This window comes from Eptesicus fuscus, chromosome 1 (genome assembly GCF_027574615.1).
Source record: "Eptesicus fuscus isolate TK198812 chromosome 1, DD_ASM_mEF_20220401, whole genome shotgun sequence".
Taxonomy (NCBI): domain Eukaryota; kingdom Metazoa; phylum Chordata; class Mammalia; order Chiroptera; family Vespertilionidae; genus Eptesicus; species Eptesicus fuscus.
In genome coordinates, this window is record NC_072473.1 from 63,941,907 (window position 1) to 64,013,995 (window position 72,089).

Below are 72,089 nucleotides of genomic sequence, written 5' to 3' on the forward strand. Positions count from 1 at the left end.
GCCCCCAAGGTTAGAGAGAGACAGGCAAGTGCAGGGAGTGACAACTTACTAGAGCACAGGTTGATGAGCAGAAACTGCCTCAGGAACCTGAGCCAGGATGGGAAAACCTGAACTGTAATTGATGAATTGCTGTGTGCTCACTCTGGTCAACTCTGAGAATTAAAACTCCAGTTACTCTGTCAATGGGAGGCCCCCATATTTTGTAAGTTTTATATCCCAAGCTAGGCCAGATTCTTACAATATATATTAGAGAAAACTCAACGTATGCTTCTGGAAGTGGGAGGGGGGAAATAATTTTGAAATACTTCAGAGCACTCTATTCTTCTTTAAAAAAAAAAATCAGCTTTCAGAGAAAACTAGTTAACCAGAACCTGACCTGATGTGTTGTTCTCACAGCCTAACTGACCTGGCGGAAGGGAAATACCTAACTCAGGACAGCTCTAGCCTTCTTCATGGAGGAAGGGAAATGCCCAACTCCAGCACACTCTAGCAGTTCTCTCCAACCTAAGTGTGTGGAGGGGTGTGAAAAGATACTAACAAATGTTTGAAGTTCAAGTCCAGAGGCAGAGAAGATTGCGTTTGCTCTATTTTTGAGTGAAGTAGTCTATACATGTCAATTATATACAGTTGATTGATGGTGCTCTTGAGTTCATTTTACTGATTATCTACCAGCTGGATCTGTCCATTTCTAATAGAGGGATATTGAAAACTCCAACTATGATAGCAGATTTATTTAGTTGTTTGTTTATTTATTTATTTATTTATTATATCAGTTTTTATCTTACTTAGTTTGATGCTCTGTTGTTACACATATACTAGTACATACCAAAGGTGGTTGTAGCCTCTCGAAATATTTACCCCTTTATCATTATGTAATGTACCTCTTAATCCCTAAAAAACTTTCCTGGTTTTGAAGTCCCTTCTGTCTGAAATTAATATAGCTACTTCTGATCTTTTTTGATTAGTATTAGGATGATATATTCTTCATCCCTTTTCTTTAATCTATACGTGCCTTTATATTTAACTAGAGGCCCTGTGCATGAAATTCATGCACTTGGGTGGGGGGTGTCCCTCAGCCCAGCCTGTGTCCTCTAGCAGTCCAGGAGCCCTCAGGAGATGTCTGACTGACAGCCAAGGGGAGTGGTCCTAAGCTGTCAGTCAGACATCCTTAGCGCTGCCACAGAGGTGGGAGAGGTTCCCACCACTGCCTCTGCGTTCACCAGCCATGAGCCCGGCTTCTGGCTGAGAGGCCCTCCCCCTGTGGGAGCGCACTGACCACTAGGGGGCAGCTCCTGCATTGAGCATCTGCCCCCGAGTGGTCAATGTGCGTCATTGCAATCCGTCGTTCCCCTGTTCGGTCGATTTGCATATTAGCCTTTTACTATATAGGATGTGGGTTTCTTGTAGACAACTTGTGGTTTGGTTTTATTTTTTATCCACTCTGACAATCTCAGTATTTTAATTGTTATATTTAGAACATTGATGTTTCAAGTGATTATTAGTATAGCTGGATTCATATCTACAATGTTTGCTACATTTTTCTTTTCATTCCCTGTTTCTATTTTTGTCTTCCACACATTTTTACCTTTTGTGATCTTAATGGAGCATTTTATATGATTCCATTTTCTTTTATTTCTAAGCATATCAATTATACTTCTTTTTAATATTTTTTAGTGGTGACCCTGGAGTTTATAATATCCATTTACAAATAATACAAGTCTGCTTTCAAATGTCACCATACCATTTCACAGGCAGTGAAAGTACTTTATGATCACAAAATATTCCAGATTCCTCATTTCATTCATACCTATGGATAAAATCAAATATATAGTTGCTATTATCATTTTAAACAAATAATTATGTTACATCAATTAAAAATAAGAGGAAAATGTTTTTATTTTTACCTTCACTTATTCCTTCTTTGTTGCTCTTCCTTTATTTTATGTAGATCCAAATTTCTAAGCCATATTATCGTCCTTATCTCTAAAGAATTTTTAATATTTCTTGCAAGGCAGGTCTTTTGGCAACAACAAAAATTCTCAGTCATTATTGCTTCAAATATTTTTTTCTATTCCTTTCTTTCTTTTCCTTCTGGTGTTCCCATTATGCATGTGTTGTAGCTTTAGTAGTTATCCCAGTTCTCTTAGACATTCTGTTGTGTTTTTTACAGTCTTTGATTTTCAGTTTTGGAGGTTTCTATTGACATGCCCTAAGTAGAAGCTATTTTATAGAAATGTAATCTGGTAAAATTTTCCTCAAGCTCCGAGTTTTCCTCTGCTGAATCTAGTCTCTTAATCAGCCTGTCAACGGCATTCTTCATTTCTGTTACAGTGTTTTCAATGTCTAGCATTTGTTTTTTTTTTCTTTCGTAGAAGTCCATGTCACTGCTTACATTATCCTTCTTACAGGTTGTCTATTTTTCCCTTACAACCCTTAGCAATTTAATCACTGTTTAAAAGAAATTCTACTCTGATACTTGCAACATTCCTGCCATTTATGACTCTAGTTCTGATGCTTGTTCAGTCTCTTCAAAGGGTTTTTTTTTCCACTTCATAGTATGTCCTGTGATTTTTGTGTTCAAAGCTGGAAATGATGTACTGAGTAAATGAAACTAATATAAATGAGCCTTTAAGAATGTAGTCATAGGGTGTGGGTAGAGGGTGAGCACTCTCCAGTCCTATGATTAGCTCTCAGTCTAATGGTGAATTGGTGCCCCTGGGCTGCGGACTTTAGCAGTGTCCTCAGTCTGCCCTCCTACCCTTACGTGGGATATGATGGCTGGACACGCCTGGAATTGTGTCTGTCCTTTCCCCACAGGGAAGGTTACAGTGAGCTGGCACCGGGTGTTTCCCTTCTCCCATGTGGAAGGCAGAGCTACCTGGACTTGAGTTTTTCCCTTCCCCAGATAGGTTAGGCTCTGACAAAATCCCAGCAGACTACATTCTGGTAAAATAGTTCCTACTTAGAGTGTGTCTTGTTAGGAAGGAAAGAGTGATCTGCTATATTTCAAAAATGGTTCCCTCTCTCTCCCCAAGCCTGAAACATGAAGGGATTTCCCCCCAATATTCACTGTGAGGACCTGATTGTGTTCTTCTAGGTAAATCTAACAAAAGTGTGGAGTCCCCTAGGATTGGGTCCCCCTGGAGTCTTAACTCTCAGAGTTGTCCACACTGAGCCTGTATCAATTCGTCAACTACAGTTCATGTTTTCTTACCCTGGCACTGGTTCCCACAAAAGTTTCTGCTCATGCCTTTCTGCTCTGTAAATTGTGATTCTCTGTGTCCGCCTACCTTTCCATCTTGATGTGTTGGTTTGCTCTGTGACCTTACTTCTTTGATGGATCTAAGAAGTGTGTGTGTGTGTGTGTGTGTGTGTGTGTGTGTGTGTGTGTGTGTTTGTTTTGGTTTGTTCAGCTTTTAACTTGTCAGGATGGAGTGGTGACTTCTAAGCTTCTTGCACACTGGACTAGAAACAGCAAGTGTCTAGATTGTTTTAACTATTTCTTAAAGTTTAGGATACTTTTAGATGTACAAAAAAAATTGCAAAAATAGCATAAAGAGTTTATATAAATCTCAGACTTAATTTTGCCTGCTGTTAGCATCTTACATTGGTATGGTACTTTTGTCACAACTTGTAAGCCATTGTTAATAAACTATTATGACATAAAGTCCATGCTTTGTGTAAAGGCCCTTAGAAGTATCTAATGTCTTTTTCCTGTTCCAGGCTGTCATCTAAAATACCACATCACATTTAGTCATCATGTCTCTTTAGGCTTCTCTTTGTGACTTTCTTTTCCCTTCTCTCTCTCTCTTTTTAATGACCTTGACAGTTTTATGGAGTTGTCATCATCTATTTTGCAGAAAACACCTCAATTTTGTTTTGTCTGGTGTTTTTCTCAATATTAGACTGCAGTAATTGGGGGCGGCGTGGATAATACCACCAAAGTAAATGATATTCTCATCACTTCATGTCAGGAACAATACATTGTATCAACATGACTTACCACTGATGATATTAAACATGATCCCCTGCTCCAGGTAGTATTCTCTAGATTTCTCCACACACACACAGACAAAAGAATACGTTTTTTTTTCATTTTTCTACTATATTCTTTGAAAGCAAATCACTAAACAAGGTTTACATGAAACTGGAAGAAGGGGACTAAGCTCCACCTCTTGGAAAGGGGAGTATCTAACAAAAGTATTTGTAATTTTACTGTAAGGAAGTGTTGCCTCTTCTCTCACATTTATTTAATCAATGATCTATATCAGTGTGAACTGGTAGAGATTTATTTTATTATTTACTTTACAATCAAATTCTTTATTATTGATTATGTTTCACAAATTGTTCCAGCTTTGGTTGTTAGATTTTTCTAATTAGCTCCTGTGTCCCATTGATACACCCTCATCCTTTTATTTTCTGAGCACTATCTTACTTTCTGAACCAATAAAATGTTCCAGGCTCATCTTATATATTCCTTGTCCCAACACAAAAGAAAATCATTATTCTTTCTATTCATGGAGTAATTCTAGGTTCTGAATTATAAAAGCATCAAAACATGATAAGAGCAAACTACTATTTGCTGAGTACTTGCTATGTGCCAGAAATTAAGCTAAGCATTTTATATACCTCATCTCTCCTAATGTGCATGAGATTTTAAGGATGGAAAGCAGTCACTCTGATGGTACAAACAAGAAATAGAGACACAGAGGAACCAAAGAATTTGCCAAGTTTAAACAGAAAATAAATGACAGAACCCTGACAGTCTCTGATTCCTAAACAATGATCTTAACCATTATTTCATTCAGTTTTCATCTCTATTCACTATAAATGTAGACAAAATAAACAACATAAATCCTTTTTGTAGATAATTTATAAGGAAAATATATGTCTGGTTCTGAAACATTGACTTTCTCATAAATTATTTAAATGTAAATAGAAGGTCTGGTATTCAACAAAGTAAAATTAGATGTAATTAAACCATTAATAATAAGATTCACTGATTGAAAAGATTTTGTCTCTTTGAGATCCTTTTTCCAAAAGCTCCATCATTTGAAATAATTTCTAAAGTCATGTTCAATTTCCTCTAAGCCTCTACTAAGATAGCTTTATATCCTTTGTCTTATATCCTCATCTTTCCTCAGCCAACCTTCCCAAAATGTTATGCCTGACAGCCATTATTAGTATCCCTGAATGATTACATAATTATTGGCATTATTAATTTCAGCAATATAAAATTCAGCAGAAGGAATTGAGAACTAATGGAATGTTCAGATCCCAGCATGTGAAGACCTGGAGTAAATATTCATTTGGATATTGGGGATTTAAGGTGTGCAACTTTCATTAATATTTGACAATATCTTTTCTCATTTTCCAGGTGTTAAAATTGGCAACCATAACACAGAGCCATCTAGCAGAACATCAAAAGCATCAGCAAATTTAATTTGTGCCAGGCCAGCGTCACTCTGTTCACCAGGTACACGAGCAGACTCTTTGTGTGACAAACAGTTGGAGGTTGAAACTTCCTTTGTGCTTGAACTCTGCATAAGAAGAATGTTGTGCATTAGCAGAGCTATTCCACAACATCCCTAATATGATGGGACCTAGGAAGAGCACTAGTTGTACCTATCTATATTCACTGCACCTTGGCTCAGGAATCAGAGTGAAGGCCAGAGGCATCCTTTTAATGATGCTTATTCAGTGCCTTAAATTTTAATAGCACCCTTCTTGTGAGAACCTCAAGGCTTCACTCATCTTCCAAGAATTCAAATAAGTGTGGCATGGGGTTGGTCTGAATGGACTTAGAGAATTTATAACTTTACGGGGAGTATTTACTAGGACATAGTTAAGTTGAGACCCAGGTCATGGACTGTTTTTTAAATTTCTATTTCCTTGTCATCTTAGCTCTACTGAGAGCAGAGTTGGCCTTATATGGAAGAAGAGTGATGTGACTTCATGGAAGCTATGGAAAAAAAATTTAATTCTCTGTATTACCATCTGTACTAGATATCTTCCATTTATCTTTTACGTTCATGCGCTACCTGCCCTGTGTTCCAGGAGAGTTACCAGCATGGATCATATAAACAAGGCCCCCTTGTCCTTTGGCTTTGGATTAACTTTGATTAATGGGCCTGGTAGGAGGCCAACAGGTGGGGGGAGAATAAGGGCTTTATTTGGGCTTTTCCCCTGCAGACACCATGGGGTGGCTGTGCCCTAGACTAAAGGTCACAGCTCCTATCAGGTTGCTCTCTCCACATAGCTCCTGCTCTCTCCAAATTTCATTTTCCATTCCTTCCCCTTGCCCTTTCAGACCTAGGGAGGTAACTGACTGTCTCACCCCCACCCCATGTTACTGACCCTACAATCCTGCTCTATACCTTATGGTTTTGCTATAGCATGCATACTACTTTGTAAACAGACCCTTTATTAAAATTCACTCAAATTATTTGTGTTCATCAGTGGTTTCCACCATCACTCTATCTGATACACTATCCTGTGATAGTTTCTGAAACTCTGTCATTAGAGATTTATTCCTTTGGCTCTCCCTGTACCATCAGAACAACACTATTAGGACCTTCAAATCCATTATCAATCACTTACATATCTGTATAAAACTGTTTCCTGATTTAACATTTGCCATGCCTGGAATAATTCAAGAAAAGGCTATAAAATAATTTATCAATAAATTGTTGACAGGAGATATATGTTACTAACTTTTACATTCCGTGTTAAAGACAATGTATTATAGTGTTTAAAAGTTATATTGTCTAAATTTTAATCATGGTTATGTTGCTTAATAATTGTGTAACTGAATACTTTTCTTACCATCTTGATTCTTAGTTTCACCATCTGGAAAATAAGAGTAATAACAATACCTACCTCATGGGGTTCTTATAATGATTAAATGACTTAGTCATCCAAAGTACCTAATGTAGCACATAGTAACTTCCAAAAATACTTGCTATTATTAACACATAGTATATTTATTAATATATTAATCCACTAATTCAATAAATATTGAATGCCAATGATATGTCAGACACAACCACAAATGGTCCTACCTATATGTAACTTAAGGTCTAGATCTAGAGGCAAAAATACAGGGACATATAAATGTAATCATAAATCATGGGCATAAGTAAATGGAAAAAAAATAAGTAAATGGAAAGCTTGATAAATACTATGTAGGAGAAGTGCTTGGCATCATATGATGAAATTTTAGAGACATTCTTCTTTGAAGGAAGAGTAGGAGAGACTTAGACAAAGAGGATAGAAAGATCCAAACACAGGAAAAACAAGTGCAAAGACATGGGGTGTGGGGGGGAGAATAATGACTAAATAACTGGAAAAGCTCCACTGATTATAGAGAGAGAATCCAGGTAGACATGTAGTTAAGGGTTAAATAGTAGAGGGCTTTGCACACAATGCTAAAAAATTTGCATTTGTCTTAATAGAAACTGGAAGTCACTGAAGGATTTAAATGTGTATGTGGGGGTGGGGGGCGGGGCAAGCTCACTGTATTTTTTTTAAGAGTCATTTTAACTAACTGCATTGTGGGGATGAAAGATGGATGCAGACAGACCAATTATGCAGGCAGACCAATTGGGAGGATATTGCAATAGTTCAGGGAAGAAATGATGATTGCTTGGACTAAAGTGGTGGCAGTGAAGATTGAAAATAGTGGGTGAATTTTAAAAGGTAAAATTAGCAGGACTTGATGATGGAATATATATATATATATATATATATATATATATTGAACATTTCAAGGATGACACCAAGTTTCCTGATTTGTGGAACTAGATAGACAGTTGTACCATTCACTGTTGAGGGCACACTGAAAAAGAACCAAATTGGCAGTAGAGAGATAATATATTCTATTTTAAGTATGTTCTATGTGAATTAATTTTGATACATTCAAGAATATATGTCATATTTTTAAAAGTTGAATGGCCTTGGGTACGTCCCATTGACCCATATTTTATAAGGAGATAAATAAGATGATCCTTATGGGTTTCTTCCAACTCTTAGGTTCTGAATTCTCATCCTGATTTCATCACCAATCAACTATATTGTCTTTGGCAAGACATTCACCTTTCTTGAAACCTAGCTTTCTCAACTGCAAAATGAGGAGGTTGAATAATGTGATCTACAAAAATAAGGTACTTAAATCCTCTAAAGTGCTTTGATTTTATAAAAGTTAATAAGCAAGTCAAGAACAGGAGCCAATTTTCATAGTTTTATATTCTAATCAGATAATTCTACCACCTCCTATTCCCTAAATGAATGGCACACAGTTAACTGCTCCTTTAAATTAAGATCAGAGTAACAACTGGAAATGCCAACTAGATATATTAAAGTCAATTATTTGACTAATAAAAATCAAGTACATGGGTATTATAGATCAAACTTTTGAAGACTAAAGTTGCTGCCTTTTTGTTACCTCTCTTTAGCAACAACCAATCAATAACTAGCTAATTATTCCAAATTTTCATTTTACTTCTTTTATTTCAAATTGCTCACTTTGTTATTATTGGTATTAATGTACCTATAGTTTTATTTGATTACTCCAAAATGACTTGAGGAAACTAATAATAAAATATATCTCAGAGCAATATAGTTGCTAAAAGAAAGTAAATGCATGTATTAAATATGGAGGAAAGGGTAGCAAAAATCTCAACTAATCCCGTAAGTGAATATTATTACTGAGTGAGCCTGAAGTTTAAGTGAATTTCTTGGAAAACAAAACTGAGAGATACATGAGTATGTATATATAATATTCATAGTCTGAAATATGTCTGCACTCTAGGAGAAAATTTGCTCCTTTAGACTACATTCTAAAAGGAATTACAGAAAGGCCTCACTTAACGGCATTGACAGGTTCACAACTTTAAACAAAATGGTGTATAATGAAACCAATTTTACCATAGGCTAATTGATATAAACAAGAGTTACGTTCCTATAACACCTCATCAATGTTAAAAAGAAACGTTATTTGAGGACCTGGTATAATTACAATTATTCTTAGACTGGGAACATTAAAAAATAACAAGGTATATTTCTGTCCTTCTAGAAAATGAGTGCCAAGCACTAGGAAACAGTGAGGATGTGGGAAGTGACAGAAAGAGAATGACCATATTGGTGCTTACAGGTGACCTGTATTAGGTGTTTTATGTTATATTTTGGCTTCACTGATTTCCTATGAATTGGTCATTAAATATGAGAACATGGGGATTTGTAGAAAATAAATGTCCATAGCCTATGTTATAATATTTGCAATATTCGGTGTGTTGAGCATCAAGTTTAAGAATGTTGGTTCAGCCGAAACCGGTTTGGCTCAGTGGATAGAGCCTCGGCCTGTGGACTGAAAGGTCCCAGGTTCGATTCCAGTCAAGGGCATATACCTTGGTTGTGGGCACATTCCCAGTAGGGGGTGTGCAAGAGGCAGCTGATCGATGTTTCTCTCTCATCGATGTTTCTAACTCTCTATCCCTCTCTCTTCCTCTCTGTAAAAAATCAATAAAATATATATTAAAAAAAAAAAAGAATGTTGGTTCATACTGATTTATACTGATTACTGTGCTTAGTGCTAACTTCAGGCCCCTTTCATGTCTTGGGCTATGCTGCCTCAATGCCACACTAATGGATAGGCATAAGGGAGAGCCTTGCACTTTACTCTTAGGGTCCAACTTTCCTAATTGTACCCAACATCCAACTCATCCGAGTTATTATGACCTCCTAAGGTTGCTGCCACCATTTTGTATATGAATTTCATGGGTACCTATGGAATCCTCATTCTGTTCAAGTTTCCAGGATTCTCTCTTCTCCTCCTCTCACTCCTCCTCTCAGTGACCGTATGTGTTGATTTTCCCTCACATCTGTCAGGGTGGGGGGAGGGGGGAGGAGAACACAGAGATTATTTCTTCATTGTGTTCAGCCTTTTAAAAATGACAGGCTCTGCTCCACAACTTGCAAAAATTCTGGTCTCCTGAAATGAGGTGAGGGAAAGATGAATAACATAATTATCTCAAGAAATATTCTGTAGGCCACCTCCACTGACACTGCAGAATCCGGAGTCAGGATAACTGCCCCCCATGGCCACTGCAGCTGCACAGGGAGTGGGTCTGTGAAGTAAGCTGTCACTGTGCTTAGAGCTCCACTCACCAATGTCTTCACCCTCAGCAGTCCTTCCGCTAGAATGAACATGGATAAAAGGGAGCTGGTACAGGCCCTGGTCAGGCAGCTCAGTTGGTTAGAACATCTTCCTGATATGCCAAGGCTGCAGATTCCATCTCTAGTCAGGGCACATACAAGAAGCAGCCAATGGAAATCAGGAGCTTCACAGACAAAAAAAGGGATAAGGGAGTTTATTACCACCAAACCAGCAATGCAAAAAATGCTAAAGGGACTGTTATGAAGAAGAAATAAAAATGGAGGAAGGAACACAGGCATGAAGAGTAAAAATGATAACAAACAAGTACCTATCAATAATAACCTTAAATGTAAATGGATTAAATGCTCCAATCAAAATACATAGGGTAGCCAAATGGATAAGAAAACATGACCCATATATATGCTGTCTACAAGAGACCCACCTTAGAACAAGGGACTCACATAGACTGAAAGTAAAGGGATGAAAAAAAATTATTCAAGCAAATGGAAATGGAAAAAAAAAAGCTGGGGAAGCAATACTTATATCTGACAAAATAGACCTCAAACTGAAGGCCATAACAAGAGATAAGGAATGCCCCTTCATAATACTAAAGGGATCAACACAACAAGAGGATATAACTCTGGTAAACATATATGCACCCAACACAGGAGCACCCAAATACATAAAAAATCTTCTGGAAGATATCAAAGAGAGATTGACAGCAACACAACCATAGTAGGGGACTTTAATACCCCATTGACATAACTGGATAAATCCTCAAGACAAAAAAATCAGCAAAGAAAAAGCAATCCTAAATGACTCATTATATCAGATAGAACTCATTGACATCTTCAGAACATTTCACCCCAAAGCTACAGAATATACATTCTTCTCAAGTGCACATGGGACATTCTCAAAGATAGACATTCACATATTAGGACACAGGCTAAGTCTCAAAAAGATTAAAATCATATCAAGCATCTTCTCAGATCACAATGGCATGAAATTAGAAATCAACTACAATAAAAACAACCACACACAATCAAACATATGGAGGCTAAATAGCATGCTATTAAACAACGAATGTGTTACCAAAGAGATTAAAGAAGAAATAAAAAACATCCTGGAAATGAATGACAATGAAAACACAACCATCCAAAAATCTATGGGACACAGTGAAAGCAGTCCTGAGAGGAAAGTTCATAGCTCTACAGGCCTACCTCAAAAAACAAGAAAAAATTGTAGTAAATTATCTACCCCTACAACTTAAAGAATTAGAGAGCAACAAGAAAAGTCCAGAGTGAGCAGAAGGAAGGACATAATAAAGTTCAGAGCAGAAAAAAATGACATAGAGAAAAAATACAAAAAAATAAATAAAACCAAGAGCTGAAAGGATAAACAAGATTGATGAACCTCTTGCCAGACTCAACAAAAAACAGAGAGGACCCAAATAAACAAAATCAGAAAAGCAAGAGGTGAAGTAACCACTGTCCCCACAGAGATACAAAGGATCATAAAAAAAAATTCTCTGAACAACTTTACTCCAATAAACTGGACAACCTTGACCAAATGGACATATTCCTAGAAAAATACAATCTTCCAATATTTAATCAACAAGAATCAGAAACCTGAATAGACCCATAACTATTGATGAAATCAAGGCAGTAATAAAAACAAAAATCCCAGCTAACAATAGCCCTGGTCTGGATGGCTTCACAGGGGAGTTTTACCAAACATTGAAAGAAGAACTAATACCTATTTTCCCCAAACTATTCCAAAAAATCCACAAAGAAGGGACACTTCCAAGCTCTTTCTATGAGGCCAGCATTACCCTAATCCCAAAACCAGATAAAGACACTACGAAGAAAGATAATTACAGACCAATATCCCCCATGAACATAGATGCTAAAATCCTCAACAAAATTCTAGCAAATCAGATCCAACAATACATTAGAAAGATCACACAACAGGACCAAGTGGGACTTATTCCAGGGACGTAAGACTAGTACAATATCTGTAAATCAATAAATGTGATACATCACATAAACAAACTGAAAGATAAGAACCACATGATTATATCAATAGATGCAGAAAAAGCATTCAGCAAAATTCAATACCATTTTTTGATAAAAGCTCTCAACAAAGTGGGAATAAGGGATCACACTTCAATATAATAAAAACCTTATATGACAAACCTACAGCCAGCATCATATTCGATGGACAAAAGCTAAAACCATTTCCCATAAGAACAGGAACAATACAGAGATGCCCACTTTCACCACTCCTGTTTGCTAGTACTAGACGTGCTAGCCATTGCAATCAGACAAGAAGAAGAAATAAAAGGCATCCAAATTGGAAAGGAAGAAGTAAAATTGTCACTATTCACAGATGACATGATACTGTACATAGAAAACCCTAAAGATTCCATCAGAAAACTATTAGACTTAAAATGAATTTGGCAATGTAGCAGGATATAAAATGAATACCCAGAAATCTATGGCATTTTTATGCACCAATAATGAACTCTCAGAAAGGGAAACCAAACAAACAACCCATTTACCATTACAACCAAAAAATTTAGATACTTAGAGATAAACTTAACCAAGGAGGTAAATGACCTGAACTTGGAAAACTACAGGACATTGAAAAAATATATAAAGAAAGACATATGAAAGTGGAAGAATATATTGTGCTCATGGATTGGTAGAATCAACATAATTAAAATGTCCATACTACCCAAGGCAATGTACAGATTCAATGCAATCCTTATTAAAACATCAAAGGCATATTTCACAGAGCAAGAACAAATACTCCAAAAATTTATATGGAATCAATAAAGACCCTGAATAGCCACAGCAATCTTGAGAAAGAAAAAACAAAGTTGGAGGAATCACAATACCAGATTTCAAGCTACACTACAAAGTCACTCTTCTCAAAACAGCCTGGTACTGGCACAAGAACAGGCATATAGACTAATGGAATAGAACAGAGAACCCAGAAATTGACCCAAGCCATTACGCTTAATTAATATTTGACAAAAGAGGAAAGAGCATACAATGGAGTCAAGACAGTCTCTTCAATAAATGGTGTTAGGAAAATTAGACAGATATATGCAAAAAAATGAAATTAGACCACCAACTTACACCATTCACAAAAATAAACTCAAAATGGATAAAATACTTAAATGTAAGATGTGAAACCATAGAAATCCTAAAAGAAACCATTGGCAGCAAAATCTCAGACATCTCTCATAGCACTATCTTAATGATATATCTCCTAGGACAATGGAAATTAAGGAGAAAATAAACAGATGGGGCTACATCAAAATAGAGAGCTTCTTCAGAGCAAAAGAAACCATCAATAAAATAACAAGAGTGCCCACCCCATGGAAGAACATATTTGCCAATGATACATCCAATAAGGGGTTAACCTCTAAAATCTATAGGGAACTCATACAGCTTAACAAAAGGAAGATAAACAATCCAATTAAAAAATGGGCAAAGGACCTAAATAGACACTTCTCCAAAATGGACATACAGAAGGCCAAAAGGCATATGAAAAAGTGCTCAAATTCACTGATCATCTGAGAGATGCAAATCTAAATGACAATGATGTACCACCTCACACCTGTCAGGATGGCTATCATCAATAAATCAACAAATGATAAGTGCTTGCAAGGATGCGGAGAAAAAGGAACCCTCGTGTACTGCTGGTGGGAATGCAGACTGGTGCAGCCACTGTGGAAAACAGTATGGTGTTTCCTCAAAAAATTAAAAATGGAACTCCCATTTGACCCAGTGATCCCACTTCTAGGAATATATCCCAAGAATTCAGAAACAGCAATCAGAAAGGATATATGCACCTCTATGTTCATAGCAGCACAATTTATAATAGCTAAGATTTGGAAACAGCCTAAGTGACTATCAGCAGATGAGTGAATTACATTTACACAATGGAATACTATGCAGCTATAACAAAGAAGGAACTCTTACCATTTGCAACAGCATGGATGGATCTAGAGAGCATTATGCTAAGTGAAATAAGCCAGTCAGAGAAAGATAAGTATCACATGATCTCACTCATATGTGGAATATAATGAACAACATAAACTGATAAACAAAAATAGACTCAGAGAGAGAGAAGCATCGAACAGACTGTCAAACCACAGAGGGAAGGCAGGAGAGGGTGGAAGGGGGGAAGAGATCAACCAATGAACTTATATGCGTATGTGCATAACCCATAGACACAGACAATAGGGTGGTGAAGGCTTGGGGCAGAGGGGTGTGTGAGAGGGCTATGCAGGGGGGGACATTCACTGAGTGGCCATATTATTATGATCTCTGAACGCATAATAATCTGGCCACTCAGTATATATATATATTAGAGGCCTGGTGCATGAATTCGTGCATTGGTGGGGTCCGGCCAGCCTGGTTAGGGGTAGGGAACATGGGCAGTTGGCCAGCCTGCCTGCTGGTTTAACTCCTGGTCAAGGGGACAATTTGCATATTAGCCTTTTATTATATAGGATATATACTGAGTGGCCAGATTATTATGCGTTCAGAGATCATAATAATATGGCCACTCAGTGTATGTAATACTTTCAACAATAAAGATTTATTTTTAAAAAAAGGAAAAAAGAAGTAACCAATGAATGCATAAACTAGTGGAACAACAAATCTCTCTCTCTCTCTCTCTCTCTCTCTCTCTCTCTCTCTCTCTCTCTCGATCAATTTAAAAAAAGTGAGCTGGTACAGAAAGGCAGGTGCTATCATGCTATGGCTGCAGCCATGAAGGCAGGCACAAGTCACAGAACAGGGGCATGAACTCTCTAATGAAGAGAGAAACCTGCTCTTTGTTGCCTTCAAGAATGTGGTGGGTGCCCCCCGTTCTTTCTGGTATCATCTCTAGCACTGCACAGAAAATAGAGAGAATGAGAAGCAACAGCAGATGGGCAGAGAATACTGCAAGAAGACACAGGCAGCACTGCAGGACAGCTGCAAGAATGCTCTGGAGCTGTGGGACAAATATCTTATTGCCAATGTTACGCAACCAGAATGTAAGGTGTTCTGCTTGAGAATGAAAGATTATTCTAGATCTCTTTTGGAGGTGTCATCTGGAGACAAGAACCAAACCACTAACCACCCTGTGGAAGTCTGGGCAGGCTTACCAGGAAGCATTGGAAGTTAGTAAGAAAGAAATATAGCTCACACACCCAATTCCACTTGGCCTGGCACTAAATGTCTCAGTCTTTTACTCTGAGATTCCAAACTCTCCTGAAAAGGATTATCCTGGCAAAGGCAGCATTTGATGATGCAATTGTTGAACTGGATACACGGAATGAAGAGTCCTACAAAGGCAGCACCCTGATCATGCAGTGACTTAAGGACCATCTCACTCTGTGGACCTGGAAAAACCAGAGAGATATGCTGGGGAGGGAGAGAACTAATGTCTATCATGCTTCGTGATCTGTTCAGTGTCACTCCATACCCTGCACATATATACCTTTGTGCAATTAAAAAAGAAAAAAAAAGAAAAAAAGAAATGTCCTATAACACTATTATATTAAAAAGTAAAATAAAATCCAGGTATAGCTGAAAAAATTGATTATACACAACTGTATATGTATATATATGTATGTGGTTTTGGTAGTAAAACAGAAATGGCTTGAAGCACAGTTTTGCCACTTAGTAGGTTTGTGACTTTGGATCAGTTATCTTCCCTTTCTGTACCTCTTTCTGCTTTTCCAAAATGGAGATATATAGTGTTTAACTAATAAGACAATTTTGAGGATTAAATGAGATCATAAATGTGCTGAGCATAAGGTCCAACATATACTACTGTCTAATCATTACAACATTCCCAACAATTTTCTCATGTACTAAAGTACATGAGAAGTAAAGCTTATACAGAAGTTAACTCAAAATAGTTCAAAAACATAAATGTAAGAGCTAAAACTATAAAGCTCTTGGTAAAGAAACTTAGGGAAAAGGTTTCATAACATTGGATTTAGTGATTATTTCTTGGATATTACATCAAAAGCACAAGCAACAAAAGAAAAAGTAGATAAATTGCACTTTATAAAAATTAAATAGTTTGGCACATCAAAGGACACTATCAACAGAATGAAAAGGCAACCTGTAGAATCGCAGAAAATATTTGCAAATCATAGATCTGATAATAAAATAATATTCATAATATATAAAAAATCCTTATACCCAACAACAAAATAACAGTATGATTTAAAAATGGACAAAGAACTTGAATTGACATTTCAACAAAGAAAATATGGAAATGGTCAGTAAGCACATGAAAACATGCACAACATTATTAATCATTAGGGAAATGCAAATCAAAACCTCAATGAGATGCTACTTTACACTCATTAGGGTAGCTGCTACTAAAACAAAAACAACAAAGAAAGAAAATAACCACTCCTGGTGAGGGTTAGAGCCCTTGTGCATTGCTGATGGAAATGTAAAATGGTACAACTTCTGTCAAAAATGGCATAGTGGTTCCTCAAAAAAGTAAACATAGAATTACCATAGGACATTATTGTGCTAAGTGAAATAAGCCAGTCAGAGAAAGACAAATACCATATGAACTCACTTACATGTGGAATCTAGTGAACAAAATAAACTAACAACCAAATTAGGTCCAGAGGCATAGATACATGGAACAGACTGACAACTGTCAGTGTCAGAGGGAGGGGCCAAGGGGGACTGGATGAAAGAAGGTGAAGGAATTAGCCAAAGAACATATATGCACAGTCCATGGACACAGATAACAGTGTGGTGAAGGAACAGGAACTGGGTGGATGTAGGAAAAGCTGGGGGACAGGGGGAGGAGTAAAGGACATCTTACCTAATAACAGACAAACATGTAAATTGACTGTACCTCCACTACGCCACCAGCCAATCAGGAGTGATATGCAAATTAACCCAACAAAGATGGCAGTTAATTTGCATACACAGACGCCTAGTGACCAGACGCCTAGTGCCGGGGGTGTTCTGCCCCATCCCCGGTCTCTCAGGGCCTCTGGGCAGCGTGGGAAGGCAGGACTGGAGCAGAAAGAGGCAGTTCAGGGGCCTGAGTGGAAAGGGGCTGGGCTGGAGTGGAAAGGCGGTGCCGGCAGCCAGAGAAAGGAAAGCCCATTCTAGCATGAATCCAATAAAAATAAAGTTAAAAAATAAAAAATAATAAACAATAAAAAATCAAAAAGAATTACCATAGGATCCAGCAATTCTACTTCTGGGTATATGGTCCAAAAGAATTGGAGCCTGGCCGGTGTTGCTCAGTGGTTGAGTGTCAACCCATGAACCAGGCGGTCATGTTTCAACTCCTGGTCAGGGCACATGCCCAGGTTTCGGGCTTGATTCCCTACAGGAGTCAGCTGATCAATGATTCTCTCTCATCTTTAATGTTTCTATTTCTCTTTCTCTCTTGCCCTTCCTCTCTCTGAAATAAATAAAAATGTATTTAAAGAAAAAAGAATTGGAAGCACACACTCAAATAGGTATTTGTACACCCATATACATAGAAGCATTATTCACAATAGCCAAAAGGTGGAAGCAACCCAAGAACCCTTCAACAGATGCCTGGAGAGAGAAAGTATACTAGTAGTACATACATACACTGGGGTATTATACAGCTTAACAAAGGAAGGAAATTCTGATACATGGATGAACTCTAAAGACATTAGGCTAAATAAAATAAACCAGGCACAAAAATACAAATACTGTATGATTCCACTGATATGAGGACATAGAATAGTCATATTTATAGAGACAGAATGTAAAGGTGGTTGCCAGGGTCTGGGTATGGGAGCATGGGGAGTTATCGTATGCTCTACATACACAGAGTTTCAGTTGGGAAAGATGAAAATGTTCTCAAGATGGAGGGTGGTGATGGTTGCACAACAATATGAAAGTTCTTAATGCCACAGTGCTGTACATATAAAAATTGTTAAAATGGCAAATTGTACATTATATATATTTAACCACAATAAAACATAAAAGTGCCTACTAACACAAGAATCATAGGCAGAAATACCTCCTTTCTTACTAAGAACAGCATATTCTAAATGACAACTCAAGACTCTTTAGCTATCACTGCAAAATAACCTGCACAAAATAATCGCAATACATGTTAAAAACTCAAGTATGTATTCCTGCAAGTCAGCGATTTTCAACCAGTGTGCCACAAGAATTTTTTAAACATGCAATACCTGACTATTTAGTCAGGGAAACTGACCTCTTTTGCCTAGATTGTCAAATACAAAAATGACAACAGTCAACACAACAATAGCTGTGTGGTGTGAATGAATCAAAATTATACCTATTTTTGTGTGTGTTTCAGATTAGCAAAAAAATATGGTTTTTGGTGTGCCGCAGAATTTTAGTGATTAGTTTATATGTGCCATGAGATGAAAAAGGTTGAAAATCGCTGCTGTAGGTTAAGGATAGGTTTATGATCAGTTAGGAAATTCCCATTTCATTTACTAATTTCTCTGTCCCTAATTTTAGCCTTTCACTCTGAGGAGCTACACATTTTCCCCCTGGAGCAGTGGTCTGCAAACTCATTAGTCAACAGAGCCAAATATCAACAGTACAACGATTGAAATTTATTTTGAGAGCCGAAAACCAACTTCTGCGCACTGGCCACGAAGCTTCAATCGCACTGTATGTGCGCGCCCGCATGTGGTATTTTGTGGAAGAGCCACACTCAAGGGGCCAAAGAGCCGCGTGTGGCTTGCGAGCCGCAGTTTGCCGACCACTGCCCTGGAGTATTTTGGATTTTAACTGCTCTTTCCAGTTAATGTCATAGATCATCTAGAAAACCTGGGAATTACCTAATTCTGAACCTTATTTTTAACACATATACATTTAAAATTAACCCTTGGTGACATTGTTAAGTAGGAGAGGTTTCCCTCTAATCTTCTTTTTTTTTTTCATCCTTCCCCACACCTCCACAAACCTAACTTAAAACACTTGACCCAGGTTATGGGGTTCACTTTTTTCCCCCATCAATAAAGATTTATCTTCTGCCCCATTTTGGAAAGCAAAACGTATTCAAGGTAAAATAATGTTTGTAGTTGCTTTAAATAGTTCCCATATTTGATATGGTTTGCATTTTGACCTGAGCTTTTAGTGCTTCAGACTATATGAAAATTTTAAGCCACCGCAGCAATGTTAATAAACAAAATCATGAGGGGCGCCCAGCCAGCATGGCTCAGTGGTTGAGCATTGAACCATGAACCAGGAGGTCATGGTTCAATTCCTGGTCAGGGCACATGCTCAGGTTGTGGGCTTGATCCCCAGTGTGGGGCATCAAAGAGGCAGCCAATTGATGATTCTCTCTCACCATTGATGTTTCTCTCTCTCCCTCTCTCTGAAATCAATAAAAATATACATTTAAAAATCATGAGGGGTAAATTCTATATATATAAAAGGCTAATATGCAAAGTGTTCCCTTGGGAGTTCGACCTGGAGACCAGGAGTTCAATCACTCTCTATGACAAGCACTGACCACGAGGGGGCAGCATAGAACAAAGGAAGACCCTGGCTGGCAGCTGGCAGTTGGCAGCTGGAAGTCGGGGAAAGAAGGTCCCAGCTGCAGCCAGAAGGAAGGCCCTGGACAGCAGCCAGAAGGCCCCCATCGGCCCTGATCACCGACCAGGCCTAGGGACCCTACCCGTGAACTAATTTCGTGCACTGGACTTCTAGTGGAAGATAAATATTTCTTTGTGCAACTAAAATTATAAAAAGGCTGCTGTCTATTCTAACTAATGAATCTCACCTTATATAAAACACTGTTTATTTGTTTGTTGTTCCCTTATAAACACTGTGGAAAGACAAGACTAAAAAATTGACCTATATGCGATCTCTTGATACATTTATTCACTACACTCTAATATTCTGAGTACTTTTTAATGATTGCTTGAGAGCAACCCACCACACACACACACACACACACACACACACACACACACACCATACACAATCTTTTTAAATAAAAAAACACAGCAAAAGTGTAAATGTGCTTTTTCTTGAGTGAAGGGCAATGGCATTTCTAGGTGACACCACAGGAGACTCATTTCTCAATTTGAATAGGGGACCGGCCAGGCTGAAAGGAGTTGGCCTTGACCTGCAGGCACGGCACAGAGTCCGCAAAGGCACTGAGAGCTTTAGCATCGTGTTGTGCTCACATTTTTTTTTAAAATTTACTTTCAGCTGTGCAGTGCTCTCTAATGCTTCTCCTGTGGCCGTGCTGTTTTTAAATTTGGCATGTTTTATTAAAAAATGAACACAGCAGCAATTGAACTCCAGAGAAGAAAACACCCCAACTTAGTGGTCTTTAACCAAACAAGCGATTTTGTGTTGCTTTAGGAATAACAGAAGTATAAGTTGCATTTCAGTAAAACACTAAAGGAATAATATTCATTAAGGAACAGTTATTTCATGCTTGCTATATCATGATTCAACTCTTCAAAAAGGGACATTTCTATGCATGGAACATCAGTAAATGAGCAGTTGAGTAGCATTCCTATATTGTTGCAAAGAGAAATGTGGCTAATTTCATTTTTTCACATTCTTTTACCTCTTTTCCTTTTAAATAATTTTTAAGTTTTCAATCACAGTAGTGTATAATATATTAATTTCAACTGTATAACCCAGTGATTAGACATTTATATGACTAAGGAGTGATCACCCCGATAAATCTAGTAGTCATTTGGCACCAAACAAAATAGAAACAGACTCAGATACAGAGAACAGAGTGATGGATGCCAGATGGGAGGGGGGCTGGAGGATGAGTGACAAAGGTGAATGGATTAAGAAGTGCAAATTGGTAGTTATAGAATATTCAAGGGGATGTAAAGTACAACATAGGGAATCTACACCAATAAAAGAGAAAAATGCTAATTGATTGTACCTTCGTTATGCCCACAGCCAATCAGAGCGAGTAGGCAAATTAACCCAACAAAGATGGTGGTTAATTTGCATACGCAGCTGCTGATTGGCCTGGGTCCCAGGAACATCCTCTGGACCCAGGCTGCTCCTAGCCTGTAGGCCCATAGGCCCTGAGCGGCAGGGGTCCCAGAACGCCCCCTGGCCACTCAGAGCCTATGAGTGCAGGCGCCAAGCAGCTGGGGGTGGGGTGGGAACATTTTCGCCCTGCCTGCAGCCACTTGGCAATGCTCTAGCACCAAGCAGCGGTTTGGGTCCATGCCCCCAGCCTGGGGTCTTGGGCTGGCAGTGGCGCGGCAATCGGGCCCCTGCCCCCAGCCTGGGGTCTCAGCCACTGAGTCACACCAGCCAGGCAGATATGGAGGAATCTTAAATGTTTCTTTTTTTATATATATTTTATTGATGTTTTACAGAGAGGAAGGGAAAGGGATAAAGAGCTAGAAACATCTATGAGAGAGAAATATCGATCAGCTGCCTTCTGCACACTCCCCACTGGGTATATGCCCACAACCAAGGTACATGGCCTTGACTGGAATCGAACCTGGGACCCTTGAGTCTGCAGGCCATTGCTCCATACACTGAGCCAAACCAGTTAGGGCTGTCCAATATGTTAAAGAAAAAACCCTATCTAATAAAGAGGGAATATGCAGGGGAGGGCATTTGGGAGTGACCGGGCTGTCAGGGGAGGGCAGTTGGGGACAATCAGGCGGGCAGGAGAGCAGTTAGGCGTCGATCAGGCTGGCAGGGGAGTGGTTAGGGGTTGATCATGCTGGCAGGCAGAAGCGGTTAGGGGCAATAAGGCAGGCAGGCGAGCAGTTGGGAGCCAGCAGTCCAGGATTGTGAGAGGGATGTATGACTGCCTGTTTAGGCCTGGCAGTCAAACATCCTCCGAGGGGTCCCAGATTGGAGAGGGTGCAGGTTGGCCTGAGGGACACACACCCCCGTGCATGAATTTTGTGCACCGGGCCTCTAGTCCTATCTAATAATAGAGTAGTATGCAAATAACCATCACTCCACTATGCCCACGATTGGCAGCAGGAGGCTGGGGGGCGGGACTCGGGGTGGCTTATCCAGCCATTGAGAGGCGCAGGTGGGGGACTCACGAGTCCCACCCCCTGCACCTCTCAATGGCCAGATCAGTCGCCGCTGAGGAGAGATCCCTCAGTGTTCGCGGGTCGGAGCGGTGGCGGCGGTGGTGGCGCCCCGGGACCCACGAACGCTGTCTGGGCTGCGCCGCCGCTGCCACCGCAGCACCCACCGCCCCCGCTGCCCCCGGAGAGACCCCACCTCTGCTGCTGCTGCTGCAGCCGTCGCCACTGCCACCGCTGCCTCCGCCGCCCACGGAGAGACCCCGCCCCGCCACCACCGCCGCCCCTGGAGAGACTCCTCAGTGTTCGCGGGTCAGAGCAGTGGCAGGGGTGGTGGTGCCCCTGGACCCGTGAACTCTGAGGGGTTTCTCCAGCGGTGGCAGCAGTGGCGGCGGGGAGCAGCGGCTGCAGCAGCTGCAGCGGTGGTCGCGCCGCCTGGACCCGCCTCCATGCACCTGCACTGGGGGAGGGCCTGGTCAGCAGCCACTGAGGCTGCTTCAAGGTCCAAAGTGGGAGGCAAGGCCAGACCCCAGCGGCCACAGCTGCTGCGGGGCCAGGGAGCCAGGCAGGGCTGGACAGGCAACCTCAGGGTGGGCCTGGGGGTGGGTCCAGCAGTGCAGCTTGACAGCAGACAGCAGGGCCTGCTTGGCCTTAGCTGCCTGTGACCCACAACAGGCGAGTGGGCCTGCAGGCAGCACCCAACAGGGCCTGCTTGGCTGTTGCCGCGGCGACCCCGGAGCAGACAAGCAGAGCTGCAGGCTGCACCCAGCAGGGCTTGCTTGCCCATCGCTATGGTGTGGAGCAGGCAAGCCCTGCAGAGAGCAGAGAACCACAGGGAGCGGGCCTAAGCCATCAGCAGGACATGCCCTGAGGGCTCTCGGATTGGAGAGAGTACAGGTTGGGCTGAGGGACCCCCCTCACCCGTGCATGAATTTCATGCACCGGGCCTCTAGTCCTATATAATACAACCCTAATATGCAAATTGACCAAACGGCAGAATGAATGGTGGCTATGATGCGCAATGACCACTAGGGGGCAGATGCTCAATGCTGGAGCTTCCCCTTGGTGGTCAGTGTGCTCCCACAGAGGGAGCACCACTCAGCCAGAAGCCGGGCTAACAGTTGGCGAGTACAGCGGCAGTGGCATGAGCCTCTCCCTTCACAGCAGCGCTAAGGACTCCTAAGCTGGCAGGCAGACATCCCCCGAGGAGGAGTCCCGGACTGCGAGAGGATGCAGGCCAGGCTGAGGGACGCCCCCCACCCCCCACCCAGTGCATGAATGTCATGCACCAGGCCTCTAGTAGTCAATAATATTTTAATTATTATATATGGTGTCAGGTGGGTACTAGAATTATCTGGGGGATCACTTTGTAGATTATAAAAATGTCTAACAACTATGCTGTACACATGAAACTAATATAAAATAATGTTAAATGTCAACAGTAATTAAAATTAAATAGAAAATAAATTTATCTTGATTAAACTAAAAAAAAAAACAACCCACCAATACACCTTACCTGGTTTGGCTCAGTGGATAGAGCGTTGACCCACAGACATGAAGAGTCCCAGGTTAGATTCCAGTCAAGGGCATGTACCTCAGCTTCATATCATATCATGCCAGTCAGAATAACTATTATCAAAGAATCAACAAATAACATGGAGAGGGTGTGGAGAAAAGTGAACCCTTGTGCACTATTGGTGGGACTTCAAATTGGTGTAGACACTATGGAAAGTAGTATAGAGATTCCTCAAAAAATTAAAAATAGAACTACCATATGACCCAGTAATTCCACTTCTGGATATTTATCCAAAGAAAAGAAAAACATCAATTTTAAAAGATATATGCACCTTATGTTCATTGCAGCATTATTTACAATATCAAAGATATGGAAGCAACCTAGATGCCTATCAATAGATGAATGGATAAAGAGATAGTATCTATACCTATAGCTATATCTATTTATTTATATGTCTATATCTATATATACAATGGAATATTACACAGAAATAATATTGAAATCTTGCCATTTCTGACAACATAGGTGGACCTACAGGGTATTGTGTTAAGTAAAATAAGTGAGATGGAGAAAGACAAATACTCTATGGTTTCACTTATATGTGGAATCTAAGAAAGCAAAGCAAATAAAGTAAAATAGAAACAGACACATAGATGTAGAGAATAAGCGGATGGTTGCCAAAAGGAATATGGGTGAGGGAATCAAAAGAAAGAGAGGAAAAATTCGAACTGAGGCTTTTCCCAAAAGGAGAAGGTATAATTCCAACCTAAAAGATATGGGCCACCAGGACAAAGAGAAAAGAGATGGCATATGTAACATGCAAAAGCAGTAATATTCAAATGGGTTATTCTTATATTTTTCTACTAACAGTCACATGAGAGTATATTTTTGGGAAAGGAAAAGATAATCCTGGAAAATGCTATGTATCCTACACTAAAGGCATGAAGTGAATACTGTCATATTTTCCTTCCAAGTATATCTGTGAGACAGTTATTTTTTAAAATTTCTCTTTGTGGGTTAGGTCTTCCTTAGGGCCAAGGGGATTCACTATTTACATTAAAAACAAACAAACTATGAATTGTACATTGCAAATCAATATCTAAAAACCAATTCGTTACTTCCAAAATTAATTTTTTAAAACATGGTCATTTACTTATAGATTGCAACCTAATAGCCCTGGACCAGAGATCAGGCAAGCTCTACCCTCGTCATTTTGAAGAGAACATATGGTGTTTCGGAGCCATACCTCCTAGTGATCACTGCAGAGGACTTCAGTGAGTATCATAAATTTGAGATTCAGTCTAAGAATTCTTCTTTTTTTTAACTGCTCCAGTTAATAAAAGGGAAATTTTATTGAGGTTCCAGGGCTACCCTGCAGCCCAGGAGGTGATGGAGGTTCTTCACTTCTTGGGGCACAGGTTGCTGGTATGGCCACACTTGTTGACAGCATGGGGGTGCAGGCAAATGGCCCAACACTTGGAGCAGATCATCTTGTCGAAGTTATACTTCTGGATGAGCTGGTGGAGGGAGGGCTCCAAGATGCCACCCTGCAGAGGAAGTACCAAGTGCAGGGCTGACGCTTTATAGATGTTGTATTCTGCCAGAGTGCTGCCATCCTCCAGCTGTTTGCCCACAAAAACCAGACACTGCTGGTCAGGCGGAATGCCCTCCTGGACTTGGATATTAGCATTGACGTATTTGGTGGTGTTGCTGGGCTCAACCTCGAGGGTGATGGTCTTGCCAGTCAGGAACTCACAGAGATCTGTGTCTATGGGAGGCTGCTGAGCCTCCTTGTTGAAGAAAAAGGGGTCCCAGTCTGAGAATTCTTGAGAGAAGATTTAACATCTCTCGTTATTTCCTATCATGTTTTCTTTGCTTCAGACCCCAACCATGACCTGTATAATAATCAGTTCATAATGAGTGAACATTTGCCATAACCTACATGCTTCTTGCTTCTCCTGTACTTCTAAGGACTAAGGGGCATAGAAAGCATGTGTTGCGATTTCATACTGAAAATATAGAAAAGCAGATTCCCAAATCAGCTAGAGCAAATTCAAGCAGTGTATTCAGAAGTAATTGTCTGAAAAACAAATATTAGCTAATGGGGGGGGGCAAGATTTTCAACATATACAATGAAGCCATATTATGACTCTTTCTTGTTCATGCTAAAAAGTCATTTTAAACATTGTAAATATACAAACTTACAGGATATATGACTTTAATAAGAAACATATGGTGCCTCAATTAACAAATCTTATACTGGATTGAGTACAGAGTTCCTTTACATGAATGTTGCTAACTAAAAAAAAAAAAAAATGTTCACAGAAAAAAATACTCAATAAGATTTCAGGATATATCATTGACTTTTTTGGTCACATTTCAGCATCTCTGAAATAAAAATGTCCTTTGAAAGTTGATGTTATGGCAGAGTTTAATAGGTAGAATCTTTTTTTTTTTCTTTCTTGGTGTAAAAATATAATGCATCTTACATGGCATTCTCGATTTGGTAAAATATGGTATTACCTTGCTATTGTTACTGAATCAATTTATGTATGCTTTATTTTCTACCCTAACCATGACCTCAACCACTAGTCACATAAAAACAAGCCAATCTCCTTTTCTTGATCTCTTGAGCCATTTTCAGGCCAGCTTAGGAGCCCCCTGCTCTCTCTCAAATGCTTCATATTTAATAAACTTGTTCATATCTTCTTGGTGTGTGTGTGGTTTCATCTGTTGATATCTAAACTGCTTCTGCAGAGTAGCCTCAGCAATGTCAATCAGTCTGTGTGAATGGCTTTCCTTTTCACTGTACAGTGTACAGTTGGTGCTGCTGAGCACATAGGCCCAGGCAAGTTCCATCTATCCTATCTAATAAAAGAGTAATATGCAAATTCACCATCACTCCAAGACACAACATGGCTGCCCCCATGTGGTCAAAGATGGCTGCCCCCATGTGGACACAAGATGGCTGCCACAAGATGGCCTGCAGGGGAGGGTAGTTGTGGCCAGTTAGGGGTGACCAGGCCTGCAGAGGAGGACAGTTGTGGGGGACCAAGTCAGCAGGGGAGGGCAGTTGGGGACAACCAGGCCTGCAGGGGAGGGCAGTTGGCGGGGGGGAATCCAGGCCTGCAAGGGAGGGCAGTTAGGGGTGACCAGGCCAGCAGTGGAGGACAGTTAGGGGTGACCAGGCCAGCAGGGGAGGGCATTTGGGGATGACCAGGCCTGCAGGGGAAGACAGTTAGGGGTGACCAGACTGGCAGGGGAGGGCAGTTAGGGGTGACCAGGCCGGCAGGGGAGGGCAGTTAGGGGTAATCAGGCTGGCAGGGGAGCAGTTAGGTGTCAATCGGGCTGTCAGGAGAGTGGTTAGGGGTTGATAAGGCTGGCAGGCAGAAGCAGTTAGGGGCAATCAGGCAGAGGCAGGCAAGCGGTTGGGAGCCAGCAGTCCTGGATTGTGAGAGGGATGTCTGACCGCTCGTTTAGGCCCGATCCCACCAGGTTCGGACATCCCTCAAGGGGTCCCAGATTGGAGAGGGTGAAGGCTGGGCTGAGGGACAACCCACCCCCACATGGACAAATTTTGTGCACCGGGCCTATAGTTTGTAATAACAGAAATACCACCATTTGTGTCTTTGAATAATATAAGTTTATTTCTGGAAAGAAGTCATCTATTTTTAACATTCCTTTTCCCTCCCTAGCACCTCTTTATAAATGAGGAACAAAAATCAAAGAAGACTTAAGTAATCCATGCAGGATCCCATATTATTTAGTAAAAGAACAAGAACTAGAACTCGAGTTTTCAAGTTCCCAGTCTGATGCTATTTTCTTTCTTCTTCTTCTTTTTTTTAAATCCTCACCCAAGGATATGGTTTTATTGATTTTAGAGAGAGAGGAAGGGAGAGAGGAAGGGGGAGGAGGAGAGGGAGGGAGAGGGGGAGGAAGAGAAACATCGATGTGAGAAATATTCTCAATTCATTGCCTCCTGGGGATCAAACCCACAACCTACATATGTGCCCTGACTGCCAGCTTTTGGTGTACAGGACAACTCACTAACCAACTGAGCCACACTGACCAGGGCCCAGCCTGATATTTTAACCACACTACTTTGCTTTTATGATCAGATCACTAACTCCAAGGAAACCTAGTTTTGAGCTCTTCCAGGTTTTGGCCTTCTCTTCATATATAAAAAGCTGTTTTGGAGATACATAAAGCTCATAGCCTTCTAGACAGCCATGTCCACTGACCCTAACTGTGCCCAGAACTTCAGATAATCTCCTGCATGTCCACTCAAACCTCCTAAAAGAATCTCTTGGTAATTATGAATCTCTGCATATAGTGTCTCAAACTGAATTTATTACATACTAGTGGCCCAGTGCACGAAATTTGTGCATGGGGGTGGGGGGGGGGTCCCTCAGCATGGCCTGCATCCTCTCCAATCTGGGACCCCTATGGGATTGGGCCTAAACCTGCAGTTGGACAAGCCCCTCGCAATGTGGGACTACTGGCTCCTAACTGCTTACCTGCCTGCCTTCTTGATCTCCCCTAACCATTCTGCCTGCCGGCCTGCTTGCCCCCAACTGCACCCCCCCCCGCCAGCCTGATCACCCCAACTGCCCTCCCCTCCTGGCCTGATCACCCATAAACGCTTCTGCCTCAGCCCCGCCACCATGGCTTTCTCCAGAAGGACATCTGGAAGGTCTCATGGTCTAATTAGCATATTACCCTTTTATTAATATAGGTAGGATATGACATACTGCCATAACTATAACATATCTACCAGTATTACTCTATGAGAATACATACTTCATCCAATAGGAAGACATCTAATACATTACATTGTATATGTTGTAAGTAGTAGGAAATACTGTATTCGTTGCAATAATATATACCCTGTGACTTCCCTTCCTGATCTGGGTATGGTTCCCCAGTTCTTTTGACATTTCCTGGCCCCTAATGTACTTTTTTTGTCATTCAGTGTAACTTTATTTACTGTTTATTGCACATGATTTGAGGACTTTAATTTCTAACCACCAAAGATTCAAAAGACTATTTTTTCCATGAAGTTTAACATTAACATTAGTGAATTCCTGTATCCATGTGTTTTTATTGTAAACATCTGAATTATTCACATTGTCATAGATCCTGAACTCATAAGCGTGGACCATGCACAGGCTGGCAGCAAGCCAGGAAGCCACTCTGCAAGCAAACAGATACTCTGCATAAGGAGAAAAGTCATAGCATAACATTTAATGTCCAACCTGAGTCACCTCAGAATGTTATATATATTGACTTCTTAATTCATATAGTATTGGGAACTCAACTGCTTGGTTGGTGGCAGGGTTGACCTGGTTTTGGGAGGATTATTCCTGAAATAATTAAGGAAAGGAGGGCTCAATCTTACTTCTTGGTTGCTTGCTCCTCCCCAGCACCTTCATTTCTTCTCGTCCTCAGCTTCTTGGGCATCTTCTCCTTCACCTTCACCTTCACCTCCTCCTTCTTCCTCCTTTGCATCCTCAAATTCTTCCTTGGCACCTTCTTCCTCTTCCTCTCCTTCCTCTTCCTCAGCCTCTTCCTTTTCCTTTTCCTCCTCTTCAGCTTCTCCTTCAGAAGGGGGTTCATCCTTAGCTTCCTCGGCTTTTGCAGCCTCAATGGTCTCCTCCACCTGATCTGCTCCTCCTGGACGTGACTGGTGTATTAAGAAGGGAAGGAGTGAGCGGACATCAAGTAGGAGCTATTCTGTAAACCACCTTAGGCAGATCACCAAAGACCTGGGAACTCTGGTAGTAGCTGCTGGCTATGCTTCCCATGCTGGTGAAACTGGGCCGGGTCTCCTCACCTTCCAAGAGTTTCCTATAAGCTGCAATGTCAACATCCAAAACTATCTTCACATTGAAGAGGTCCTGGTATTATTTTAAATATTCTGCCATTTCACTCTTTGTGGTTCTCAACTCATTTTCTAATTTGTTGATTGTATCCTGCATAGCACTAACGTCGGAGTTCTGCTTATCCTCCAACTCTTGCAGCTGCTTTCCGAGCGCTTTGTTCATGCCCCAGCTTGCTTCAATCTCCAGGGACTTGGCCTTGAGCAGTCGATGGCCCGCACCACTTAGGTGCTCTTGGCAGCACTCTCTGTCAGCTCTTGTACCATTCTTTGGCATTCTGCATGTTCTTGGCAGCCAGCTTCTCATACTGGATGCGGATGTCCTTGAGCATAGTGGAGAGGTCGGACTTGGAGAACACATCCATCTCCACGGAGATCTGAGCATACTGGACATGCACCTTCTTCAGAAAGGCAATTTTGTCCATCAGGCTTTCGATGCACTTTTCCAGCTCAGTGCTGGCAAGAGCCGCCTCATCTGCAGCTTTGCTCACCTCCATCAGCCAGCCCTCTGCATCCTCATGGTTCAGCACCTCTTCCTGGTAGCTCGCCTGTAGGTTGTTCCCAGCCACTTCAGAGCCCCGGTGCCTCCTAACTGCCCACTTCCCTCTCCTCTCCAGGGACAGGGCATGGTGGGGCAGGGCACAGGCATAGCATTTTCATTAAAATGTTCAACCCTGGCCTGTTCCACCAGTGTCCTCAGGTGGCCCGGGGGCAGACAGTGATCCTGGAGACACTGGCTACCCCCACCTACGGAGCCCACAGGCAAAGTCAGGCACTGACCACGCTACCTGCCCAGTCCCGATTGCACCCTGGACCCCGCGGGTGACATCAGGCACTATCCATTCTGCCTGACTGGCCCCGATAGCTCCCTGGATCCCACAGACAGCATCAGGCGCTTCCTGCTAGAACTGCCCAGTCCCGATCACCACCTGCACCCCGTGGGTGACATCAGGTGCTATCCATGCCGCCTGCCAGGTCCCGATCGTCCCCTGGACCCACAGACAGTGTCAGGCGGTGTCCATGCCACCAGCCAGGTCCTGATCCCCCCTGGACCCCCTGAGCAGCGTCAGGTGATGCCTGCTGAAGCTGCCCAGTCCCAATGGCCACCTAGATGCCACGGGTGACGTCAGGCGCTGTCCATGCCACCATGCTTGGTCCTGATGGCTTCCTGGTCCCGCAGGTGACGTCAGGCACTGTCCACTGGGCCTGCCCGGTCCCGATTACCACCTGGACCCCATGGACAGTGTCAGGTGCTGCCTGCCCAGCCTGCCCAGTCACTATCATGGCCTGGACCTTGTGGGTGACATCAGGCGCTGCCCACCAGGCCTGCCGGGTCCATGGCAGCCTGGACCGTTCGGGCTAAGTCAGGCAGCACCGGCTTGCCTCCCTTCTCCGCCCACCCCGCCTGCTTGCCTCCCTTCTCCCCGCCCTACCTGCTTGCTTCTCCGCAGCTTCACTCCCTTCTGCAGCTTGGCTTCTTTCTATGCTGTCTTGATATGCAAATTAACCGCCATCTTGGTTGGGTTAATTTGCATACACACCCTGATTGGTTGGTGGGCGTGGCTTGGGTGTAGTGGAGGTGCGGTCAATTTGCATATTACCCTTTTGTTAGGTAGGATTTGTACATATTACCTCTTTGCTCAAAGCATAAGCTTCATAAGGCACCAACAATGCTGGGCACATAGTAGTTGATCAAGTAATATTTATTTATTCATTAATGTATCTGTATTGCCAAGTAATCACCATAAATAGAATGTAAATAATGTGTCTTTGATCAGTATACCCAGAATTTTTGTACAATCTCAATTTACTATAAAAAATAAATAAGATATAAAGAAGACACTGGTGCTGTGAAATATGCTTTAGGTCCCTTAACTGGTTTTAATTCCATATGATATTCCAAACTGTTTTTTTTTAATTAATATGTGTTTTTTTTTAATTGATCTTAGAAAGAGAGGAAGGGAGAGGGGGGAGAGAGAGAGAAAGAGAGAGAGAGAGAGAGAGAGAGAGAGAGAGAGAGAGAGAACATCTATGTGAGAGAGAAACTGGCATTGGCTGCCTCCTTCATGCCCCCTACTGGAGATTGAGCCCTGACTCGGAATTGAACTGCATGGGACAGTGCTCAACCAACTGAGCCACATGGGACAGGGCCAAATTCTTTTTTGCTTTAATCAATTCAAATGGTCTAGTTTTCAAAAAATATATATATATTTTTTTTATTGATTTCAGAGAGGAAGGAAGAGAGAGATACAAACATCAATGATGAGATCATTGATTGACTGCCTCCTGCATGCCCCACACTGGGCATATGCTCTGACTGGGAATCCAACTGTGACCTCCTGGTTCATAGGTCAATGCTCAACCACTGAGCCATGCCAGCTAGGCTATTTTTTATTCTTATGGATGTTTTCTTGATAGATTGTTGCTCACTGAACAGCACATTGTGTTTAGTTTAGTTAAACAATGAATAATTTTATAGGGGATAAAAAGGGAGGAATGACAACGAAAAATATAAAAAGAAGTGTCTATATTCCCCAAACAATTGCCTAAAATCTCCTTTTGGAGAAAACTATGTAATTAACAGTTTAAAGCTTTATCAAGACCATATAGCATACTATTATTTCACCCTATGTTACATTGTTTATAAAAAAATTCTAGTTGAATCTCTGTCTTTCAATGTCCAGAAATTTAAGGAAACCAGGTTTTAGTGTTCTAGAATATAGGAGGAGGAATTGGAGTAAGATAATTTGGAGGAACAGGATGATTGCTGTTATTGGGTGATGAGCAGTGAGCAGTGTCATCATCATGATGTAGTGCAAAAAGCAGAGGTGGCATTTTCCATCTTACTAGATGCACATTCCCATGCTGGAATTAGGGAACTATTTTAGTATTGCTGAATAGTAGTGTCAGCAGACGGGGTCATCAAAAGCATAATGCTTAAAAACAGAGTGTCAGGAGGCAAACTGTAATGCCCAGTGTTCAGAATCCCCAAAAACCCCCCAGGAAGGAGCCAAGACCCGCTGTAACTGCAAGAGAACCTTTATTCGTGCTAGCACGAGCTCTCATCTCCAGCGCTCACCGGGGAAAAAGAGACCCTCTCTCGCCACAACAAAGGCTTTAAAGGGGGTCTCAAGCAGTGGGCAGGGAGAGTGTTTATGATTGGTCAGGGGTAGGGTGAGGGGTCCAGTTACACAAAGGCACACTGGGCAGCTTGCCTAAAGTGGACTGAGTCCACCTCTCTACATTCCTATTGGCAGGTTCATGCAATTGTTACATTCTCGCGGTTTTCTAAGAAAAAGGAGTCATATACATAGTTACACAGGGTGGAGGGTACAGTACATTTTGTGCTGTCCTGCTCTGCCCTTTCATTCCCCCCTTGTCTTGGGACACCCGGCTCAATCATGAGACGGTTTGTATTTTTACTTTGTCTTTTACTTCTGGTTAAGGCCTTTAGTACTACAGTCCCCAACAGTACTGTCCACAGTGAATTCCAGTTCTTCTCCTGCAGGTGTCGAGTTTCCTCCTGGCCTGCGTGGAGCCCAGGCTAGGGATCTCACGGGTGAGGCCGCTGGTTGCCAGGATCTAGGCCGTTTCCTGGTGCAGGAGCTGGGAGTGGTGTAGCCAGGTCTGGACGCCATCTACTTCAACAGCCGTGGGCGTGCCCAGGATAACAGTGTAGCATCCCTTCCAGGTTGGGGTGAGTCCTTGGGCAGTGAACTTCTTTACCTATACTGAGTCCTTGGGCTGGAAGGGTTGTACAGGAACAAGCTTATGGGTGGCTTTCTGGGTATACTGCACAGCCTGTAAGGACTTGAGTAAGGGAATGGTTATGAATTCCAGCTTTTAGTTTCTTCCTGACCCTGGAAAGGAAGCGGCAGGGGGAGGTCTATCATATATGATCTCTAAAAGGGGGAAACCCCTACCGGTAGGGGGTACACCTGGCCTATAAGAGGGTGAAGGGTAGGAGGTTGGTCCAGTTTTCACCGGTTTCTAGGGTAAATTTAGTTAAATTCTTTTTTGAGTCTCGCGCATGGCTGTCCTAAGGCTTGAGCTATATTTTGAGATATCTTGGCTATAAAGGCGGGGCTGTTATCTGATCCTATGACTACTGGCAGCCTGAATCTAGGTATAATCTCCTAGCAACTATAGAGGTAGTTTCTGCCCTAGTGGGGTATGCTTCAACTTAACCCGAGAAGGTGTCTATGAGAACTAGCAGGTACTTGTACTCTGATGCTGGTGGCCTAATTTCTGTGAAATTTACCTCCTAATGCTCTCCTGGGGAATTTCCCTGGGGCCTGAATTTCTAGGGGGACCTTCTTACCTTGCTTAGTATTTATCTGTGCACAAACTGTACTTCTAGTGACTATGCTTTTAATTATTTTATCTAAGAGTACCTGCCTTGCAGAACTTCAGAAGTCTTGGTGACGCCAAGTGGGTAGCCTGGTATAACTGGGTAACTAACGTCCAACCTATAGCCTCTGGGACCAACAGTCTGTCATCTGGTAGGGTACACCAACCATCCGGTTCTTTAATGGCTTGCTTCTGTTCTGCCAATTCCTCCTCTTGTTTGGTGTAGGAGGGGGTCTGCATAGGTCCAGGTACGGCAGGGTTACTAAAACTTGTAAAGGTCCCACTGGTTTTTGGGCGGCTTCCTTGGCAGTTTGGTCTGCGGCTCTATTTCCGCTGGCTTCAATTGTCTTCCCTTTCTGATGTCCTTTGCATTGCACTATTGCAACTGCCCTTGGGAGCCAGATGACCTTTAATGTGGCTAAAATGTTCTCCTTATTTTTAATTTCCTTTTTTACTGCAGTTGGTAACCCTCTTTTCTGGTGGATGGCACTGTGTTCCTATTGGAGGGCCTGGATTAAGGCCAAAAGCTCGACCTTTTGTGCTATGGTTCCCCTATTTAGGGACTGCGCCCAAATGGTGCGGTTCAGGGTGACTACTGCTGCCCCTGCACATCGGATGCCATCCTGAACATAACTGCTCCCAACCGTGAACAGTACCTTGTCTGGTGATGACGATGGGGCATCTTTCAGGTCTGGACGAGCCGTTTGTACTGCGTCTGTTACCTCTGTGCAGTCATGAATGGGTTCCTCTGGCTCATCATCTGGAAGCTCTGGAAGCAGGCTGGCAGGGTTGATGGCCAGTGTCTTATGGAACCGGATGTAGGGCTGGTCCAGGAGAAGAGCTTGGCACTGGGTGATCCTGGTGTTTGACATCTATCTCTCCAGGGCACCTCGAAGGAGGGCCTCCACACCATGGGGTATTATTAGGGCTAGTTCCTGGCCCAGAGTTTGCTTATCTGCCTTCTTTACCAGCGATGCTGTGGTGGCTACTGCCCAGAGGCACGCTGGCCACCCTGCTGCCACGGGGTCTAGTCTCTTAGACAGACAGGCTATAGGTCTCTTCCAGGGACCTAGAGTCTGAGTGAGAACCCCTTTGGCAATGCCTCTTACCTCACTTACGTGGAGGTGGAAGGGCTTCGTGACGTCTGGCAAGGCTAGGGCAGGTGCTGAGATGAGAGCTTTCTTTAGCTCCTCAAAGGCCCATTGTTCTACCTCGGTCTAGTTCAGTGGCTGCGTTCCCCCAGTACTTGAGTCTAGAGGTTTAGCAATCTCTATGAGCCCCGGTATCCATAGGTTGTAGTATCCAACTGCCCCTAATAATTCCCGCTTTATCCCCCTCAAAGGATATGATGGCAGTCCAAATAGTTTCTGTAGGAGGTCACATCTACATAGGGGGTACGGGCATTCTGGCATGACCAGAAATGAATGAGTTACCGTGTTCTTTCCGAGGTCCATAGTCCTTTTTGATGTCTAAGGAAAACAGGCAATTTGTCCGGTGGCTTCCTGGACTGCTGTCTTCTTAGAGGTTACGGGTCCCATCGGCCCTGTCAAGACTGAATAGGCTGTTTCAGTGTCCACCAGGAAACTAACAGGTTTGCCCCCCACTTGTAAGGTTACCCTGGAGGCTTAATAGAAAGGAACCCCGGTCCTTTCAGTCCTTTTCCTCTAAGTTAAAGACCCTTGGAGTCTGAGTCTCCCCTTTCTGCTTCTCTAGCTAACCTGCCAGGACATTTTCTCTTCCTGTGCCTCTGCTTCTTACAATAGGTATACTAATTCCTTCCTATTTGCTGCTGGCTTTTTCTTCTTTCTAATATTTCTCTGTTCTTCTTCTTACTATATATAAACTTTTATAAATTTTATAATTTTAAATTAGTCTTTAAACTTTCTTCTATGTCTTTCAAAAATGTATAACCATGCCTCAAATCTTTTATTACTTTAAAATATTTAGAAAAGGCAGAGGGAGAAGGGAGCAGGCTCAGCCGCTTGAATTTCAAACTGTCATATTTTTCCTATAGATAAGAATCTCAGATTCTGATAATCCTGGAATGGGGAATTTCTAGCTGCCACCTTTAAGCCCCCTAACAGAACACGGTGAAAAGTGTCCAAGGAGTTGCCGAGGGTTCTTGGGTCTCATTGGGGCGGAGGGGGTCACAAGGGAATTTCCCTCCTTGTTGCTGCCTCTAGCCACTTAAAACAATCCCTGGAGGGGAGGGACACCGGGTGGGCGGAGGCAGGGAGCTCGGCGCGGGTCCCACTGAGGCGTTTTCATCTGGCAGTCCACTCTCTGTTCCCACTGGGAAAAGTGCTTGCCTCCTGCTAACGAAGGTGGTGTGGGGGAACCGGTGACCCCTACACTGTAATCAGATTCCCTGACCTTTCTGAAAAGCCACTCTGCTTGAGTGTGTTTCTATTAAAAATCACTGATTTCAAAATTATAACTTAAGAGTTGCTACACACACACAAGGACCAAGTGGCCTATAAAATATTTTCCTTTTCTTTGAAAGGTTTTACAATGTACAATAATCATATCAAACTTAATGGCCAATTGAGACAAATACTTCTGAGACCGTTCCTCCACCACTGATTAAGACTGGGTGGTGGCGGGTGTCAGAAATAAGATTCATTTAGGTTTTGAGCTTGATGGGCAGACTTGGTGACTTTGCCAGCTCCAGCTTCCTTCTTATAGTTAATTTTAGAATGTGGTCCCTGCTTTAAATCTCTTTGGATTACAATTGTTATAACTTTATATCTTTAAATTAATAAATATAGACAGAAATGTTGTTAGGCAGGCCGATTCCCCCTCTGACAGAGAGAAAACACCCCTGGGAAAAAAGAATCCCAGTGGCCACTCGGGGGGATTGCTACCTGTCAGAGCACTCAGCCTTAAACAAATTAAATGTGTTGTTGTTTTTTCTTCTATATATGAACAAATAATTATAACCAGGCAGACAACAAAATATCAAACAAACATCTGTCCTTATATCATTTCAGTAAATAAGTATTCTTATATTCGTGGGATCTAAGCAGATAACAGGAACACTGCCTCTAAGTCCCCTGATGGGGGCCTCCCTTTCTTATCGTCGCTTTTTCTGGCTTCTGCCATAGGCCAGTGAGCGGGACCAGTGTGTTGAAGGAAAAATCATCCTGCAGTCCGGCTCGGGGAGGGACAGGTTACACATGGAGCGTTGTTTCAGGAGAGGCAAAACCTTGATAAAAGCTCCGTAATTCAATCACACAGTCAAAGGTTAAACTGGAAGGGAAGAACCACTCAATGTCCTCTAAGAGGATTTTAACAAACTGATAACAAACTGACAAAACCTTGACAAATCAAAACTCAATAGGGCCCAATTATGACAGAAAATATAAGACAAAAAGACAAAACAAACAGTCCTGATACCAATATGACAAAACACAAAACAAACACCTGTTGAGAGGGAGAGCCTCCAGCCCCTTCTGGGGGGTCCCTCTCTCCTCTCGCAGGAGAAGATTTCTTGTGAGCTGAAAGCCTGGATGGCCTCCTGAAAGAAAAGATTTTTAATCCAGTTACAGATGCTATTAGAATCAGGATGAGAGAGGAAGGGAAAGTCCAGGTTATGTCCTCTCTGAGGATCCTAATAACTGAAAACAGTAAGTTAAACAAACGGTTAACGGGGTCTATAAAGATTTAATAGTAACTTCAGCCTTAGTTCCACGTTGGACTATGATGTCACAGGCAGGGACAGGGCCTGTAAATCTTTCCGCCCTGTGAAGTTGTTAGCTGGGAGTCTCCGAGCACCAAAAGAGATAAGGAAGCTGTAAATAAAAGTTCTTTTGTTCTTTGAAATGTTATAAATGGATACTTTTAAATCAACCTTAGAACTTTAAAATTCAATTTAATACAGAAATTCACAAATCAGAGCAAACTGAAACCTTCATTTATACAAACAGAGGAATTTTTATCATCTAAGTGGGCGGATTCCCTCTCTGACGGAGAACAAAGGACTCTGAGAAAAAGGTGTCTCAGCAGCTGCTAAAGACCTTTGTATTCCGCCACAGCAGGTCCGCCCTATCTTTAAATAAATTAAACAGCAGAAAGAGATAACAAATATTTTCACATTTATATTTATATACCAAACAGTCCGAGTTTTTGACTCCTACTAGATATTTACCAGAGTTTAAACAGACACCTGATTAATTTGCCTGAGGAAGCTCTATGGCCTTCGGGGTGGGGAGGGGGGATTAAGCTCCCCTTTCCACTCACTTGGAGTGGACTGAGTCTGTCCCATAATGTCCGTCAAGAGAGTCCACAAAACAAAACAAAAACAAATCAACACACACAAACAGAGGATCCTTAAGAAAAGCCTTCCAACGTGAGTCCGTTGGAGCAGAACCAGAAGCGTGGACGACGGCCTCACGCCGACCGGTGGGAGCGACCCACCTCGTCCCAGAAACTGGAGGGGGATACACATCCCTCCTGAGGGGTATACACGTCCCTCCTGAAAGAGGATCGAGACGTCTCCCGATGCCTCTCACCCGTGATCCTCCAGCGCGTCCGCCTAGACCGCTTCGGGCACTGCCAGAAATTCAGATTTGAGCTCACACAAGAGACAAAAGACAAAACAGACACCTACCGTGGCCAGTCAGGTTCTCCGGGTTTGGGGGTCCCTCGGAGGGCTTGGGGATCCCGGGCGGGCCCCCAAATGTAATGCCCAGTGTTCAGAATCCCCAAAAACCCCCCAGGAAGGAGCCAAGACCCGCTGTAACTGCAAGAGAACCTTTATTCGTGCTAGCACGAGCTCTCATCTCCAGCGCTCACCGGGGAAAAAGAGACCCTCTCTCGCCACAACAAAGGCTTTAAAGGGGGTCTCAAGCAGTGGGCAGGGAGAGTGTTTATGATTGGTCAGGGGTAGGGTGAGGGGTCCAGTTACACAAAGGCACACTGGGCAGCTTGCCTAAAGTGGACTGAGTCCACCTCTCTACATTCCTATTGGCAGGTTCATGCAATTGTTACATTCTCGCGGTTTTCTAAGAAAAAGGAGTCATATACATAGTTACACAGGGTGGAGGGTACAGTACATTTTGTGCTGTCCTGCTCTGCCCTTTCAAAACAACCTAGGTTCAAATCACAGTTTTACAATTTTAACTTGGACAAGTTACTGAAGGTCTCTGTGCTTTTGTTTCCTCATCCATGAACTGGTGATGTTTATAGGATCTACCTCCATGTACTGTTGGGAAGATTAAATTAATGTATGTGAAGCATTTAGAACAGTACCTCAAGAGCAAATGCTTATGTAATCATTTGCCTTTGTCATTTGTCAAAGTGTTAAACTTGGTCAATCTCCCAGAGATTTTCCTGAAAGACTTCAGAAGAGCATTGCCATTTTAATGTGAAATTATGTCAGCCATGACATCCAGAAGAATGGTCTGAGGATGATTTTTGGCTTCTCTTTGCTCTTAGGATCAAGGCAGAAATGCAGCATGAGGACTGAAGTTCCAAAATGGTTTGGTTCCTATCTACCTGTCCAATGTCATGTTATAGCATAATCAAACCACAATGGTCCAATGGTCCTATCCCTAGCTTATCATCTCCCCCACCCCCACTCTTTTGTCTTATGCACATGACTTCTGCATAGAATGTTCTTCCCTCACTTAGTCACCCTATTCCTGTGTATCCTTCAGATGTCATCTCAGTGTCACTGCCTGGGCCAAATTCACAGGCCAAATTCACCATTAAAAGCTCTCTGAACTACGTGAAACTTGAGTCTAGACTTAATCCGAGTTGGAACTTTGCTTTAATTAGTGTCACTCTGCCGGAAACCAACCATTGTCTCACTAATTGAAAAGATGTGAAAGGCTGGTCAACCTTGAAGCTCTGAAAGGTCAGAGCCAACCACTCCCTATCTAATTGAGACAATGGTAACTGAGGCAACTTCCCCATCTTGTAATTATGTAAATCCTTACTGATATGATAATCCACTTATTACCTGCCTAAGGGCTATGGGTGTATCCCATAGTCTCAATAAAAGGGATAGCAAGGCCAGAGCCTAGCAGTAGTCCTCCCACTAGAGGTGGGCTCCCGCCTGGCCCCCCAATATCGCCAAATTAATACTTTTCTAGTCTCTTTTCATTTGTGTGTGGCCCTTCTCCAGAACCCAAACCCTGAACTGGAACCCTGAACCACGCGGGGCGTGAAAGAGGCACCCATATCACTCCTTTATTATTGTTTGTCTAGGCCATCTACATTTTTAATTTGCACTCGGATGTCCAGTGTGACTCGACACGGTTAGCATTAGAATAAAGGAATTGAGAAAAAAGCAAGCGAGTGCAAATACCATGAAGGTATGGACTGTGCGTGTTTTTGCTTGATACTATCTCTAGTACTTATATTGATGCTTGATGAAGAGTAGCCACTCAAGTATTTGTCAAGTAAATGAATGGGGGGGAGGAGAAGGAATATTATGTATTATGGCACATTGTCTTCATTTATACTAAATGGGAAGCACAATGAATGAATCTAAATATTTTGATGGCCAAAAATACTTTTTTTTTGTCTTATAATAAATCTTTATTGTTCAGATTATTACAGGTGTTGCTCTTTTATTTCTCCCTCATAGCTCCCCTCCACCTGATTCCCTACCCCATCCCATGCCCTTATCCCCCTCCACTGTCTTCATCCATAGGTGTAAGATTTTTGTCCAATCTCTTCCCACACCCCTCAGACCTTCTTCCCCCTGAGAATTGTCAGTCCACTCCCTTTCTATGTCCCTGCTTCTATTATATTCACCAGTCCATTCTGTTCTTCATAATTTTTATTCACTTGATTTTTAGATTCACTTGTTGGTATGTATGTATTTGATGTCTTTTTGTTGTTCATAATTTTTACCTTTACTTTTTTCTTCTTCTTACTCTTCTTAAAGAATACCCTTCAGCATTTCATGTAATCCTGGTTTGGTGGTGATGAACTCCTTTAGCTTTTTCTTGTCTGTGAAGCTCTTTGTCTGGCCTTCAATTCTGAATGATAGCTTTGCTGGGTAGAGTAATCTTGGTTGTAGGTTCTTGCTGTTCATCACTTTGAATATTTCTTGCCACTCCCTTCTGGCCTGCAGAGTTTCTGTTGAGAAATCAGCTGACAGTCCTATGGGTACTCCCTTGTAGGCAACTAACTGTTTTTCTCTTGCTGCTTTCAAGATTCTCTCTTTGTCTTTTGTCCTTGGCATTTTAACCCTTTGCACTCACTTGCTTTTTTCTCGATTCCTTTATTCTACTTAGGATTTAATTTTTTAAATACCCCAGATTTTACAAAGTGCAGCAGTAGAATAAAAAACTGGAGTTTCTTTTCATACAAACTTATTTATTTGGATTTTTTTTATATTTCAAATTATTGATACATTCAAAGAGTATAAAAAGAGCTGCTACCGATGCTAACCGTGTCGAGTCACATTCGACATGCAAAAGGTTAATTATGATATATCTTGATGTGGTCCTCTTTGGATTCCTCTTGTTTGGGGTTCTGTGTGCTTCCTTAACTTGTAAGTCTATTTCATTCACCAGGTAGGGAAAGTTTTCTGACATTATTTCTTCCAATAGGCCTTCAATATCCTGCTCTCTCTCTTCTTCTGGCACCCCAAAAATTCGGATGTTGGTATGCTTAAAGCCGTCCCAGAGGCTCCTTACACTATTCTCACACTTTTGGATTCTTCTTTCTTTCTGCCTCTCTGGTTGGGTGTTTTTTGATTCCTCATATTCCAGATCTTTGGTTTGGCTCTTGGGGTACGTTGATCTACAGTTGAGTTTCTGTATATTCTTTATTTCAGACAGTGTATGCTTAATTTCTGACTGGTCCTTTTCTATTTTTTTGGCATTCTCATTAAGGTCCTTGAAGATCTCACTAAGTTCCTCGGAGGTCTCTTCAAGTTTCTCAATGGTTTTTAGAAGATTCTTGAGTAACCTTATAAATGTGGTTCTGAACACTGTGTCATCCAGTAGTTTACTTTCCTCCATGTCTCCCATTCATGACATGCTTCTGTGTCTCCGCATTTTGGCTGCCTCCCTGTGTTGATGGAGTGGCTTGGTGTGGTAGGTGACCTATAGGCTCAGTGGTTGAGCATCGACCCTGTCTGGTGTCCGTCTGCAGGTCTGCAGGTCACAACGGAGAGAATGCCTGGGAGCAAATGGCCTGGAGAGGTCCGGGTCCAGGAAGGGGTGGGTTGGGGACTGCGATGGGGTGCGAGGAAGGCCGCAGATGGGAACCGAGTCGTGGTCGCCATGGCCAAAAATACTTTACATGAAAAGGAAAATTATTCATCACTCTCCACTGGTAATTCACCTGTAAGCAAACATTTATTTTATAGGCAAGAATAACTTTGATAATAAAAATAAAGCTTTGAAACAATATGATGAGACACAATAGTCACATGATAGTACATCTCATGGGGTCCTTACAAATGATCATAAGAAACTTCTCCCATAGCATTAAAATAAAATTCTGAGGAACTTTCTGGAAAATTATATCTATACAATTGAGTTATTGAGGGTAAATATCAGCAGCAGAGGTGTGATGGGCCATCGTCTTCCCCTGATCGCCGGGTCGCCTCCTGCCCCTAAGGGCTCCTGGACTGTGAGAGGGAGACCCCTTTCAATGCATGAATTTTCATTCACTGGGCCTCTAATTATTATATAAGTAGGCAACTATAAGTAAGGTATTTAATCTATTCAATTTAAGCCATTGTATTTGAGCAAGACTTTTAGGAGATTTTAATGATCTAGTCCTACAGTGTTATATTTAGCATTAATGGAATAATCCTTGGGAATATGAGAAGTAAATAGGAATTATGTTAAACCATGTTCAAGTGATAAAGCTTTTTATATGAGTTTATAGACAGTTTATTGAAGCTGATGTTCATAGACCACATTTTAAGCTCTAAAATAATTCAGAGAAAACTATATGTATTTTTAAATCTTTATTGTTGAAAGTATTATATATGTTCCCTTTTTCTCCCCAGTAACCCCCTCCAGCCCATCCCACCCCCATCCCCGCCCCCACCCCCCACTCCCTGCCCCAGGAAATTATACTTATTTAAAACAGTTTGAAAAGCTCTAAGAACAAATTTACAGCAGTTGACAAAAGTATATTGTCCTTTTCACTTTGCATCATGTTAAGGTATAATTATTAAGATAGTTCTGTGATAATACCTTTTCAATGGAATTCTAGGGACTACAGCTGGATTACATCTTTAACCTCAGTAAATGGAAACATAATATTAGACTTATGAATGTAGGAAGAGGCAATGGTCTTAGCTAAAATTAACTGGATAACAGAATAAGAGAGCTACCTAAAACTAGTTTGATTTCTCCATGAAAATCTCCTCAGAAATAAAGTCATCATGGTCTTCTGTGGCTGAACTCTCAGGAACAGAGTCATCCAATAAAGGAATTGAAGAAGTTGTTACAGTTATTTTTCTTTCAGATGCCATTTCAATATAACCACCAAGTCTCTGGTCTAGGAATTTATTAGTTGTGGACAAAATAAACTGCAATGCAGCATTAAATGCAACCAGTTTGGATTGATATATATTTTTTCTAACCAGTGGAGGGCCATGGTAAATGGGATGGAAGACCTTCTCATGTGTCCACCTGGTAAAATTTGATGGAGTCCACTCAATGGGAAAAGGAGGCTGAGTAAGGCCTTCAATTGAGTAATGACAGTGAGGGCAAAAACTAGCTCTAAACATTCGATCTAGGTCACATTCAGAATAATCATTTTGAACTAGTCTAGTCTGTAGCAGCCAATGACCTAGAGCCAGAGTGGGGAGACATGGCTCTTTACAATCAGGACAACACCACTTAGCTAAAGACATCTTTGTAGCAAGACAGTGGAATTAGTTAACAAAAAAATAGCAGTATTAAATATAATTATAGGAATATTAAGTCCTTATGACAAAAATAACTTTAGACTTAAATTTTAAATCTGATATAATATGCTTGTGTTTATTCATCCCCTAGTATGGACCCTCTGCAACCAGAAAAAAATGCAGCAACAGCGATGGAAGAACACCTTATCAACCAAGTAATAATGATCTAGTCAACAATCTAATTTTATAAGTTCTCACCACATTAAATGGTAAGTAAGCACATTAACATTAAATATGAAGAATAAAGGGAACCAGTTAAGTAGATTATTGTTAAGAGAATTAATTTTAGCCACAGTCTAGAAGTCTATCCCACAGTAGAAATATGTGCCGACACCTCAGTGGAAATTGAGAAGCAGTGTATCTGTATCTCTCAATTCTAAGCCCTGCCTCATTTCTTAAACACCAGTCCAGCAGAAAATGGAATTTCTCAGTTCCCAGTGACACAGTTCACAGCCTTTGAATATTAGTTCTCCAAGGTGAGATGGGTTTTGTCTGAACAGGGGAGCTTTGTGTAAACTCAGACACTGAGGAAATTTTGCAGAAGGATCTGAACAGTCATCTCAGCTGATGGCACCATTGTGTCCCCTTCATTTTAGAAGTAGTTGACCAACTGTTGGGCTATTTTCTGGTATAAGTGATTTTCACCAGTGAGGCCTGTAAGCCTTGTCCTATAAGGTCTGAAGTGGGTGGGGAAGCAGAAAAGTCTTGTCAGGCTCCTTCTCAGAGCATCTCTGGTAAAGCTCTTCCTTTGTGCTCCTATATCTTGCCCCAATCTCTTAGAAGCAGTTGATGAAAGAAATCTGATTGTACTTGGGGTTTCTGTAAAAGAAAATTTTACAAATTCTATGAGATAATTTATATGGTAAAGCCAAAAACTTTATTGAGCATTATTATGAATTCATGGTCTTTGTAAATGTAATGTTTTTTTTTCCTAGTTGTACTATTTAAATTAACACAGGTTAATTAATGTGTTGAATAACCTTGTGTAAATGTGTCACATCACTGTATCTCTTGAAATTAAAAAAAACTTATACACTTGTTAATTTTAGTTAACACATAGCAAGTCTAAATATAATATTTAAATATTATCAAATAATAATGTTAGGAAATATACAATTTAATATTTAGTTATTTTAGGAGGCTTACTTCTGAACACTAATTTATTTTAGTAGCTAACAGGTGAAATTTCTGGTGTAGAGTTATTTGTAATAATTTATTTTTATTTTCTTTTAAATATAGGGTACATTTAAATTATAGTTTTTAACATTAAAAAATGTGCAGAAACAAACTCATAGATACAGAGAATAGACTGATTGATAGTTGTAAGATGGAAGGGGGTTGGAGAGATTGGATGAAAAAGGTGACAGGATTAAGTAAAAATTGGTTGTTCCAAAATAGTCACAGGGATATAAAATAGAGCATAGGGAATATAGTCAATAATATTGTGATAACTATGTATGGTGCCATGTGGGTATTAGATTTATTGGGGGATCAGTTCATAAGCTACTAGTATATTAATGTTTGACCACTATGTTGTACGCCTGAAACTAATATAATATTGCATGTCAACTGTAATAAAAAAATTTTAAAAACATTTAAGTACAGTTGTATTTTTTCAAAAACACTTTTGATCCAAAAGCATGAAGGACTATTGTTAACCAAAAGTTTCAGAGGCCAGAGGGGAGTCCCTGATCACATTGAGGCTGTCGGTGATCTGACAGTTTTTAAATTAAATGTGGGGTATTGATTTTAATGATAGAACTGGTTATCTTAATGTGAAAGCAAAAATCACTTTAATTTAGGTATGAGTTTTTATTATTAATTTACCTTTAAGTTAGTGAGATATCCGTGTGTCCTAAGCTAAGGGCTAAGCTGCTATAGAAAATGATTGAATATTAAATAAGGATATACTGAAGAGAGAAGAATTTGACAAACTTATAAAGCAACTGTTTTAGGACAAATAAATACTTTATGTTTCAAATATCTGCCATTTGGTGTGTTTTTTTTTTAAGTATATTTTAATTTTAATATAATTACAAAGACAAGGCCAATCTTTTGGTGTGTTTTCTGTGGCCATATTATGTAGAGGACCTAAAAAAATTGTTTTCATTGTTGAAAAATATTGTTACCATAGAGAAGCATAGAGATTATATAGATAGATGATAAATAATTTTGATGTTTATAGTTGGAATTTAACATATAGTCAGAGAGATTCTTTTTCAATGTAAATCATGGACTGATTGCAAACTTCACCAGTATAAACTCACTTGGCCAAAGAAAAAGCATGGTCCAGTGTTGGACACTATTTCTAAGAGAGATCATAAAGATGATTCTGGAATTAATCTCTTTCATATGAATGTGCATTATTTAGAAACTAGGGGCCCAGTGCATGAATTTGTGCACCTTGAAAGGAACTGTGGGCCGCGAGGCTGTGGTGGGCACAGGGTCAGGTCTCAGTCAATCCTCCGTGCCCCCGCCCAGCCCCTCCCGTGGTGGTCCACAGTCCCCTGTCTGCCAGCAGCCCCACTCCCACCACCGCTGCCACTCCCACACACTGACAGCACCAGCCCCACTTGCACCCACTGACAGCATGGAGCAATTGGGGCTGATGCCAGCAGCAGATGCAAGCAGCAGCTGCTGCCCTGATCACCCCTCAGGAGTAGGGGGAGGTGGAGAAGACCTGAGGGGCTATCGAGGCTGGCTGCCGCTGCTCGCACCCGCTGATGGTGCTGAGCAATCAGGGGGGACCGCAGCATGCGGGATCAAAGAATTTTCAGTAACCACCAGAGGATCAAAGAATTTTCAGTAACCACCAGTAATCACCCTGATAACAGTGACTGGCACCCTGCCGTGGTCTGGCTCCCCCAATAACTGCTCCACCGTCCCGCAGCAGCCGACACCTGCCATGTTCCACGCGTGCCTCCTGGTGGTCAACGCACATCATAGCTTGTTCCATTGTTCTGTTGTTCAGTCTATTTGCATATTAGCCTTTTATTATATAGGATGACATAATTTTTAGACATTTACCACAAATTTAGTGTGAGGAAGTTAATTAAAATTACATAGAAGATTCAGGCTTAAGTTTGGCAGATGTGGCACCAGAGAAAATAGCCTTAAGCTATTGGAATTATTTGTAAGATAAATACAAAAATTGGAATTATTTGTAAGATAGCAACTGCTAACTATAGTCCAATCAGTCTTTGAAGTTGTTAACTATTACGCTGGATTTTTTTAACTTAATTTTTTTTTATTCATTGGATCTTACTGGCCAGATTTTACTGAGTATTTAATTAGATTTCACTGCTGGTGCCATCAATATCTCCTTTTTTTGTGGGTCATCCTGCGTGTCACAAGACCATGATGTCATAGACAATTGAAGTGTAACATTCACCTGGTCTTTCCTTTTTGTTTAACATTAATTTGTATGACCTGGTCTATTAGAGAGTTAAGCTTGTAAGATCTTGCATGAGGGACTTTAAAAGTTTATTAAAATTTGCAATATCTTCAGAAGAAAAAAAGCTGCTGCCTCAGCTATAGAATTTGTTAAAAATACAAGTAATTTTCTAGGATATAGTAACCTGGAAAACAAATCTGTTCAGTCATCATAATGTAGAGCTAGTGTTAGACCAGTTTATTTTGGATTGGGACAGTTTTCTGAATTTTGAGTTCCTATTTAGGAATTTAGGATTACTAATTGTCATGAAAGTACTATTTAAAACTGAAACCGCATGTTTGTTGAGACTTTTTTTTGTCTGAGTTTTCTAAACCAGTTTCTGTAAGGAGTATTGAATGCCAATCTGAGAACACTGTCAGTGATTTTAGTTTCATGGCTAATTAAGGTCTCACATATCTCGATGAGTGAATAAGAAACTTCAAATGAAAGTGGGCCTCTAATGGGCACTGTAATTCTTGATTATACCAAGTGTAAGGACTCTACCTATTTTTAAAATACAGGAGATTTTCTTTTTTTTAAAATATATTTTATTGATTTTTTACAGAGAGGAAGAGAGAGGGTTAGAGAGTTAGAAACATCGATGAGAGAGAAACATTGATCAGCTGCCTCTTGCACAAACCCTACTAGGGATGTGCCCGCAACCAAGGTACATGCCCTTGACGGGAATTGAACCTGGGACCTTTCAGTCCGCAGGCCGACGCTCTATCCACTGAGCCAAACCGGTTTTGGCGACATTTTCTTTTAATAATGGACATCCATGAGCCTAATAATTTTAGAAATGAGACAATCTCTTCCATAGTTTAGGAACTGTTATTGTCCTGCGATGGAAGGTTTCCCTAATGATTGAGAATTGTTTGTTCCTTGTGGTAGTTATGAGTGATCTGTTAGCCTTGAGATATTACTGACTGACACTCTGTAGAACCTGACTAAGGTCACTTCCAACAGCATGGAGCCTGTCGTCATACCAGCTTGAGTTCTTTTTTGATGCCAGTGACTGAGGATCTAGCTTTTGCCATTATCAACATCCTGAAAAGTGGATGCTATGCAGGGTCTGACCAAGCGTCACCCCTGGTGCCCTGACAATCATTCAGTGCTAATTAATCTGGAACATAGAAAGCACAGAAAACCAACATTCAGATAATTCATGTTTTAACACAATCTGCGTTGAAGGTGAGATAGTGTAGTGGTGAAGCTGGAGCTGGTATGTCTAGTTGTGAATCCAAGTTCTGCAATTTCATCGTCACTGTGTAACTTGGACTCTGTGCATCAGTTCCCTCATGTGTTAAGTGATGAAAATAAGGATATATACATCATCATACTAGTGTGAGTTTTAAATGGGTTAATGTTTAAAGAACTTATAATCATTCCTAGCACATAATGAGAGCCATATTAGTCTTAAATCTTAAATCAGGACCATATGACAATCTGTCAGATGACCTAACTAAAGTCAATTTGTTAGAGTCACGACGAGAAAACTTCTTACCTTAGAAAGTCTACCCTTTAGTGTTGCTAACGGGAGAGATACCTAGCTCTGGGTATTTATGGTAGATCACAAGATCATTAATTGTTGTGGTACAGGAACTAACATTCCACACTTGTAATCAGTCTGTAAGCAAAGTTTATGTTAGTAGTGTAGGATATAAGCCCACTTCTATCAAAAAATGTAGGGACAAGGGAATTGACATTTAAGGTTTTATTACATGGCATTAAAATATCGCAGGCTATCCAAATGCATCAGAAGATTCACATGGATAATATATCTAAACCTCGTCAAAAAACATTTTCCAGAAAGTTAAAACAACATTGTAAAAAAAAAAAAAAAGTCTGGAAAACTACAGTTTAGGAAGTTGAGCTTTGATAAATAAAGGAGGGGGACTAGTGAGATGAACTGATTTGGGGAGTCCTATATAATAAAAGGCTAATATGCAAATTGACCAAATGGTGGAATGACCAATTGCTATGATGCGATGCGCACTGACCACCAGGGGGCAGATGCTCAATGCAGGAGCTTCCCCCTGGTAGTCAGTGCACTCCCACAGTGGGAACACCACTCAGCCAGAAGCCCATGGGGAGCAGGCCTAAGCTGTCAGTCAGACATCCTCAGAGGGCTTCTGGACTGCGAAAGGACGCAGGCAGGGCTGAGGACGCCCCCACACACACACTCCCAAGTGCATGAATTTCGTGCACCGGGCCTCTAGTTGGTTATAATTCTGAACCTTTTCCTTTCATTTCATAAAACTATCCTGTTAGCCATGGACAAGATGCCAAGACCTGTATGCTTCAGGATGAAATTCTCATCAAGTTTCTCCCCATAGATGGACTTGCCACCTTTGCCACTATTGTGAGTGAAGTCACCCCCCTGGCAGATAAATCCTGAAATAATTCTGTGAAAGCAGAACCTTTATAACCAAATCCTTTCTCCCCAGTCCTCAGAGAATGAACATTTTGTCATCTTTAGAACTCTGTCTGCAGAAAGCTCCAAGGAGACGTGGCCACGGGCTTGCCAAGGATAGCGAGGTGGAAGAACACAGTGAGGTTGACCATGGCTGGGTGTGGGAGGCTTCAGGGCCTGTCTTTTCATTTTCTTGATGGCACCCTTTGAAGTACATGTTTTTAATTTATGAAGTCCAATAGATGTAGTTGTTGCTGCTCATGCTTTTGGTGTCATAGCTAAGAATCATTTGCCAAATCCAAAGTGAGGCAAATATATTTTTCTAAGAGTTTTATTGTTTTAGCTTTCACATTTAAGTCTTTGATCCATTTTGAATTTTATATAGTGTGAGGTAGGGCTCAACTTAATTATTTTGCAAGTGGATATCATTACTCCTGCACCATTTGCTGAAAAGATTATTCTGAACCCATTGAAAGGTCTTAGCACCCTTGTCAAAGATCACTTGACTATAGATGTATGAATATACTTCTGGATTCTTAATTCTAGCCTATTGATCCATATGTGTATCCTTGTGCCCATACCATGCTGTTGTGATTAGTTGCTTTGAAGTCTGTTTGAAATAAAGAAGTATGAATCCTCCTACATTGTTCTTTGTCAAAAATGTTTTGGCTATTTTTGGCCCACTGGAATTCCATGTAAACTTTAGAATCAGCTTCTCAATTTCTACAAAGAAGTCAGCTGGAATTCTGATAGGGACTGAATTGAATCAGTAGATTAATTTGGAGAGTGTTGCTATCTTAGCAACATGAAGTGTTCTGATCCATGAACAGTGTTTTCCAGTTTTCATGCTATAAATTTAACATTCCTTCATTAAACTTATTACTAATTACATTGTTTTTATATTATTTTAATAGAATTGTTTCCATAATTTTATTTTCAGACTGTACATTGCAAATGTATATAAATACAACTGATTTTTGGTATATTGATCTTAAGTGCTGCAACCTTGCTGAACTCATTTACTAGTTCTAACAGGTTTTTAGTGAATTCCTAAAAATATTCTATATACAACACTGTCATCTGCAAATAAAGATACTTTTACTTCTTTAATTCAAATATGGATAGGTGTTTTGTTTTGTTTTGTTTTTTCTCTTGGCAAAATGTCCTGGCTAGAAACTTAAGTAGAATGTTGGACAGAAGCGGCAAGAGTGATATCCTTGCTTTGTTCTTGATGTAAAAGGGAATGCATCTAGTCTTTCACCACTAAGTACAATATTAGCTGTGTGTTTTTTGTAGACACTCCTTAGAAGGTTGAAGAAGTCACTTTCTATTTCTAGTTTGCTGAGTGTTTTATCATGAAAGGCTGGAGTTTGTCAAGTGCTTTTTGTTTTTAATTCCCTTGATATGAAGTATTCCATTAATTGATTTTCAGATATTAAACCAACCTTACAAGTCTGGGATAAACCCCACTTGGTCATGGTGTATAGTTGTTTTTATATGTTGTTGGATGTTTTTGCTGGTATTTTGTAGAGTAGTGATTTTCAACTGATGTGCCACAAGAATTTTTAAAACATACAATACCTAACTATTTAGTCTGGGGTACTGATCTCTTTTCCTTTATATTATTAAAGTAAAAAAATGACAACAGCCAATGCAATAGTGGTCTGCTGTGAATGCCCTGTCTTAAACCATATATTATATAATAGAGTTGCATCTTATCCATCACATAATAAGGTTGTGTCTGATTGGTAATTCTTGGTACCAGAAATACTTATATACAAGTATAGACACCTGATTTTTAAAAAAGTCACTTTGGAGCAAAAAAGGTAGGTATTTACAATTTTTTTGGTAAATAAATAAAAATTATACCTATTTTTGTCACATCAGTAACAAATATTTTTTGGCATGCTGCAGAATTTTAGTTATTAGTTTATGTGTGCCATGAGATGAAAAAGGTTGAAAATTGCTGTTGTAGAGGATTTTTGTGTTCATATCCATAAAATATACTAATCTTTCCTTTTTATTTTCTTGTGATATCTTTAAAATATATATATATATTATTTATTTCAGAGAAGAGAGAGAGGGAGAGATAGAAACATAAATGATGAGCAAGAATCATTGATCAGCTGCCTACTACACACACCACACTGGGGATTGAGTCCGCAACCTGGGCACATGCCCTGATGGGAAATCAAACCGTGACCTCCTTGTTCATAGGTCGACACTCAACCACTGAGCCATGCTGGATGGGCTCTTGTGATATCTTTTGCCTGGTTTGGATATCAGGGTAACCCTGGCCTCATAAAGTGAGTTGGGAAGTTATCCCCTTTTCTATTTTTTTTGAAGAGTTCATGACGAATTAGTATTAATTCTCTTTTAAACATTTGGTAGAATTCAGCAAACCGTCTGGGACTGGAATTTCATTTTCCCCCTAAAATCCAACTGTTTTATTTTTTAGAAAGGAAGGGAGAAAGGAGAGAGAGAAAGTAAAGGAGAATATTATCCTGGAGCATATTTCATGTATGAGAGAGGGGAGAGAGGGAGAGAGAGAGAGAGAGAGAGAGAGAGAGAGAGAGAGAGAGAGAAGAGAGAGAGAGAGAGAGAGAGAAATAGGAACCACCAAACAAAAAACAAGGCAGCTGCATGGTTCCTGCAAAGTGCTGGGCAGGCCTCTCTATCCTGGCTCATCTGCAGTTCATTAGAACACATTGCTAGGTGTAGGAGGCACTAACAAAGTAAAGTGAAGTTGGCCAGAACCAGTGGTCTAGGCATATAGTGCAGGGTGAGGTCTGTGGCCCACCGCCCAGCCTCAGGATTGCAAAGTCAACAGGAGGTTGTGTCCCATCACGGGGTGGGGGGAGGTGTGGATACCAGTTCCTGATGTCCCACAGCCAGCCCTTCAGGACCCCTCAGCTTCCTTAGGGGCAGTTAGCATAAAGGGTATTGGAGGCTGCCATCCTGGGCACTGGACAGCAGTTGTAAGGAAGCCTGGGTGGTGGCACTTGGCCAGGGCTCTTGGGGATGGGGTAAGGGCACCCACCCTCAGTGCTGTGTACAGGCCAATAGCCTGCAGATTTTGCTGTGGGCGACATGGAGGCTGTGCTGGCCCAGTGCTCCACCCTTGATTTGGTGCTCAGCTGGGCCAACTGGGTGTCATTCATGCACACGGCCATGGGCAGGCTGCAGCTCTGTCTGTTCTGACTGGTCTCCGCTTCTGAGTCTGGGCACCTTGTCTGGGTCTGGGCACCATGAAGTCCTGATGTAGATGATGCTGTGCTCAATGTTGGAGACGTCCTCTTCGGTGTTGGCGCAGCTGTAGAAATCCTCCAAGAGGGCACCACAGTCATGCTGTACCACCGGTCCTTGCAGTCCCGCTTGGTGGATGGGCACCAGCTCCTCAGCCCACAGCTAGAACCAACTATGCTGCCTGATCTATTATGGAAAACAGCTTGGCAGGTTCATATTACAGCATCCCTTTCAGCAGGTACAATAGTGGGGCCGCAGTCACCTAGGATCATGTAGTACCCTTTCCTGATGTTCTCAAATAACTTGTAGGTGTTGTCCCCCTCAAAGGGGTACAGGCCCATCATGATGTTGTAGAATGTGACCCCAGCTGACCAGAAAATATTTTCACCTTCAAGTCAGAGAAGGTGTCCTGGGGGGGTTAGCTATCTGAGGCGGCTAGAATGCTCCAGAGCCCTGACTGGTGGGACTGGACTTTTCTTTGTGGGTAGTTTATTAACTAATTCAGTCTCTTCACTTGTTATAGGTCTATTCATATTATCTAGAGTCAATTTTATCATTTGTATGTTTCTAGGAATTTGTCCATTTGATCTAAGTTATCTAATTTAATATACAATTGTTCATAATCATCCTTCATACCCTTTTTATATCTATAATTTGACAAGTGATGTCCTCTTTTAATTTCTAATTCTAGTAATTTGACTTCTCTTTAAAAAATATTTTTATTGATTTCAGAGAGGAAAGGAGAGGGAGAGATAGAAACATCAATGATGAGAGAGAATCATTGTTCAGCTACCTCCTGCACACCCCCTACTGGGGATCAAGCCCTCAACCTGGGTATGTACCCTGACTGGAATGGAGCCATGACCTCCTGGTTCATAGGTCAATGCTCAACCACTGAGCCATGATGGCTGGGCTTGACTCTTTTCTTTCCTTGGTCATGCTAATTAACTGTTAGTCAATTTTGTTGCTCTTTCAAAGAACCAACTTTTGGTTTCAATGATTCTCTTTCCTATTTTCTATATCACTGATCTAATCTTCATTATTTCCTTCCTTCTCCAGGCTTTGAATTTAGTTTGTTCTTTTTTTTCCAGTGTCATTAGATGGAAGACTAGGTTATTGATTTAAAATCTTATCTTCTTTTTTAATATAAGCATTTTAAACCATAAATGTCCTTCTAAGTAGTGCTTTAGATGCATCCCATACATTTTAGTATGTTGTGTGTTCATTTTTGTTCATCTAAAAGTACTTTCTGGTTTCCTTCAGATGGGTCTTTTTTGACCCACAGGAATTTTAGGAGTGTTTTGTTTAATTTCCACATATTTGTGAGTTTCCCAACTTTTTTCTACTATACTAATTTTGAATTTCATTCCATTGTAGTGGGAGAACATACTTTGTATTATTTGTATCCTTTTTAATTTATTGAGATTTGCTTTTTGGCCTAGCATTTGGTCGATCCTGGAGCATAGTCCATGTACATTTGAGAAAAATAATATAGTACATTCTATTGTTTGGGGTGAAATGTTCTATAATGTCTTAGGTCAAGTTATTTTACAGTGTTGCTCGAGTCTTCTATTTCTTGTTGCTATTCACCCCAGTAGCTCTATAAATCATTGATAATGTGTTATTAAAGTCGCTATTATTGTTAAATTGTCTATTTTCCTCTTCATTTCTGTCCGTTTTTGCTTTATTTCAGTGCCCTATTATTAGGTTCATATGTTTACAGTTGTTATGTCTTCCAAATTTATTGATCCTTTTATCATTATAAAATGTTCATTTTTTCTCCAGTACCAATTTTCTGCTTTTAGTCTATTGTGTCTGATATTTATATAGACAATCTAACTTTCTTTTGGTACCTATTGTCTAACTTTCTTGTGGTAGCTGTTTACATGATACATCATTTCCCATCCTTTTATTTTCAATCTATTTGTGTCCTTAAAGTATGTCTCCTGAGGACAGCATAGTCTGATTATTTTTTAGCTATCTCTGCCTCAGAATTGGATTGCTAATCCATTCACATTTAGTGATTATTAATATTGTTGGATTTATATCTGCCATTTTACATATTACTTTCTATAAAACATGCCATATTTGGACTTAATTTTTTTCTAAACTGATAAAAATTTGGGGAGCAAATACAGTAATAAACTACTATTAGGATTATAAGTCTTACAAAAATTTTGCAAAGTTAATTGGCACTATGTATCAAGTGCCAGTTGGTTAGAGCATCATCCCAATACACCAAGGATGTTGGTTTGATCTCTGGTCACATTCAAGAAGCAACCAATAAATGCATAAATAAATGGAACAGGAAATGGATGATATTCTCTCTCTCTCTCTCTCTCTCTCTCTCTCTCTCTCTCTCTCTCTCTCTCTCAAATCCATATATAAAAAATGTGTGGTGAAGGCCTTGGGGGTGTGGGGGTGAGTGTAGGAGGTCAATGTGGAAAAAACGGGACATCTGTAATACTTTCAACAATAAAGATAAATGTTAAAAAAAATTTAAAAAATGTTCATACTATTTGATATCATAATTCCATTTCTAGGAATATAGCTGAAAAAAGTAGTCAAATATACAGTCAAATGATTCACAAGGGAATTATTTCTAATAGTAGAACACTGGGAGCAAAATACATTTTTATTAATAGGGTACATAAATAAATTATAGTAATTTATAAGATAAAATATCATTCAGCCCAAAGACAAATGTATATGAAGGTATTTTAATACAATAAAATGCTTATAATACTGAATGAGATAAAAGAAGATACAACTGTATTATAAGTATCCTATCTAATAAAAGAGTAATATGCAAATTGAAAGTCACTTCAACACACAAGATGGCCACCACCATGTGGTCAAAGATGGCCATCCCCATGTGAACACAAGATGGCTGCCACAAGATGGCCAGCAGGGAAGGGCAGTTGGGGGTGATGAGGCCTGCAGGGAGCACAGTTGGGGGGACCCAGGCCTGCAGTGGAAGGCAGTTGGGGGTGACCAGGCCAGCAGTGGCGGGCAGTTGAGGGGATCAGGCCGGCAGGGGAGGGCAGATGGGGATGACCAGGACTGCAGGGGAGGGCAGTTAGGGGCAACCAGGCCAGAAAGAAAGGGCAGTTGGGAGGGAACCAGGCTGGCAGGGGATAGAAGTTGGGGGGACCAGGCCTGCAGGGGAGGGCAGTTGGGGGAGACCAGGCCTGCAGGGGAGGCAGTTGGGGGTGACCAGGCCTGCAGGGGAGGGCAGTTGGGGAGGGGGGGACGAGGCCAGCAGGGGAGAGAAGTTGGGGGTGACCAGGCCTGCAGGGGAAGCATTTGGAGGTGACCAGGCCTGCAGGGGAGGGCAGTTAGGTGTGACCAGGCCTGCAGGGGAGGGAAGTTGGGGCGGACCAGGCCTGCAGGTGAGGGTAGTTGGTGACAACCAGGCCAGCAGGGGAGGGCAGTTAGGGGCAACCAGGCCAGCAAGGGAGGGCAGTTAGAGGTGACTAGGCCAGCAGGGGAGGGCAGTTGGGGGCAATCAGGCCTTCACGGGAGGGAAGTTGGGGGGGAACCAGGCCTGCAGGGGAGGGTAGTTGGTGATGACCAGGCAGCAGAGGAGGGCAGTTAGTGGCGACCAGGCTTGCAAGGGAAGGCTGTAAGGGGTGACAGGGTCAGTAGGGTAGGGCAGTTGGGGGCCACCAGGCCTGAAGGGGAGGACAGTTAGGGGCGACCAGGCTGGCAGGGGAGAGCAGTTAGGGGTGACCAGGCCAGCAGGGAGGGCAGTTCTGGGCAATCAGGCCGGCAGGGGAACAGTTCGGCATCGATCAGGCTGGCAGGGGCGTGTTTAGGGGGTGATCAGACTGGAAGGCAGAAGCAGTTAGGGGCAATCAGGCAGGCAGCCAGGCGAGAGGTTGGGAGCCAGCAGTCCTAGATTATGAGAGGGATGTCCAACTGCCCATGTAGGCCCGATCTCACCAGGATTGGGCCTACATGGGCAGTCAAACATCCCTTGAGGGGTCCTAGATTGGAGAGGGTTCAGGCTGGGCTGGGGGATACCCTCCCCCCCATGCACGAATTTCATGCACCGGGCCTCTAGTCCTACCTAATAATAGACAAATATGCAAATTGACCGCACCTTCTCCACGCCCAAGCCACGCCCACCAGCCACGCCCACCAACCAATCAGGACAAGTATGCAAATTACCTCAACAAAGATGGCGGCTAATTTGCATATCAAGACAGCGTAGAAAGAAGCCAAGAGCTGCAGAAGGGAGCAAAGCTGTGGAGAAGCAAGCAAGCCGGGGGGAGGAGAAGGGAGGAGTGGAGGCGGGGCCGGGGGAGAAGGGAGAAAAGCAGGCAGGCTGGCGGAGAAGGCAGGGCGGGGGAGAAGGGAGGAGCGCAGGCGGGGCCGGGGGAGAAGGGAAAAGCAGGCGGGCTGGCGGAGAAGGCGGGCCGGGCGAGAAGGGAGGAGCGGAGGCGGGGCCAGGGGAGAAGGAAGAAGAGCGGGGGGCTGGCAGAGAAGGGAGAAAAGCAGGGGGGCTGGCGGAGAAGGCAGGGTGGGGGACAAGGGAGGAGAGCAGGCAGGGCGGGGTAGAGTACAGCAAGAAACCCTATTGCAGGATTTTTCCTGCAACGGGAACGCTAGTCTTATATAATAAAAGCCTAATTGGCTAAGTGTCTGGTCGTTTGTTCAACCAATCAAAGTGTAATATGCTAATGATATGCTAAGGCCGCTCAACCGCTCGCTATAACATGCACTGACTACCAGGGGGCAGATGCTCCAACCGGTAGGTTAGCTTGCTGCTGGGGTCTGGCTGATCAGGACTGAGCGAGACAGGCCAGACACACCCTGGAGCCCTCCCACCATCGCTCCCTGGCTGGCCAACCTCTACATTCCCCCCATGCCCCAATCATGCACCAGTGGGGTCCCTTGGCCTGGCCTGCACCCTCTCGCAATCCGGGACCCCTCAGGGGATGTTGGAGAGCTGGTTTCGGCCCAATCCCACAGGCCAAACCGAGGGACCTCACTTGTGTAGTGTAATATAAAGAAGAGAGAAAATACACCACCAGAATTTTAACAACTATCTTCAGATCATTTTTATACCTTTATTTTTTTAAATATATTTTTTATTGATATCAGAGAGGAAGGGAGAGCGAGACAGAGATAGAAATATCAATGATGAGAGAGAATCATTGATCAGCTGCCTCCTGCACACTGCAACCAGGGCATGTGCCCTGACCGGGAATCGAACCATGACCTCCTGATTCATAGGTTGACGCTCAATCACAGAGCCACACTGGCCGGGCTATCTTTCTTTATATACGTTTCCTTTTCTATAATTAGAATGTCATAATTAATGATTAAATGTTTGGAGACATTAAAAATGTTGTATAATTACAGAGCTTATTTTTATGAAATTCTAATTTCAGATACTATACTAATACCATGACTTATAGGTTTTTAGTACTTTCATCCCATAAACATCAAGATAACTATAATATGTGAGGTAGTATGCTAGGAAGTGAAGAAAATTAAAAACAATAAAAAGATAATTCTTAAGTGGTTTAAAATTTATTAGAAGGCACCCTGGCCAGCAAGATCAATGGTTAGAACATTGGCCCATGCACCGAAAGTTTGTGGGTTTGATTCCCTAGCACATGTGAGGTAACCAGTCGATGTGTCTCTGTGTCTCTCTCACAGTAATCTCTCTCTCTCTCTCTCTCTCTCTCTCTCTCTCTCTCTCTTCCCCCCTCTTCCTATCACCCTCTCAAAAAAAAAATCAATGGAATAATATCCTCAGGTGAGAATTAACAGCAACAACAAAATTTTATTAGAAAGTACAGTCATTTAAGATAATTTCGATGGAAGACAGATATCTTTAGATCAGTGTGTTGTAAATTTGGGGGCAGAGATTACATCTGGGCTCTGCCATGTAAGACTGATCCTAATATTAGCCTGTACAAAATTATTTCAGCCCCATTACTTTGAGTACCTTCCCAAATAACTGCCTGACTATCCTCCTAATAATGCCACCGATCCTTAGGCCAAGGCAGGTCACTCTGAGAAGCACAGAAAATTTGGATATTAGTCACAGACCTGTCAAGTATAAGTGTTCTGCCCTTAAGTAAGCAATTGAAGCTATAAAAAAGATGGGAAGTTATAAAAAAAGACACTATTGTAATATATATTGCACAAAATTTTTTTGATAGTAGTATATACATAGCTGTTTTACAGATGGGGTTGAGAAGTAGAAGTTGTTAGATAATTACTTTCAACAATCAAAATTTGAATGTTAAGATAATTGTGATAAGAGTATTTATCCTTTTCTCTGAAAAGAGATCTGAAATGAAACAGTCTAAGTTCTTAGATGGTAAATTGGCTCTTTCAATAAACAGATGCTAAAAAAACACACACAAAAACCTTATGCCAGCATTTTCTATCTTTTATGTAATTTCAGCATTTATTCATTCAGTAAAAAATTGTTTATTGTCTCCTATGTTCCAGGTATTATTCCAGACACTAAGAGACATAACAGTGGAGAAGAAAGACTATATCTGCTAACTAATATTACAAACTATTGAAACTTGGTCACTAATTTTTCTTCTCTTTGTTTAAAAAAAAATAAGACAATCCATTTAAGTCAAGTAAATGAATCTCTGACACTTAAAGGAAACAACAGTGTTTTCTAGAGACTTTATTTTTCTCCTCAGAAGCTGTAACTGGGGCAAAGTGGCACATGCAGGCATGTGTGTCTCCATGTGTGTTATGTATATTTATATGTATGTGGGATTAACAACTCCTAGGTGATATACTTTTTTCCTGTTCTAATCTTATAAATAAGGATATAAGAAATTGAACTGAAAAGGCAAGAGAGTCTGCCTAATAACCTAGGGAATACCATTATAAATATATTTTTCATTCTTCCTAAGGCTCATATCAGGACAATGTGTTAAAATTATCTCCAGGAATAAAAACTTGCCTGGATGGTGTAGCTCAGTGGTTGAGCATCAACCCATGAACCAAGAGGTCACTGGTTCGATTCCCAGTCAGGGCACATCTCTGGGTTGCAGGCCCAATACCCAGTAGGGATCGTGCAGGAGGCAGCCGATCGATGTTTCTAAATCTCTATCTCTCTCCCTTCCTATCTAAAAAAAAAAAAAAAATCAATAAAAATTTATTTATTAAAAAAAAAAGTAATAACCAAGCTACCCCATTAGGTTATAGGGCGATAGATAGATGATAGATAGATAGATAGATAAAGAGATAAATAATGTCTGTCTATTTAAAGATAGGCTTTTACTAAATGCCCTTTGTAAAAATGGTATATATATATTTCCATTCTCTTATTTTTATCTGTTTGAATAGGAAAAACTATGCATGTTTTGATGTGTTTATTGATTTCTTGATACCTTTTATTAAAAATATTCAGGGTCAAAATAGGAGAAAAAGTTACAATATATGGGCCTGTAATCTTAACAGTAAGTCATCTGAACTATGTAACTATCAGTAAAAGAAATAAAAAGCTAGATAATCATTCTCTGAGGAGGTATATCTACATGATGCATGATCAGTTGACAATTTAAATATAAACAAACAAAGCTGTCAAACACATAATTTATTATTATAAAATTTTTCTCATTAAATCCAGTTCAACTGCTCCATGTATGTTTATAGCCTAGGAAATATTTCTTTTCCCAATTTTACAGATATTAACTTATTTCTAGTATTTACCATGTTAAACATTATTAAAGAAGGAAATTTAGGTGAAATAAACTTTACTTACCACTTGATGAAGTAGACTGTCTCCTTTTAGAGAACTGCAGAATGGGGCACAAGGCAGGAAGCTTTTATGAAGAATAAAGAACAAGGAAGAGAAAATAGAAAAGATCTCATTGGCTGGGGCCACAGAGTCAACCTTGTTTGGGATGAGAAGACAAGCATTGCTTTGGAGTTTGGGGATTGGCCGACTGGATATACTGCATTTCTGGTCAAGCAGAACATTTACAGGGACATGACAGTTATCTAAGTTTCAGTTTGCTGATATGGCACCCCAGGCAGGAGTGGCTCCATCTTGGGTCTAGAAATTTATTTCAACATTTGTATGGATTGACTAGTATATCTTCAACCAGAACCATTTACAGGTTCTGAGATTTAGGTCTCCGGGTCAATCCCAGAAAACACCAACCGAGGTGAGAGAAAATAAAGCTGTGGGCATGAACATTCAGAAAGACCCTGAAGTAAAAGGGAAAATGAACACACCAGTGAGGTAATTCAGTGTCGCTGGTTGACAGTGTAGGGGAACTGCTCCATGCTGGCGCCCTGACGATACTGCATGTATGTACATATCCATGTAGACAAGGTTGTCCTGAGACATGGCAGGGCATTCTGTATCCTGCCAGAACACCGGGATATAGGCAATCTTGTGAGGAGCTGCTACAGGCCATCTTACACTCATTACCCTATCTTGAGAGAGGCTGCCATGACAGTTTCTCATCTGTCTCCCTCATTCCAGTGAGGTAGGAGGCTTTGTGATTCACCCTCCCCACTCTGGGTACAGCTTCAAGCTTGAAAGGCTCTTAGTTGCAGTATGGAAACGGTTTATCAGCAACAAAGTGCCTTACCACTTGTGTTGCCAATCATTCGGACACTTGTTCTAATGCCACACTTTGGAACAAAGGATGGGTAGATAACACCATGCTGATCTTGCTTTTGCTCTCCAAGTAACTGACAAAATACACTTGGGTTTATTGTTTCTTACTGGCTGAATCTGTCAGTCTGCTGAACAGTGTAATAGCATGGAATAGGGGAAGGGGTTTCAAAGTGGCCAGCCTGGAAAAGCAAACAAAGGCCAAATCAAGAAAAGCTGTTTAGAGTAATAGGGAAAAAGAAGAATAAAGTTGGAGGCATTACACTACCTGATATCAAACTATTCTATAAGGACATAGTGATCAAAACAGCATGGTACTGGCAAAAAACAGATATATAGATAAATGGAACAGAATAGAGAGCCCAGAAATAAACCCACATCTATATGGTCAATTAATGTTTGACAAGGAGGCAAGAACATACATTGGGGTAAAAAACAGTTTATTCAATAAATGGTGCTGGGAAAATTGGACAGATAAATGCAAAAAAAATTAAACTAGACCACTTTCTTACACTGTATATAAGAATAAACATTAAATGGATTAAAGACTTAAATATAAGGCTAAAAACCATAAAACTCCTGGAAGAAAACATAGGCTAGAAAATTTCTGATATTTCTCTTAGCAGTATTTTTTTCCTGATATATCTCCTCAGGCAAGGGAAATAAGAAAAATAAACAAATGGGACTTCATCAAACTGAAAAGATTTTGCCCAGCAAAGGAAACCATGAACATAGAAAAAGGCAACCTACTGAATGGAGGAAGATGTTTGCCAATGATACATCTAATAAGAGGTTAATATCCAAAATTTATAAATAATTCATACTACTCCACATGAAAACACCAACAAACAATCCAATTAAAAATGGAAATACGATCTGATACACACTTCTCCAAAGAGGACATACAGATGGCCAATACATATGAAAAAATGCTCAATGTCACTAATCATCAGGGAGATACAAATTAGAATCACAATGAGATACCATCTCATACCTGTCAGAATGGCCATCATCAATAAATCCACAAATAAACGTTAGCAAAGATGTGGAGAAAAAGGAACCTTCATACACTGATGGTGAGAATGCAGATTGGTGCAGCCACTATGAATAACAGCATGGAGGGTCCTCAAAAAATTAAAAATAGAACTGCCTTATGGCCCAGCAATTCATTTTCTGGGTATATATACAAAGAAACCCAAAACACTAATTCAAAACAATATATGCACCCTACTCCATACAATTACACCTAAGTTCATTGCAACATTATTTATAATAGCCAAGATACGGAAGCAACTCAAGAGCCCATCAATAAATGAGTAGATAAAAAAGTGGTGGTACATATACACAATGAAATATTACTTGGCCATAAAAAAAGAATGAAAGCTGACCATTTGCAACAGCATGGATGGACTAGAGCAGTGGTTCTCAACATTTCTAATGCCACGACCCTTTAATACAGTTCCTCATGTTGTGGTGACCCCCAACCATAAAATTATTTTCGTTGCTACTTCATAACTGTAATTTTGCTACTGTTAATGAATCGTAATGTAAATACCTGTGTTTTCTGTTGGTCTTAGGCGACCCTGCTAGCGGTTCTCAACCTGTGGGTTGCGACCCACAGGTTGAAAATCGCTGCTGTAGAGCCTAAGACCACCGGATGCTCAGACGGGTAGCTGTGACACACACTGACCACCAGGGGGCAGACGCTCAACGCAGGAACTGCCAAGCTACAGTGACTTGGCAGAGGTGGTTCTCAGGTGATGCACCCTGGAACCAGAGAGGGGGAGCCTGATTCCAGGGTTCATTGCCTGAGAACCGCCCTCTCACAATCTGGGACCCTTCAGGGATGTCAGAGAGCCAGTTTCAGCTTGATCCCCACAGGCCAGGTGGAGGGACGCCACCTGCCAGAGGGACCCTGCTTACTCCACAGATGCCCTTTGAGCCCCAGTGCCGCCCCACGTGCAGCAGGCCTGGGAGGGATTGTGGGAGGTTGGCTCCAGAGCGTGTTCAGCCTGTCTTGCCCAGTCCCACCCCACCGGCCACCTTCTAATTAATTTCCTTTCAATGTGCACAAATCCATGCACTGGGGCACTAGTTATATATAATAAATATTAATCTATACTAATAAAAGGATATATGTTAATTAGACCAGATATACTGGACGTCTTCCAGACAAAGCCATGGTGGTGGGGGTCGAGGCAGAAGCAGTTAGGGGTGATCAGGCTGGAAGGCAGAGGCAATTAGGGGTGATCAGGCTGGTAAGGGAGAGCAGTTAGGGGTGATCAGGCTGGCAGGGAAGAGCAGTTGGTGGTTATCAGGCAGGCAGGCAGAGGGTTTAGGGGCAATCAGGTAGGCAGGCAGGTGAGCGGTTAGGAGCCAGTGGTCCCAGATTGTGAGAGGGATGTCCGACTGAGAGATCGGGCCTAAACCAGCAGTCGGACATCCCCCAAGGGGTCCCAGATTGGAGAGGGTGCAGGCCGGGCTGAGAGACCCCCTCCCCATGCATGAATTTCATGCACTGGGCCTCTAGTGATAGATAATATCTGATATACATATTAGCCATTACATATTTCTAAACTAAGCAAAATACATATTTCTTTCTAAGGAATATGAAAAAAAGAATTGAAGAAAATGGAATTTTTTTTCTATGGGGAGGCGGAGATATTTATTGACATTTCAGAAGTTTTGAGAAATAGTGTTCTAAATTCTAGAAGACTATCTGTCCATTGTTCTATTACGTCTTCAAAACTACAGAGATATCAAAACACACCCTCAAATATGAGATATTACAGGTAAAGAAACATATAACATAAATTTACTTTCTTGGGGGCATTTTTTATTCTTTTTAAATGTCTGGGGGAAAACTTTTAATTCTTTTAAGAATAAAATATTCTGAAGAACACTGAAAACCTTCCTTCATGAGTCATCTACTAATGCATGGGACAGAGAAAATGGTCTCCGCAGTGAAAATGGATGAACTGCATGAAGCATAGTGTCATTCCAAAGGTCACTTATGACTCAGCTTCCCTCGAACTTAGTACTATCAAATTCAGCTGTAGGACACAAGAGAGCCACTTGTACGCTCATCAATAAATGGCAAGTAGCCCTAGAACAGATTATTAAGGTACTGGGCACTTCACTTACTGATGGGTAAAATTTAAAAAAGCAGAGTGGCTTTAGCCTCCATGGAAAGCAGAATTGCTATTAGTAAACAAGCATCCCAGAAAATCATCTACAACTCACTTTTAAATAAATTCTCAACAGAGGAAACATAATAGAGTATTACTTTTGAGACTTAGTCCTATACCAATGCAAAATGCTCTCTGCGTGCACCACAAATCTCAATTTCACTGATGCTTTTTTTATTTTTGAAAACGTTTTTATTGACTTTTTTAGAGAGGAGAAGAGAGGAAGGGAGGGAGGGAGGGAACAAGGGAGGAAGAGGGAGAGAGAGAGAGAGAGAAACATGGATCCACTGCCTCTGTTGTAGGGATTGAGCCTACAACCTGGCATGTGCCCTGGCCAGGAATCAAAGCAGCCACCCCTTGGTGCATGGGACGACACTCAATTAACTGAAACACACCAGCAAGGCATCTGCTGGTGCTCTTTAAAAAATTGACTTGCAAAATACTTTTACCTGGAATTTATAATTCTTTTGTAGTGAATCTGTTGCAAATAGAAACTCAGTCATCAATTATATTTTGGTCTTACATCGTCTCAAATCAGCAAGCAATTTACCTTTCCTTGGCCTGATTTACAAATCTTTAGTTTTTATACAGCATCTCTTGGTTCCCTAGTCACTGCATATAACACAATCTAGAAGCAAACTGAGAAAGGACATATAGAAAGAGTATTGAAAATGATACCTGAGCCCTGGTCAGTGTGGCTCAGTTGGTTGAGCATCGTCCTGTGTACCAAAATTCTTGGTGAGGGCACATGCCCGGGTTGCAGGCTCATTCCCCCATAGGGGTCATGCAGGAGGCTGCCCATGGATGTCTTGGTCTCACATCAATGTTTCTCTCTCTCTTCCTTTCCCTTTCTCTCTGGAAGAAAGGAAGAAAGGAAGGAAGGAAGGAAGGAAGGAAGGAAGGAAGGAAGGAAGGAAGGAAGGAAGGAAGGAAAGGAAAGAAGGGAGAGGGAGGGAGGGAGGGAGGGAGGGAGGGAGGAAGGAAATGATACTTGAATTCCAAGGCAACCCCTATGGGATTACTCTGGATCCTCAAGGCTATAGCAGAGTTTAAATGTCCCCACCTGTATGAGAGTTCAAAGTAATTTTAAAGCTACCAATTGATAGCTCTTACAGATCTGTATCTATCCCAGTTTGCCCATTTTCCATCTTTCATTGTCTTCATATTTTCATCAAGAATATAGAAAAAATGGTTTGGAAGATAATTCTCATGTATGTGTTTCTGGGTTAGTTTGCATTCTGGGCAAATGGGTAATTATTTAATTCTTACATATATTGGGGACAAATGACTGCATTATACAATTCTGAGCTTCCGTAATGGCTGGTCACTGTTATGATTTAAACTGGTCTCATTGTTATGATTTTTACAAGTACACACTGACACACAAGGTCTGTTTTTATCCTCCACTAAACTGGATCTACACAGCCACAGTTATCAAAGTCATTCAGGCCAAAAATGTGCTTTTGCCTAAATTACCAAGATGATTACACCTACTCTAGAGGGGCTGCTGATTGAAAAGTGTAAGAGCCTGATTGCAGCAATGCTCTGCATTTCTTTGTCTTCATTTTCTTCCAGGATGTTTGTTCTCAATTTTATAAGACCAAGAAAACCTACGATTCCAGAGCTTCAGTACTGGGAGAACAACAGAGGGTTTATTTGCAAAGTAGGAACAACAAAGAGCTGTGAGGACAACAGGGGAGAGGAGAGGAGAAAATTGGAAGAACTGCTATCTTATTTTAACCCCTAGGAAACTGTGACATTATACTCTACTGTGAAATCTACTGCTCTGTTGCGGGGGGGGGTGGGGGGGGGGGGGGGATAGATAATCCACAAGGAGAAGAGGAGGGGAAAAGGTTTGTATTATTAATAGTTTAAATGCATCATGGTCTCTGTTTAAATACAATCTTGATGAATTGTTCTTAAAAATGGTATTGATCTAGGTAATCAATCTTAGTGCTTTTGTCAAAAAAGATTTTTTCGCCAAAACTACAATATCGATTACTTGCATCAGAACAGAGTTTAAGAGGAGAAATGCATTCAAGTCAAAGCTATTGCTGATGCCCCTAAAAATACCAGATTTGCACATCGACCCCCATTAAAAAAAACTGATTTCAGGAGCAGTCACCAGTGGGTCTTTGCTTCATTTCCTATCTGTCCTCTGACAACTGTGGTTAATCTTGTAGCCTCATGCTACCTACCTCTCACTTTAACAGGCCATGCAGCAGTAATTGTGCTCTCACCTTGCAAAACAAAGGCAAAAGCAAGAAAAAAAAAATTACAAAGGAGTTTAATGGTTAGCATAAAGGCCTCTTCAGCCCTCCCCAGGTTCACTGAAGATAAACTGTCAATCTAACTGAAGTCTTGCAATTTCAAAACCTTGAGTGATTCCTGCATTAGTATAAAATCCCAGAAAAGCAGAGAAGGCATTTAAATTCTACACACTGTATTCAATCTTTTGAAAGATTTATTTGGTAGGTTAAGAATGAATTTAGCAATACTGGTGGGCATGTATTTCTGACAGTAACAAGTTACAAGTTCTCTACATATATGCCTTGCATTGAGCACAACAGTGCACCCACCAGCAGTAAAATGATCACTGCTATTTATAAAAATAAGTCAATTCACTACCCTAAAATTAACTCAGAGAAGCACTATTATGTACTTGGGTCATCATAGGGATTCCAGAAAGGTGGATTCAACTGATAATTCTAGTTACTCACCTGGAGGGATGCTCTACATGGATAAGAGACCTAATATTAGACCAGGGATCACCTTCGAGTCCTATGTCATGCTGCAGGAGCATGGCCATTCAGTGCCTTCTCTAGGCCAAGAGTCTATCATAGACCTACAAAAGAACAGCCAAAATGCAAAGAACAGGTGTAGTAATTTTAAAGAATAAATAAGTTTATAACCATACATCACTATATCACGAAAAGAAATAATCAAATGGCATACAAATATTCATGCTGAGAATAAAGTCATAATTTTATCTTGACTTTTTAAAAAGAGACAAGCACTACTGAACCTCACATCCAAAGCAGATTAAGTAAACTGTTAAACATTTTTGGCTCTTTCAGAAAAAAGATATTATTCTTAGACAAAAAGCAAGATGAAATTAAAATGTCATTCTAAAATCACTCAATAAAGAACATACTTTTAAAATTACTAAAGCATGGCCCTAGCCAGTTTGGCTCAGTGGATAGAGCGTCGGCCTGTGGACTTAAGGATCTTGGGTTCAATTCCAGTCAAGGGCACATGCCTAGGTTGCAGGCTCGATCCCTGGCCCCCGTCGGGGTGCATGCAGGAAGCAACCAATCAAGAAGCAATCAATTGGTGTCTCTCTCTCACATCAATGTTTCTCTCTCTCTGTGTCTCTCCCTTGCTTCCACTCTCTCTAAAAAGCAATGGAAAAAATATCCTCCAGTGAGGATTAACAAAACAAAATAAAACACAAACCAAAAAATGATCATTAGTGACAAGTCACACTGACTGCATGTCCCCATACTCTGATGTGTGATGAGAATGGCACTTCTCCTATGTTTTTTCCTCCCAAGAGCCCATAGCACCAGTCTAACCATAAAACAACAACAACAACAACAACAACAAAAAAAAAAACACACATTGGAAACATCCAAATTGAGGGATCTTTCACGAAATACCTAACCAGTAGCAGTACTCCTCACAATTGTCAAGGTTATCAAATCAAGGAAAGTCTGTCACAGCCCAGAGGAAACTAGAAGACATGATAAGCAAATGTAACAGAAAAAAAGACATCAGGAAAAAATGAGTGAAAGCTGAATAAATGGTGGAGTTTAGTTAATATAGTAATGTACATATGTTGGCTCCTCAGTTATGACAAATGTACCATAGTGCTGTAAGATGTTAACATCTTACAGGGTGGAATAAAGTGTTGAGTAGTTGGGAACTCTACTATCTTTGAGAGTTTTCTGAAAGTCTATTTTTCTAAAATTAAAAATTGTATTGAAAAAATAAAACCAACTAAATGCTTGAAAAAAGAACCTACATTATGAAATCTTAACACTCTTCTATACCATCTTTCTGAATCAAAACATGTTTGAAGTAGGATCTTTACAATGACCAGTTATCTTAACTCTCACCTTCTAAATTCCGCATTATGACTAGATATTAGATTCCATAGTTTGGCTATGTTGTGGCTCCATTGTTTGATCAGCAGATATGTATATGTCAGACTGTGCACAATAGGTATATTTTCTTCAGAAATTCTCCTGGAATACAGATGAACCTAGCAGACATCTAATTCAAAACAAACCAAGACAGAAACCTGATTCAGGGAAATTCTCCCTTCTTCCTTAAAGTGAAGAAAAATCAGCTTTCTTTCTGCATCCTACTCACCTCCTTAGAATTAGATATTGGCAAGCTGGAAAGTCTCTGTCATGAGGCTTCAGAGGGTTTACTATTGAACCTCAGCGAACAAAGTGAGAAGTGGGCAATGCAATAAATTATTTGGCATCCAATTTAGGTATTATTTTACACGTATTGCTCTGTTAATAGAAAACTAAACAAAGGGGTGGTTTTTTTTCTTATTTTCTATTGCCATAGGTGATGATTTCTGAACTTCTGTTTGAGGAAAATAGTTTTCTATATATATTCTTCAAAACTCTTTAAGTGTTCACAAAATTATCTGAGAAGATTTTGCTGTTGCTAGGTGCACTCTTGTGCTCAAAATCCAGTAACTACAAAAATGCTACAATGAAGTAAGAAAAAATATACCTCCACTAGGGAAGACTCAGAACCTCCATTCCAAAAGATTACTGAACTCAACTGACAGTAAGGTGGCTAAAATGCATTAATAGCCCTTGGAGTAACAAAATACCAGATTATTTTCCAATATTTATATTAGGATTTTTTAAAATGGTTACTGAATAATTCCAAATTCATTTTTCACCTTAGAACTGTAATTTAAAAATCAGTTGTTCAGGAGTGAATATCTAAAATTTCAACAACAACAAAAAAGACAAAAACCCTCATATCACTCAACACCAAAAAGACAAATAATCCAATTAAAAATGGGCAGAAGACCTGAATAGACACTTTGCCAAAGAGAACAAACAGATGACTAATAGACATATGAAAAGATGCTCAATGTCACTAATCATCAGAGAAATGCAAATTAAAACCACAATGAAATAGCACCTCATACCTATCAGAATGACTATCATCAACAGACAAGAGTTGGCGGGGATATGGACAAAAGAGAACCCTTGTGCACTGTTAGTGGGAATGTAGACTGGTGCAGCCACTGTGAAAAGCAGTATGGAGGTTCCTCAAAAAATTAAAAATGGAACTGCTTTATGATCCAGTCATTCCACTTCTGGGATTTAACCAAAAAAATCCAAAACACTAATTTAAAAAAATATGTGCATCCCTATGTTCATTGCAGTGTTATTTACAATAGTCAAGTTATGGAAGCAAACCAAGTGCCCATCAATAGATGAGTGCATAAAAATGTTGTTGTACATATATACAATGGAATATTACTCAGCCATAAAGAAAAGAATGAAATCTGACCATTTGCTACAGCAAGAATGAAACTAGATAGTATTATGCTCTGTGAAATCAGTCAGAGAAAGACAAATATCACATGAATTCACTTATACACGGACTCTAAAGAACAAAATAAATGAACAAACAAAATTGAAACAGACTCACAGACACAGAGAGCAAACTGGTGGTTGGAAAGGGATTGGGGACTGGGTGAAAGAGGTAAACAGATTAAGAAGTACAAATTGGTAGTTACAAAATAGTCACAGAGATCTAAGTAAATCATAGAGAATATAGTCAATAATATTGTCATGAACAATTATGGCACCAATTGGGATATGGAAATATTAAGGGGAACACTATGTAAAGTATATGATTGTCTAACCACTAAAGTGTACACCTGAAACTAATCTATACTAATAAAAGGGTAATATGCAAATTGGTCAGGATGCCCTCACAGTAACGACCGAACAGCAGGCTGCGTGGGGCGACAGGCTGGCATGAATTTCATGCACCGGGCCTCTAGTACAAAATAAAACTAAAAGAAAATAAATTTTAAAAATCACTTGTTCAGTTTGTCAAAAATTGAGTTTATACACTTACCTTATAGGTACTATATACTTTCTGTATTTATATTACATTTCAAAAGTTATTAAATTTTTTTTACAAGTTGGCTTATGATCAAGATGGCATCAGGGGTAAACACAGAACTCAGAAGCTTCCACAACTACATAAAAAATATAGCTAAACTACAGAACCATCATTCAGAACCACCTGAAATCTTGCTGACAGAAGTCCTATAACTAAGGATATTTATAAAGAAGACACTCCATCCAGAGTAGTAGGAGGGACAGAGACACTGAATGGGCTGGTTGTATACCCATGTGTGATGGTGAATAGGAAGGACTACCTCAGCTGAGTAGGTCCCTCCTGAGGATCCAGGGGTCCCAGCTCTACACCAGTCCCCCAACCCAGGGTTCCAGTGCCAAGAAGAGAAGTCCCACAATTTCTGGCTTTGAAACCAAGCAGAGATTGTGGCTGAATGAAATGGGTGGTGGTGGTGGTGGGAGAAACTCCTGGAGTCCCAGTCATTCCTTTTAAAGGGACAGCATAGGGACTTACTAGGAATTACTCACTTTGAGCTTAGGAGCTGGGGCAGCAGCTCAAAATGCACCTTGGACACACGGGGGAAACCTAAATTGAATAGCATCAGGGCAAGGGCTGGAGGAACAGCTTTCTCCCAGGCAGAAGGGCTGGTAGAGATCATGGTTCCTTGGTGAGCTCTCTACCTCCATTCCCCCTGTAAAGCAGGCAGGCACCATATCTGAATATCCATCAACCTGGCCAACACTGATGGCCCACTCCACTCTGTGATTCCTAAACACCCCATGACAGCCAACTTGAGTGCCCACCCAAGCTGTTTCCAGCGTTTATTCCATACAAACTACCTATCTTGGCTCATCTCTCAAAAAAGCAACATTAGGTGTCAACATGCCCTGTACCACTTTTAAGAGGCCCCATGTCTGGCACTAGCAGCAGCTTGGCCTTTCCTGGGCACCTCCAAGCCCAGCACAAGTAGCAGCCATCTGCAGACCACTTTGTAGCTCCTGTCAGATGGCACAGGGCAGAGCATAGGCAGCAGCTGGCCTTGGCCTGCACCTCTCAGGAGGCCCCAGAGCCAGAACAGCCTGTGGACAGCTTCAGACCACACCAAAATAGTACCCAACCACCAGTGACACACTCAAGATGTAGGTTCAGCTAAAGCCAGTTCTGTTCCATGGGGTTGGCACCTACACAGAAGATCCTCCATGGTGGTCAGGACCAGTCCTGG

General features: G+C 41.1%; 1 protein-coding gene and 1 pseudogene across 1 annotated transcript; one reads left to right on the forward strand and one right to left on the reverse strand.

Moving 5' to 3' along the window:
* Positions 1-14,928: 14,928 nt before the first annotated feature.
* Positions 14,929-15,618, forward strand: LOC103296780 (14-3-3 protein beta/alpha-like; annotated as a pseudogene).
* A 9,503-nt stretch (positions 15,619-25,121) lies between these two features.
* LOC103296800 (ubiquitin-60S ribosomal protein L40-like) lies at positions 25,122-31,282 on the reverse strand. Its single transcript, XM_054719081.1, has 2 exons — positions 31,232-31,282; positions 25,122-25,511 (listed from the first exon to the last, which is right to left on the reverse strand). The coding sequence occupies exons 1-2, from the start codon at positions 31,280-31,282 to the stop codon at positions 25,122-25,124; spliced, it is 441 nt and encodes a 146-aa protein (XP_054575056.1).
* Between the last annotated feature and the right edge of the window lie 40,807 nt (positions 31,283-72,089).

What these genes read in the sequence shown, in the direction of transcription:
- LOC103296800 (XM_054719081.1), bottom strand. Translation starts at nt 31,282, where the DNA reads ATGTGCCCAGCATTGTTGGTGCCTTATGAAGCTTATGCTTTGAGCAAA. An exon ending in CTTATGCTTTGAGCAAAGAG is followed by an intron (nt 25,512 to 31,231) that starts GTAATATGTACA and finishes TTCTTCAACAAG; the next exon opens with GAGGCTCAGCAGCCTCCCAT.